We start from the raw sequence: 61,177 nt of genomic DNA, 5'->3' as shown, positions 1-61,177 counted from the left end.
AGACATACAGTGGGGAGAAAAAAGTATTTCAGTCAGCCACCAATTGTGCAAGTTCTCCCACTAAAAAGATGAAGGGCCTGTAATTTTCCATCATGTACTTTCTCAACTATGTCAACAAAATGAGGAAAAAAAAATCCAATCCTTAGATTTTTACTAATTTTTTCAATTATGATAATTATTTGGTCAATAACAAAAGTTTCTCAATCTTTATTTATATACCTTTGTTAGCAATAACACAGTCCTTTTCTGTAAGATCTTCTCAAGGTTTTTACCCTGTTGCTGAGTCTTTAGCCCATTCCTCCTGCTAGATCTCTCTGAGCAGTGATGTTTTGGGGCTATCTGCAACACAACTTTCATCTCTCCAAAGATTTTCTATGGGGTTGGATCTGCTTGCCGCTTCTAAAGCCACTCCTTCTTGCGGGTTTGTGTTTGGGATCATTGTCATGCTGAAGGCCCACTTTCATCTTCAATCCTTGCTATAGGTTTTCACTCCAAATTCATACATTCCCCATTCATTCTTTCCTTTTTCTATCAGTCATCCTGGTCCCTTTGCAAAAAATCACCCCAAAGCATGATGTTTCCACCCCCCATGTGCTTCACAGTAGGTATGGTGTTCTTCTGATGCAACTCAGCATTCTTTGTCCTCCAAACAGTGTTGATTTTTACCAAAACGTTCTATTTTGGTTTCATCTGAGCATTCATTCTCCCAATCCTCTTCTGATCTCCAATCATCTAATTCAACGGGCCTACATTACTGCTTAAGCGCTCTTGCGATTTGAGTCCCTATCGGCGTGTGTGTTACTGATGTAGGCTTTGTTACTTTGTCCCAGCTCTCTGCAGTCATTCCGTCCCCCATGTGTTCTGATTTTTTGCTCACACGTTCTTGTGATCATTTTGACCCCGGGGTGAGAATCTTCCGTGAGCCCCAATCGAGGATTATCAGTGTCTTTATGTCTTCCATTTCCTAATAATTGCTCCCACAGTTGATTTCTTCAAACCAAACTGCTTACCTATTGCAAGATTCAGTCTTCCCAGCCTGGTGCAGGTCTACAATTTTTGTTTCTAGGCTGTCCTTTGACAGCTCTTTGGTCTGGGCCATATGTTTGGAGTGTGACTGTTTGAGGTTGCTTGACCGTGTCTTTTATACTGATAACAAGTTCAAACGGGTCCATTAATACGTACGAGTGAACAAGGAGCCTCTTAGAATTACGGTCTGTCATCTTGCTTGTTTTAGTATCAAATACTTATTTTCCACCATAATTTGCAAATAAATTCATTAATAATCCTAGAAATGTGATTTTCTAGGAAAAAAAAAATCTCAATTTGGCTGTCATAGTCGCTTACCTATATATTACAGGCCTCTCTTCTTTTTAAGTGGGAATTTCTTGTGTGCTACTAAATACTTTTTTCCCCCACTGTTGAGAGTCGTACTGGATGTTGGTAACATGTTACTAACACGCCTGCAGAGAACATCCGGCAGAGACATACTGGATGTTGGTAACATATTTAACCACCCTGCAGAGCCGTGTGTTTTTCTTCATGATGTCTGTGTGTACTTTATCCGTGTGTCTCTCTGTCCCCTCGTCCCCTCTGTAGTCCTATGGCCCAGAAGGAGACATAGAGAGCGGATCTCACCCTGGAGAAGTGCCCGGCGGCGCAGCGGGAAGCCACCTCCGTACCCTACCTCAACGACAAGCTGGAGCGAGGTGTCCAACAAGGAGTCCCTTTCCCAGGTCATACACACACACCCCACACACACACACACACACACACACACACACACACACACACACACACCCCCCAAATCAGCACACAAGATGTGAGCATTCCTATCCCATACAGACACTATACACCACACTGTTTTTAGTATCTCCCGTCTATCCAGCAATAAGGAAGCTCAGTTGTTTTCCACAAGGTTTTTTCCACTTTGGTTGGTGTGTGTGTGTTTTTGGATTTGTGTATTAGGGGGGGTTAGATTGTGATTGTCTGCTCTTTCACCGCAGACTGGATCCCTGGCAGTGCGACCCCTTCTAGTCCTTCACACTCAGCACAGCGCCTATCAGCCCTCAACACATTAACACTTCTTTCTCTCTTTGTTTTTCTTTCTTCTTCTTCTCTTTATTCCTCTTTCCCTCCTTCCTTTTTACTCTCATCTGCTCTCTCTGCTCTCTCTTATCTCTTGTCTGCTCACTTATCTCTTGTCTGCTCACTTATCTCTTGTCTGCTCACTTATCTCTTGTCTGCTCACTTCTCTTGTCTACTCTCTCTGCTCTCTCTGCTCTTGTCTGCCTGTGTAAACACAGCCTGTCTGATTCTGACCATTTTAGTCAAGTCATAGGAAGAACACATTCAGATGAATGACGATAATCATCATCCTTAATACGTGGTTTGACACCCCTGGATGACAATATTGACAATTGTGTGTTTGTTTGACAGACGGAGGAGAGGAACAGTTGGAATGTATTGATTTGATATGATTGATGGTGTGAGTTGATCTGCAGACGGAGGAGAGGAACAGTTGGAATGTATTGATTTGATATGATTGGTTGTGTGTTTTGATCTGCAGACGGAGGAGAGGAACAGTTGGAATGTATTGATTTAATATGATTGATTGTGTGTTTTGATCTGCAGACGGAGGAGAGGAACAGTTGGAATGTATTGATTTAATATGATTGGTTGTGTGTTTTGACCTGCAGACGGAGGAGAGGAACAGTTGGAATGTATTGATTTAATATGATTGGTTGTGTGTTCTTTTGACCTGCAGACGAGGAGGAAAGGAACGTTGGAATGTATTGATTTGATATGATTGGTTGTGTGTTTTGATCTGCAGATGGAGGAGAGGAACAGTTGGAATGTATTGATTTAATATGATTGGTTGTATGTTTTGACCTGCAGACGGAGGAGAGGAACAGTTGGAATGTATTGATTTAATATGATTGATTGTGTGTTTTGACCTGCAGACGGAGGAGAGGAACAGTTGGAATGTATTGATTTAATATGATTGGTGGTATGTTTTGATCTGCAGACGGAGGAGAGGAACAGTTGGAATGTATTGATTTAATATGTTGATTGTGAATGTTTTGATCTGCAGACGGAGGAGAGGAACAGTTGAAATGTGTTGATTTGATATGATTGATTGTGTGTTTTGATCTGCAGACGGAGGAGAGGAACAGTTGGAATGTATTGATTTAATATGATTGATTGTGTGTTTTGATCTGCAGACGGAGGAGAGGAACAGTTGGAATGTATTGATTTGATATGATTGATTGTGTGTTTTGATCTGCAGACGGAGGAGAGGAACAGTTGGAATGTATTGATTTGATATGATTGATTGTGTGTTTTGATCTGCAGACGGAGGAGAGGAACAGTTGGAATGTATTGATTTGATGTGATTGATTGTGTGTTTTGATCTGCAGACGGAGGAGAGGAACAGACAGCTGCAGGAGCGTTTAGAGCTGGCTGAGCAGAAGCTGCAGCAGACCATCAGGAAGGCGGAGACTCTGCCCGAGGTGGAGGCGGAGCTAGCACAGAGGGTGGCGGCCCTCACCAAAGTCAGTCCCGCCCCACGCCGTCAATCATCACTGTCTCCTGAGAGGACACCCCCTCTCCATTTTCATCCTTTCCCCTGTGTGTGTGTGTGTGTGTTTTGGAGGCAGGCACAATGATGCATTTGTTTGTGTGTGACGTCACAGGATGTGTAAAGGAATGCTCTACTCTCTCTAACCCAATCCCACCAAGCCCCTACCTCCTATGCGCTTGTGGACACACACACACACACACACACACACACACAGAGGTAGTTCCCTTTACATTGGGCATTCCATGTTTTGGAGGGTATGATCTTAGTTCCTCTAACTTTCTCACTCATCATTATTCAGGATCCGTTCGTGATGATCCGTAACCATGGCAGCATCCACATTTTAATATAGCAGTGTTTAGAAACATCTTCTGTTCTTATTTACAATAAAAGTGACTCCAAAATGACACAATACATAGTTCACAATTCAGTTTCTATTGGGCAAAACGTAATCTGAGAAACAAAACAAAACAAACTTTAAAATGCATCCAACAAGTTTTGTAGAGTCACAAGCTCCATGTATTCATTGCGTGCTAGGAATATGGTACCGAATACTAAACGTCTTACTATTTTAATACACTAGAAGTGAATTTGTCAAAATACTTATGGAAAGACAAAACGTATTCAAATGGGCGACTATATACAGTGCAAGTATTCAGACCCCTTGACTTTTTCCAAATGTTGTTACGTTACAGCCTAACATGCTGACCACACCGCCCACGCCGTGTGCGCGAGGGTTGCAAAATAAATGTACACATACATGTTATTCAATCATTGCACCCACACCGCCGTGCGCGATCAACGAACATCTGCGTAGCCAGGCGCTGAAATAGAACTTGGTTCTATTTGTGACGCTTGACGGCGCTGCAAGTCCACGTCCGCTCCCATCTCCTTATTGGTTTTTAGGAGCATTTACCCACGTGGGTGATTGAAAGATGAACTGAGGTCCACACTCCAGTCCAGTTGGTGATGGTAATGCACCTTTAAAGTTGGTTGCCAACCGCCATATAAAGTCCAAAGAAGAAGAAGCCTGAAAATAAAATAACAACCCAATGTTTACATCCCAGGACAAACTAGCTAGCAACAGCAAGCTAGATAGCTAAATTGCCATAAATGTTTAATGCTTTTCGACCTGTCCCCAAATTAATATAGTTGGTTCAGAGTTCGTTTTGATATTTCAACCTGCGTGTCCTGATGGCGTCTGGTGTGGTCTGCATGTTATTCTGAAATGGATCAAACATTTTTAAAATCCTCATCAATCTACACACGTTACCCAATAATGACAAAGCGAAAACAGGTTTTTAGAAATGTTTGTTAATTTATTATAAATAAACGGAAATATTACATTTTATGTAAGTAATTCACACCATTTACTCAGTACTTTGTTGAAGCACCTTTGGCAGCTATTACAGCCTCGAGTCTTCTTGGGTATGACGCTACAAGTTTGGCATTGAGCTCAGGTGCATCCTGTTTCCATTGATCATCCTTGAGATATTTCTACAACTTGATTGGGGTCCACCTGTGGTAAATTCAGTTGATTGGACATGATTTGGAAAGTCACACACCTGTCTATATAAAGTCCCACAGTTGATAGTGCATGTCAGAGCACTCCGAGACAGGATTGTGTCGAGGCACAGATCTGGGAAATGGTACCAAAAAAGTTCTGCCGCATTGAAGGTCCCCAAGAACAGTGGCCTCCATCATTCTTAAATGGAAGAAGTTTGGAACCACCAAGACTCTTCCTAGAGCTGGCCGCCCAGCCAAACTGAGCAATCGGGGGAGAAGGGCCTTGGTCAGGGAGGTGACCAAGAACCAGATGGTCACTCTGAAAGAGCTCCAGAGTTGGATGGGAGAACCTTCCAGAAGGACAACCATCTCTGTAGCACTCCACCAATCAGGCCTTTATGGTACAGTGACCAGACGGAAGCCACTCCTCAGTAAAGGCACATGACAGCCCTGGAGTTTGCCAAAAGGCACCTAAAGGACTCTGACCATGAGAAACAAGATTGTCTGGTCTGATGAAACCAACTCTTTGGCCTGAATGCCCAGCTTCGCGTCCGGATGAAACCTGGCACCATCCCTACGGTGAAACATGGTGGTGGCAGCATCATGCTGTGGGGATGTTTTTCAGCGGCAGGGACTGGGTGACTAGTCAGGATCGAGGGAAAGATGAACAGAGCAAAGTACAGAGAGATCTTTGATGAAAACCTGCTCCAGAGCACTAAGGACCTCAGACTGTGGTGGAGGTTCACCTTCCAACAGGACAATGACCCTAAGCACACAGCCAAGACAATGCAGGAGTGGCTTCGGGACAAGTCTCTGAATGTCCTTGAGTGGCCCAGCCAGAGCCCGGACTTGAACCCGATCTAACATCTCTGGAGAGACCTGGAAATAGCTGTGCAGCGACGCTCCCCATCCGACCTGACAGAACTTGAGAGGATCTGCAGAGAAGAATGGGAGAAACTCCCCAAATACAGGTGTGCCATGTTTGTAGCGTCCTACCCAAGAAGACTTGAGGCTGTAATCACTGCCAAAGGTGCTTCAACAAAGTGCTGAGTAAGGGGTCTGAATACTTATGTAAATGTGATATTTCAGCTTTTTCTTTTTTTTTTTAATGTCTAAATACCTGTTTTTGCTTTGTCATTATGAGGTATTGTGTGTAGATTGATGAGGGATTTATTTATTTATTATTCCATTTGAGAATAAGGCTGTAACGTAACAAAATGTGGGAAAAGTCAAGGAGTCTGAATACTTTCCGAATGCACTGTAAATAGTGCTTTCATTTCTAAACACTAAAACAGATATGTATGAAAATACCCTGAAATAAAAGGTGACCTTCTGTGCTGTCGTCTCATATGAAACATTTGATCTGAAATCCAAAATGCTGGAGTATAGAGCCAAATGTACACATTTTTAGCTACACTGTCTGAATAAATACGTAGGGGAGTGTACATCAACTCTCTTTTCACAAGTTATCTTCATCTTAGCAGCTACTCTCTTCCTTACTCTTCATTTTCTATCTCTCTCTCCCTCTTCCTTACTCTTCATTTTAACTATTTAAGAAGCAGATTTAGATCTCCATCTAACCATTTAACCACCCAACTACCTCCACCTAACCATTTAACCACCCAACTACCTCCACCTAACCATTTAACCACCCAACTACCTCCATCTAACCATCTAACCACCCAGCTAGCTCCATCTAACCACCCAGCTACCTCCACCACATATTTTGTCTAGTAATCTCTGCTGGTCCTGTCTGTCCGTCCACGGTCTTTAGTCCGGTCTGTCAGTCCACGGCCTTTAGTCCGGTCTGTCAGTCCACGGCCTTTAGTCCGGTCTGTCAGTCCACGGCCTTTAGTCCGTCTGTCATCCCACGGCCTTTAGTCCGATCTGTCATCCACGGCTTTAGTCCGATCTGTCAGTCCAGGCCTTTAGTCTGTCTGTCAGTCCACGGCCTTTGTCTGGTCTGTCGTCCACGGTTTAGTCCTGTCTGTCAGTCCACAGCCTTTAGTCCTGTCTGTCAGTCCACGGCCTTTAGCTGCACTAAAACTCTAGTCCCTCTTTCTCTTGTACTAAAGTACCTCCTGCTTTCTCTCTCTCTCTTCCTCTCCTCTCCTCTCCTCTCCTCTCCTCTCCTCTCCTCTCCCCTCACTGTCGTCTTCTCCTCTCTGTTCCTTGTTTGGTCTGTCCTCAACCTTTCCCCCCTCCCCCTAGCCTGACGCCTCGGGCTCTAAGGATGTCAAGGCACAGAGCAAGGTAGACTGGCTACACTCACACCCCAGCCCCCTCTCTTACCCCCCACCCAGTGGTCTAACCCAGCCCCCTCTCTTACCCCCACCCAGTGTCTACAGCCCTCTCTTACCCCCACCCAGTGGTCTAACCCAGCCCCCTCTCTGCCTCCACCCAGTGGTCTAACCCAGCCCCTCTCTACCCCCCACCAGTGGTCTAACCCAGCCCCTCTCTTACCCCCCACCCAGTGGTCTAACCCAGCCGCCTGCTTAGCTTGGCACTGCTGATCTATGTTTAAAGTATATGTCTGTGCACAACCCCCTCCCCCCTCTCCCAACCTCTACAAATTGTTTATGATCTAACACAAACAGGAAGTGCTACTTCATTTACTCAGAGGGTCTAGGAACCCCCCAACAGGGTTTTAGTATGGCGGCCCGGCCACTAAGGAGCCTGCTTTCTCCGGCCGAGTTGAGTTATCCAAACTCGCGCAGACATTTTGATTCACTTTTTATTTTAATGTTCATATTTTCTTGGTTACATTGGATCACCCCGCACAGAATACTTCCCTTTAGCCAGTAACTCTCTCCCCTCTCCACATTTGTCTAAGCACACTGCAGAGCCATTAAAATGAGAGAAGTTTCAGTTTCTTCACCCCTCAGCTCCCCTTGTGTTTCTAGTCTGTGCTTGCTGTGTGGAATGTCGTCATGGGGCTTGTCTGTACTGCTCTGTGTCCCTCTACCCTCTCCCCCGTCTCTGCTGGTTCATGGCTGCTACTGGCTGGCTGTAGATGGTTGTTGTTGGTGTCTGGTTCTTGGTGTTTGTGGGTGGATGGGCACCTTAACCCCCCATAACCAATAACATTAACCTATATGGTACTGAGCCTCTGATTGGGCCTTTTCAGTTACATCCTTCTCCAGGATCATTTGTATTGATCTGAAAGGAGCTGCTACACCTAGACAGTCCTCTGACACCTAGCCAACCCTCTTCAACGTAGCCAGTCCTCTGACACCTAGCCAACCCTCTTCAACTTAGCCAGTCCTCTGACACCTAGCCAGTCCTCTGACACCTAGCCAACCCTCTTCAACTTAGCCAGTCCTCTTCAACTTAGCCAGCCCTCTTCAACTTAGCCAGCCCTCTTCAACTTAGCCAGCCCTCTTCAACTTAGCCAGCCCTCTTCAACTTAGCCAGCCCTCTTCAACTTAGCCAGTCCTCTGACACCTAGCCAACCCTCTTCAACTTAGCCAGTCCTCTTCAACTTAGCCAGTCCTCTTCAACTTAGCCAGTCCTCTGACACCTAGCCAGTCCTCTGACACCTAGCCAACCCTCTTCAACTTAGCCAGTCCTCTGACACCTAGCCAGTCCTCTGACACCTAGCCAACCCTCTTCAACTTAGCCAGTCCTCTGACACCTAGCCAACCCTCTTCAACTTAGCCAGTCCTTTGACACCTAGCCAGTCCTTTGACACCTAGCCAACCCTCTTCAACTTAGCCATTCCTCTGACACCTAGCCAGTCCTCTGACACCTAGCCAACCCTCTTCAACTTAGCCAGTCCTCTTACACCTAGCCAGTCCTCTTACACCTAGCCAGTCCTCTTCAACTTAGCCAGTCCTCTGACACCTAGCCAGTCCTCTTACACCTAGCCAGTCCTCTGACACCTAGCCAGTCCTCTTCAACTTAGCCAGTCCTCTGACACCTAGCCAACCCTCTTCAACTTAGCCAGTCCTCTGACACCTAGCCAACCCTCTTCAACTTAGCCAAATTCTGACACCTAGCCAACCCTCTTCAACTTAGCCAGTCCTCTGACACTTAGCCAGTCCTCTGACACTTAGCCAGCCCTCTTCAACTTAGCCAGCCCTCTTCAACTTAGCCAGCCCTCTTCAACTTAGCCAGCCCTCTTCAACTTAGCCAGCCCTCTTCAACTTAGCCAGCCCTCTTCAACTTAGCCAGCCCTCTTCAACTTAGCCAGCCCTCTTCAACTTAGCCAGCCCTCTTCAACTTAGCCAGCCCTCTTCAACTTAGCCAGCCCTCTTCAACTTAGCCAGTCCTCTGACACTTAGCCAACCCTCTTCAACTTAGCCAGTCCTCTGACACCTAGCCAGTCCTCTTCAACTTAGCCAGTCCTCTGACACCTAGCCAACCCTCTTCAACTTAGCCAGACCTCTGACACCTAGCCAGTCCTCTTCAACTTAGCCAGTCCTCTGACACCAAGTCAGCCCTCTCAGATCTATACAAATTCCTAAAGGGTAGAGGTTAGGGAATGGGTCTTTTTTGGAAGGATGAGGTGTTTGACAAAGTCTGTCTGTCTGTCCCACAGGCGGAGGAGCGTCATGGCAACGTGGAGGAGAGGCTGAGGCAGATGGAGGCTCAGCTGGAGGAGAAGAACCAGGAACTCCTCAGGGTGAGGTCACCTGGCTGGCTGTCGTCTGTGTTGTTGGGCAGAAGTTGGTGAATGTTTACAGATGTGGTCCTTGGACTCTCTGATTTTAGCATTGTACTTTCAATGTAGACAATATATTCATCCTCATTCTCATTCAAATAACTAATCGAAGATTGTACTTCGAACAATCGAAAGATCCATTAATTAACAGAAAATGGAAAGAAAATGTCTGTCGTGAAATGTTTCCCGTCATGCTCTGTCTGGGAGGTTTTGTGATTAGTGGGTTTGTTTTGTGGTGTGAAGGCACGCCAGCGGGAGAAGATGAACGAGGATCACAACAGGCGTCTGTCGGAGACGGTGGACAAGCTGCTGTCAGAGTCCAACGAGAGGTTACAGCTTCACCTCAAGGAGAGGATGTCTGCCCTGGAGGACAAGGTGGGTGGGACGTGCTAAATGGCCTTTCATTAAATCCGTACCTCTATAGCTGAACCCACTGGGACAATGCTGTGGTCATTATCTATAGCTGAACCCACTGGGACAATGCTGTGGTCATTATCTATAGCTGAACCAAGCTGGGACAATGCTGTGGTCATTATCTATAGCTGAACCCACTGGGACAATGCTGTGGTCATTATCTATAGCTGAACCCACTGGGACAATGCTGTGGTCATTATCTATAGCTGAACCCACTGGGACAATGCTGTGGTCATTATCTATAGCTGAACCAAGCTGGGACAATGCTGTGGTCATTATCTATAGCTGAACCCACTGGGACAATGCTGTGGTCGTTATCTATAGCTGAACCCACTGGGACAATGCTGTGGTCATTATCTATAGCTGAACCCAGTGGGACAATGCTGTGGTCATTATCTATAGCTGAACCCACTGGGACAATGCTGTGGTCATTATCTATAGCTGAACCCAGCTGGGACAATGCTGTGGTCATTATCTATAGCTGAACCAAGCTGGGACAATGCTGTGGTCATTATCTATAGCTGAACCCAGCTGGGACAATGCTGTGGTCATTATCTATAGCTGAACCCACTGGGACAATGCTGTGGTCATTATCTATAGCTGAACCCACTGGGACAATGCTGTGGTCATTATCTATAGCTGAACCCACTGGGACAATGCTGTGGTCATTATCTATAGCTGAACCCAGTGGGACAATGCTGTGGTCATTATCTATAGCTGAACCCACTGGGACAATGCTGTGGTCATTATCTATAGCTGAACCCACTGGGACAATGCTGTGGTCATTATCTATAGCTGAACCCACTGGGACAATGCTGTGGTCATTATCTATAGCTGAACCAAGCTGGGACAATGCTGTGGTCATTATCTATAGCTGAACCAAGCTGGGACAATGCTGTGGTCATTATCTATAGCTGAACCAAGCTGGGACAATGCTGTGGTTATTATCTATAGCTGAACCCACTGGGACAATGCTGTGGTCATTTTCTATAGCTGAACCCACTGGGACAATGCTGTGGTCATTATCTATAGCTGAACCAAGCTGGGACAATGCTGTGGTCATTATCTATAGCTGAACCAAGCTGGGACAATGCTGTGGTCATTATCTATAGCTGAACCAAGCTGGGACAATGCAATGGTCATTATCTATAGCTGAACCAAGCTGGGACAATGCTGTGGTCATTATCTATAGCTGAACCAAGCTGGGACAATGCTGTGGTCATTATCTATAGCTGAACCCACTGGGACAATGCTGTGGTCATTTTCTATAGCTGAACCCACTGGGACAATGCTGTGGTCATTATCTATAGCTGAACCAAGCTGGGACAATGCTGTGGTCATTATCTATAGCTGAACCCACTGGGACAATGCTGTGGTCATTATCTATAGCTGAACCAAGCTGGGACAATGTTGTGTTGATTCTCCATGTGCTGTCTCTCCTCTTCATCAGAATGCCCTCATAAGAGATCTGGATCACACTAAGAAGCTGATTGAGGCGGCACACCATGAGAAGGTAAGGACCTCTGGGTACTCTGGGTACTGACTGCTCTGAACGACTGGAGACCTGGTGTGTCATCGCTGGGTTTGGATTCTCATCCCCCATGACATCCCTCATGTCTGTCTTTCTCTGCTCCCCCCTCCCTCCCTACCACCTCCCTACCACCTCCCTCCCTCCGTCCCCCCTCCCTCCCTCCCCTCCCCCTCCCTCCCTCCCTACCCCTCCTCCCCCCTCCCTCCCTACCCCCTCTCTCCATACCCCCTCCTTCCTCCCTCCATACCCCCTCCTTCCCTCTCTCCATACCCCCTCCTTCCCTCCCTCCATACCCCCTCCTTCCCTCCCTCCCATACCCCCTCCTTCCCTCCCTCCATACCCCCTCCTTCCCTCCCTCCACACCCCCTCCTTCCCTCCCTCCACACCCCCTCCTTCCCTCCCTCCCTACCCCCTCCTTCCCTCCCTCCCTACCCCCTCCTTCCCTCCCCTCCCTACCCCCTCCTTCCCTCCCTCCCTACCCCCTCCTTCCCTCCCACCCTACCCCCTCCTTCCCTCCCTCCATACCCTCTCCCTACCCCCTCCTTCCCTCCCTCCATACCCCCTTCCCTCCCTCCTTCCCTCCCTCCATACCCCCTCCTTCCCTCCCTCCAACCCCCCTCCCTCCATACCCCTCCTTCCTTCCCTCCCTCCATACCCCCTCCTTCCCTCCCTCCCTACCCCCTCCTTCCCTCCCACCCCTACCCCCTCCTTCCTCCCTCCATACCCTCTCCATACCCCCTCCTTCCCTCCCTCCCTACCCCTCCCTTCCCTCCCTCCCTACCCCCTCCTTCCCTCCTCCCTACCCCCTCCTTCCCTCCCTCCATACCCCTCCTTCCCTCTCTCCATACCCCCTCCTTCCCTCTCTCCATACCCCCTCCTTCCCTCTCTCCATACCCCTTCCTTCTCTCTCTCCATACCCCCTCCTTCCCTCCCTCCATACCTCCTTCCCTCCCTACCACCTCCTTACCCCCTCCATACCTCCTTACCCCCTCCATACCTCATTCCCTCCCTGCCCCCTTCCTCCTTCCCTCTCTCCCTCCCTCTCTCAGGAGCAGCTACTGATCCAGATTGAGACGATGCGGGCAGAGAACGATCAGGGCAGGAGCAACTCACTGCTGCACCATGGGTAAGATCATCTGCTTTCTCCTCATTGGCTGTCCTAGACTCTGGCCCACACATGATTGGCCAGTGCTCTGGCCTCTCTGTCCACCTCTTTCTTTGTGATTGATCTATTGTGTGATGTGTGTGATGTGTGATGTGTGTGATGTGTGTGATGTGTGTGATGTGTGTGTGGTGTGTGTGTGATGTGATGTGTGTGTGATGTGATGTGTGTGTGTGTGTGTGTGTGTGTGTGTGTGTGTGTGTGTGTGTGATGTGATGTGTGTGTGTGTGTGTGTGTGTGTGCGCTCTCAGGCGGTCTCACCTAGGCAGCACCCCAGACTTCAGGTACCCGGTGTCGGCCTCCTCCATGATGGACAGCCACTCGGACCACTACGGCAGCGCGCTGGTGCTGAGGCGGCCCCAGAAGGGGCGGTTTGCCGCGCTACGGGACGAACCCTCCAAGGTGAGCCCCCACAGCCCTGTGTGTCCTAGTGAGGGACCGTTTAAATGTAATATTGGCAGCTGTCTGTCTGTCTGGTGGACCTAGCTACTGATGTTCCATTCAATTCACCCCAGCAGTCCAGCTATCTGTTTTCTGTGTTGAAGTCATCTCCGGCCCACAAACTGTTGTCCCTCTCCTTCCCTCCCTCCCTCCCTCTCTCATTTGATCTCACTGTATCTGATGGTGTTCTCTCTCTCCCTTTCTTTGCTTCCTCTCTGGACATCAGAGACATGTAAGTCAGAATGAAGACAACCGTGATGATGATGATTTGATGTTGGTCTTCAGTCTTTGCAGTGCATGGTTAAAAGGTATTCAGGCCGTCTGATACCATCAGTCTAACTCGCTCTCGCTCTCTCACTTTCGCTCGCTCTCTCTCTCTCGCTTTCTCTCTCTCTCTGTCTCTGTCTCTCTGTCTCTGTCTCTCTGTCTCTCTCTCCCATCTCAGGTCCAGACTCTGAATGAACAGGAGTGGGAGCGTGTGCAGCAGGCTAATGTTCTGGCCAACGTTGCTCAGGCGTTTGAGTCTGACCTGGACACGTCCGACCTGGAGGACGATGAGCGCGAGACCATCTTCAGCTCAGTGGACCTGCTGTCCCCCGCCGGCCAGGCCGACGCCCAGACCCTGGCCCTCATGCTGCAGGAGCAGCTGGACGCCATCAACAACGAGATCAGGTGCACACACACACGCCCCTACTGCTACTCATTCTATCAGCATGTTATATATCAACAACGAGATCAGGTGCACACACACACGCCCCTACTGCTACTCATTGGATCAGCATGTTATATGTATTTCAACATCATTCTGGATCTGTCATTCAAATAATCTTTTGAGTAACATTTTCCCATTTTCATTTTAGGGAAAACAAGGAGATACTAACACTAACATCTCTTTCTCTCTCCCTCTGCTTTCACTCCCCCCCTCTTTCTCTCTCCCCTCGCTTTCTTTCACTCCCCCCCCCCTCTTTCTCTCTCCCCTCGCTTTCTCTCACTCCTCCCCCCTCTCCTCGCTCGCGCTCTCTCCCTTCTCTCTCTCTCTCTCTCCTCTACCCCCCCCCCAGGATGATTCAGGAGGAGAAGGAGAACACAGCCATGCTGGCAGAGGAGATGGAGAGCCGGGTGGGCAGTGGGGACAGCCTGGGGGGCAGTCGCTTCCGCTCCATGAGCTCCATCCCCCCCTCCTCCATGGGGGGCTCGTCGCCCCCCGGCTCAGGCTCCTCCACCCCGCGACGCATCCCCAACCGCAGCCCCAACCGAGAGGTGGACCGCATGGGAGTCATGACCCTGGTGAGAGAGAGACCTACGCCCTATGCACTTGTGGAGATCTTAGAGGAGTTGATTAGTATACATAATGTGGTGAAACTTCCAGCTAGCCTATCAGAGAGCAAGTGGAGCTATCATTTATATTACCTACACTTGTTAAATCCTCTCTGATCTCCACAAGTGCATAGGACGTAGGGTTTAGGGGGTGATTTGGGACTGGGTCCCACACTCCATCCATCATCGCTCTCCTTTTACTCATTCAGCGTCAGTCCATCCATGTTGATCAACCAGCTCCTCTCTGAAACAACCACCCCTTACCTCCTCCTCTAGAATGACATCATCCTCCTCTAGAATGACATCATCTTCCTCCTCTAGAATGACATCCTCTTCCTCCTCTAGAATGACATCCTCTTCCTCCTCTAGAATGACATCATCCTCCTCTAGAATGACTTCCTCCTCCTCCTCCTCTAGAATTACATCCCCCTCCTCCTCTAGAATGACATCCTCCTCATCCTCCTCTAGAATTACATCCTCCTCCTCTAGAATGACATCCTCCTCCTCCTCTAGAATGACATCCTCCTCCTCCTCCTCTAGAATTACATCCTCCTCCTCCTCCTCTAGAATGACATCCTCCTCCTCCTCTAGAATGACATCCTCCTCCTCCTCCTCTAGAATTACATCCTCCTCCTCCTCCTCTAGAATTACATCCTCCTCCTCCTCCTCTAGAATGACATCCTCCTCCTCCTCCTCTAGAATGACATCCTCCTCCTCCTCTAGAATGACATCCTCCTCCTCCTCTAGAATGACATCCTCCTCCTCCTCCTCTAGAATGACATCCTCCTCCTCCTCCTCTAGAATGACATCCTCCTCCTCCACCTCTAGAATGACATCATCCTCCTCCTCCTCTAGAATTACATCCTCCTCCTCCTCCTCTAGAATTACATCCTCTTCCTCCTCCTCTAGAATTACATCCTCCTCCTCCTCTAGAATGACATCCTCCTCCTCCTCTAGAATGACATCCTCCTCCTCCTCCTCTAGAATGACATCCTCTTCCTCCTCCTCTAGAATGACATCCTCCTCCTCCTCTAGAATTACATCCTCCTCCTCCTCTAGAATGACATCCTCTTCCTCCTCTAGAATGACATCCTCCTCTCCCTCTCGTCGATCTCTCTCTCTCTCTCTCTCTCTCTCCCTCCTCTCTTCTCTGCTCTCTCTCCATTCCTTCAGCTTCACTAACTGTCATCTCTCATTATTGGTTCAGTTATACCATCCCTTGTTCATACTAGTCTACAGGAGCTTCGTTTCATGTGTTGTCAGATCTTTGTCCATTAGAATCTGTTTTGATCTGTTCAGTGTTTGTGACACGTTCATGGAACTAGCTACTAGTTTGGCATTTTGTATTTGGTAGGTGACGTGTGTGTGTGTGTGTGTAACCTGTGCCTGTGTTCCCCCAGCACTACCTCTATGACCCCTATGTGATCCAGAGGTCTCTGTCCCAGCAGCAGACAGTAGCTTACCTGCCCTACCCTGCTGCTAGCGTTAGCTTACCTGTCCCCCCTGCCTGTAGCTATGCTCCATGCTACTTCCAGGTACCACCCCCTACCCTGCTCCTCTCTTCACCAGGCAGCGTTCAGTCAGCCTGGGGTCGCACTCACACACACCGTCCCACGGTCCATCTGTGGGGCCACACAGCAATCACTAGCTGGTCACTAGCCTCTCATGGCAGGGTTTTGAAGTTGTCCTAGAATGCCGGGCCCCCATTGGACTTCAGAAAGACATCAGGCAGATGGCTTAACCAATGAAGATGCAGAGCGAATGCAAAAACTCTGTTTGTTTGGCTATTAGCTCATCACACACCAGACAGAATGGCTGTTAGCTCATCACACACCAGACAGAATGGCTGTTAGCTCATCACACACCAGACAGAATGGCTGTTAGCTCATCACACACCAGACAGAATGGCTGTTAGCTCATCACACACCAGACAGAATGGCTGTTAGCTCATCACACACCAGACAGAATGGCTGTTAGCTCATCACACACCAGACAGAATGGCTGTTAGCTCATCACACACCAGACAGAATGGCTGTTAGCTCATCACACACCAGACAGAATGGCTGTTAGCTCATCACACACCAGACAGAATGGCTGTTAGCTCATCACACACCAGACAGAATGGCTGTTAGCTCATCACACACCAGACAGAATGGCTGTTAGCTCATCACACACCAGACAGAATGGCTGTAGATTTTGATATCAGTTAAAGTAGAGCCTTGTTGTGCTCAATTAAGACCTAATTTCAGACATGACTGAGTTAAATGACTTATTTTCCCCTCAGCTTGATTAAGTTCTGTGTTTGACTTCTGTCCCCCCCCTCCTCTTCCTGGTACTCTTATCGCTTCCTGTCGCTTGGGGGTGGTTCAGAGCAGGGCTAGGAGAACCTTCCATGGAAATATGTGCTGCTATTCCATTTGTTTATTTACTCTAGAGATGCCAGGCTAGAGAAAAGGCATGCAGGCACATCAAACCTAGCTGCCTCACTCCCCCCGTCACATGACACGAGTCCCATATCCCTGGCTGCCTCACTCCCCTGTCACATGACATGAGTCACATATTATTACCACAGTCCTAGGTTGTGTTCAGTAGGGCACACCGTGGCAAAACATTTAAAAACGGAATTGGACATGTTGATGCTGCTTTCCTCCATGTTGTGCCCCCTGAACATGACCCAGGCCTGTTCCTTTAGGTAAACAGTCTGGTGTTGTGTGTTTCATTTCCTGCTTCAACTTAAACCAATGAATTCGCGTATGTTATTTTTAAGAACACCCATGTGAGAGAGCACGGTCGGTGTGTGTGTGTGTGAGAGCGACCCCTTAAAGCAGTAGCTTAGCCATTAGCTACTACCACAGACTGAACCCCCCCCTCCCCCCTCCCGGAGTGTGTTTTGCAGTGGTTTCACTCTGCTCCCTCCTCTGATCTTTGACCTCGGTGTGATTCCCCCAGACAGTGTACACTCCCGGTCAAAAGTTTTTTTTAGAACACCTACTCATTCAAGGGTTTTTCTTTATTTTTACTATTTTCTACATTGTAGAATTATAGTGAAGACATCAAAACTATGAAATAACACACATGGAATCATGTAGTAACCATAAAAGTGTTAAACAAATCAAAAATATATTTTATATTTGAGGTTCTTCAAAGTAGCCACCCTTTGCCTTGATGACAGCTTTGCACGCTCTTGGCATTCTCTCAACCAGCTTCATGAGGTAGTCACCTGTGTGCTGGGCCTTGGGTTCTGCTGGTAGTGTGTGTGTGTGCTGGGCCTTGGGTTCTGCTGGTAGTGTGTGTGTGTGCTGGGCCTTGGGTTCTGCTGGTAGTGTCTGTGTGCTGGGCCTTGGGTTCTGCTGGTAGTGTGTGTGTGTGCTGGGCCTTGGGTTCTGCTGGTAGTGTGTGTGCTGGGCCTTGGGTTCTGCTGGTAGTGTGTGTGTGCTGGGCCTTGGGTTCTGCTGGTAGTGTGTGTGTGTGCTGGGCCTTGGGTTCTGCTGGTAGTGTGTGTGTGTGCTGGGCCTTGGGTTCTGCTGGTAGTGTGTGTGCTGGGCCTTGGGTTCTGCTGGTAGTGTGTGTGACTAACGTGCTCTCTTCTCTCCTCCTCCGCTGCTTCAGCCTAGTGACCTGCGCAAGCACCGCAGGAAGGTAATCTAGAAACCATGCTAGCTACTGCTCTCTGTCTCTCTGGCCTCTACCCTCTCTGTCTGTCTGTCTGTCTGTCTGTCTGTCTGTCTTCTGTCTCCTTCCCAACCATACGCTGTTTTCTAGACTCTACACCCCCATAAAATGTGACTTCACAACCCCCCCCCCACCCCCACCACGTGGTTCAACCCCCACCCCCACCACGTGGTCCCCCCCCCACGTGGTTCAACCCCCCACACCACGTGGTTCAACCCTACACCTCCCAAACCCTGAGTGTCTTGAACATCCTGTCACAAAGCGAGGGGAGACTTATTGTTTTCTTTCTAGGTTCAAGAACCAGTCTGTTTCTGCTGCTCTACCATACTCCCCATCGACTCCATACAGAGAAGGAAAATACTGTTTTCCATTAGAAGACAGTGACTGACTGAGTGTCCCCATGTTGTGTCTAGTCTGCCCAGGACGACAAGGCCACCATCCAGTGTGAGACGTCTCCCCCCAACTCCCCGCGCTCCATGCGCCTACACAAGGGGGCCATCCACACTGCCAGCCATGAGGACATCAGAGACATCCGCAGGTAGGAAGGACCTTTCTGCCTCACGTCAATATATCACTCTGTTCGTTTTCTAGAAGAGCAATATACTGATGCTGGTCTCTTTGTTTCTCTCTCCTTCTGTCGTTCTCTTATCTGTCCATCCATCTATCTCTTCATCCCTCTGTTTCTGATCTCTCCATCGATTTATCTATCCACATATCTCTCTCCATCGCTTTCTCTCCCTGTATGTCTCTTTATGCATTCATGCTCATCTCTCTCTCCGCCTCTCTCTCACCCCCTCCTCCCTCCTCCCTCTCTCCCCCTTCTCTCTCTCCCCCTTCTCTCTCTCCCCCACCTATCTCTCCCCTTCTCCCCCACCTATCTCTCCCCTCTCCCCCCTATCTCTCCCCCTCTCCCCCACCTATCTCTCCCCCCACTATCTCTCCCCCACCTATCTCTCCCCTCTCTCTCCCCCTCTCTCTCCTCCCCCACCTCTCTCTCTCCCCACCTCTCTCTCTCCCCCACCTCTCGCTCTCTCCCCCTCCTCTCTCTCTCCCCCCACCTCTCTCTCTCTCCCCCCTCTCTCTCTCTCTCCCCCACCTCTCTCTCTCCCCACCTCTCTCTCTCTCCCCCCCCTCTCTCTCTCCCCCCACCTCTCTCTCTCCCCCACTCTCTCTCCCCCCACCTCTCTCTCTCTCCCCCACCTCTCTCTCTCTCCCCCACCTATCCCCTCCCCCCCCCCATCTCTCTCTCCCCGCCCCCATCTCTCTCCCCCCCCCATCTCTCTCTCCCGCCCCCATCTCTCTCTCCCGCCCCCATCTCTCTCCCCCTTCTCGCTCCCCGTCTCAGTATGGCCACCCTACAGGACGGCCAGGGTAGTAACCCCAGCAGCAGTAATAGCAGTCAGGACTCTCTGAACAAGGCAGCCAAGAAGAAGAGCATCAAGTCCTCCATCGGGCGCCTCTTCGGCAAGAAGGAGAAGGGTCGGCCAGGCCCCCCAGGGAGCAAGGAGTTCCCTGGCAGCCAAGGTCAGTCCCCCCTCCCTAGAACATACCTGCTGAGTCATGTTCATTAGGCAACAGATGGAAAAAACTGAAACCGGGAAGGGACTACCTAGACTGAAGTTGACCTCTGACCCTCATCTCTCCTCATAGCTGGTACCCCCGAGGCGGAGACCTCTCCCCAGGATGCACTGGGGCTGGGCAAACTGGGCGGCCCCGCTGAGAAGAACAGGAAACTGCAGAAGAAGTAGGTGTTTCCACATCCCGTCACCGCTTCTGTCAGTGACGCAACATACAGTGCATTCAGAAAGTATTCAGACCCCTTGACTTTTTCCACATTTTGTTACATTACAGCCTTATTCTAAAGTGGATTAAATAGTTCCCCCCCCTCAATCTACACACATTACCCCATAAAGACAAAGCAAAAACAGGTTTTTATAAATTTGTGCACATTTATTACAAATAAAAAAACTGATATCACATTTATGTAAGTATTCAGACCCTTTACTCAGTACTTTGTTGAAGCACCTTTGGCAGTGATTACAGCCTCAAGTCTTCTTGGGTAGGACGCTACAAGCTTGGCACATCTGTATTTGGGGAGTTTCTCCCATTCTTCTCTGCAGATCCTCAAGCTCTGTCAGGTTGGATGGGGAGTGTCGCTGCACAGCTATTTTCAGGTCTCTCCAGAGATGTTAGATCGGGTTCAAGCCCAGGCTCTGGCTGGGCCACTCAAGGACATTCAGAGACTTGTCCCAAAGCCACTCCTGCATTGTGTTGGCTGTGTGCTTAGGGTCGTTGTCCTGTTGCAAGGTGAACCCTGAGCACTCGGGAGCCGGTTTTCTTCAAGGATCTCTTTGTACTTTGCTCCATTCATCTTTCCCTCGATCCTGACTAGTCTCCCAGTCCCTGCCGCTGAACAACATCCCCAAAGTATGATGCTGCCACCACCGTGCTTCACCGTAGAGATGGTGCCAGGTTTCCTCCAGACGTGACACTTGGCATTCAGGCCAAAGAGTTCAATCTTGGTTTCATCAAACCAAAGAATCTTGTTTCTAATGGTCTGAGAGTCCTTTAGGTTCCTTTTGGCAAACTCCAAGTGGGCTGTCATGTGCCTTTTACTGAGGAGTGGCTTCCGTCTGGCCACTCTACCATATAGGTCTGATTTGGTGGAGTGCTGCAGAGATGGTTGTCCTTCTGGAAGGTTCTTCCATCTCCACAAAGGAAACTGGTGCTCTGTCAGAGTGACAAACGGGTTCTTGGTAACCTCCCTGGCCAAGGCCCTTCTCCCCCGATTGCTCAGTTTGGCCGGGCGGCCAGCTCTAGGAAGAGTCTTGGTGGTTCCAAACTTCTTCCATTTAAGAATGATGGAGGCCACTGTGTTCTTGGGGACCTTCAATGATGCAGACATTTTTTGGTACCCTTCCCCAGATCTGTGCCTCGACACAATCCTGTCTCGGAGCTCTACGGACAATTCTTTCGATCTCATGGCTTGGTTTTTGCTCTGACATGCACTATCAACTGTGGGACCTTTATATAGACAGGTGTGTGCCTTTCCAAATCATGTCCAATCAATTGAATTTACCACAGGTGGACTCCAATCAAGGATAATCAATGGAAACAAGATGCACCTGAGCTCAATTTCGAGTCTCATAGCAAAGGGTCTGAATACTCATGTAAATAAGGTATTTCTGTTTTCGCTTTGTCATTATGGAGTATTGTGTGTGTATATTGATTATGATTTTTATTTTATTTCATCCATTTTAGAATATGGCTGTAACATAACAAAATGTGGAAAAAGTCAAGGGGTTTGAGTACTTTCCGAATGCACTGTAGATACATCAGTAGATATTACTAATGGTAGCTAGACAGGTTCTATGTAGTTAACAGTAGATATTACTAATGGTAGCTAGACAGGTTCTATGTAGTTAACAGTAGATAGTCTGAGCGGCTGTGTCTATGAGTTGGCCACTCAGATGACTGTAATCAACAGATATGCTGTTGCTCTGAGCAGTGACCAGGGTTTTTAACGCTTCCATCCCATAGATATCAATCTACTCCATCAACCGTAGATCTTGTTGCATTAGAGGTCAATCTAGCTCAGATACGTCTGGTTGATGGCTCCAGCCATACAGCTGTTTATGCTTGTGTGTTCTATATGGCCCTTCTAGATCTGACCCAAAGCACTGTAACAGCCCTGTGTTGCTCTATGCTCACCCTGCCGTGTAGCGCTCTGCCACTTTCTCTCTCACACACAGCCACCGCTGTCCCTCCCAGGGGACCTGGCCTCATGCCCCTGCCCCATGCTGTCCCTCCCAGGGGACCTGGCCTCATGCCCCCGCCCCATGCTGTCCCTCCCAGGGGACCTGGCCTCATGCCCCCGCCCCATGCTGTCCCTCCCAGGGGACCTGGCCTCATGCCCCCGCCCCATGCTGTCCCTCCCAGGGGACCTGGTCTCATGCCCCCTGCCCCATGCTGGCCCTCCCAGGGGACCTGGCCTCATGCCCCTGCCCCATGCTGTCCCTCCCAGGGGACCTGGCCTCATGCCCCCGCCCCATGCTGTCCCTCCCAGGGGACCTGGCCTCATGCCCCCCGCCCCATGCTGTCCCTCCCAGGGGACCTGGCCTCATGCCCCCGCCCCATGCTGTCCCTCCCAGGGGACCTGGCCTCATGCCCCCGCCCATGCTGTCCCTCCCGGGCCTGGTCTCATGCCCCCGCCCCCATGCTGTCCCTCCCAGGGACCTGGCCTCATGCCCCCGCCCCATGTCTGTCCCTCCCAGGGGACCTGGCCTCATGCCCCCCCCCCATGCTGTCCCTCCCAGGGGTCCTGGTCTCATGCCCCCGCCCCATGCTGTCCCTCCCAGGGGACATGGCCTCATGCCCCCACCCCCATGCTGTCCCTCCCAGGGGACCTGGCCTCCCCCGCCCCATGCTGTCCCTCCCAGGGGACCTGGCCTCATGCCCCCGCCCCATGCTGTCCCTCCCAGGGGACCTGGCCTCATGCCCCCGCCCCATGCTGTCCCTCCCAGGGGTCCTGGTCTCATGCCCCCGACCCCATGCTGTCCCTCCCAGGGGACCTGGCCTCATGCCCCCGCCCGTCCCATCCACACAAACTCAATCTCCCATCATGCAAATCACTGCAACTCCTCAGCCACACTGCCAGGGTCTGATTTTTCTAAGGGCCAGTTTCCCGGATTCCTATTACAGTAATTAGTGCTTTTTAGTACAGGGGTAGGCTCTATCTGTGTCCGGGAAACCAGCCCTATGCGTTTGTACAGCTTCATGCTTCTAGTTCAGGTTGATATTATGTAGTGTCGGCCAGGCTTCCATTTCATTCATTTTGATGAACTAATGTCCCCCGTTTTTCTTTTGAAGTAATCAAGGGGTGACTTGTTCATAGCTGTAAAACTTTCAATTATGCATAAAGTAAGGCGGCTGAATTTTTGCGTTTTGAGCGATCATTTAATGACTCTTTCGATAGATCTACGTTATTTGAATACAGTCAAAGCCTGATTATCATTGGCCGTCACCACCAGGAGCTCTCATTGGCCTAGTTTGCTATTTTTAATTGGCTTCAGTTCACTTTTTATTTAGCTGATTTTCACCCTTTTATTTCATCCCCCCTCTCATTCCATCTGTAGTCCAAAGACAGGGTGAGTGATCTCCTCCATGTTGCTTGTTGCTTTGCCCTCTTTGCCGCCAAACAGTTGGCTTCATGCTGCCCTCACCAGCTCTCCTAAGAGTATTTTCCTCACTGCTATACCTACAGTACCATCTCAACTAACAGGAATGTGCCTACCTGCCGTTTTTTATAAAGCTTTCTCTGAGCCCCTTCTGGTGTTAACTTCATCCTTGTACTCTAGTTATCAGGGTTGGGGTCAATTCCATTTCAATTCCAGTCAATTCAGAATGTAAACCCAATTCCAAAATGTCCTAATTTGAAAAGCATGGTAGAGAATTGGAATTTCAGTGTACTTCCTGAATTCAATTTTTATTTGTCACGTGCTTCGTAAACACGAGACTTAACAGGTGTAGATTAACATAATTAACTGGAATTGACCGTGACCACTGAGACAACTGAGTCAGTCTTGCCAGGTTTAGTTCTGGTCAGGTTCTAGTGGTATCTTTCCACTGCTAACAGGTTATTACAATGCTGTTATTAGATTGAAGAAGTGGATGGAACTATCCTGTGGACCAAAATATTACACACAAAGAATAGACAAACATACTATCTGAGAAGGTTTTTTTCCATGTATTCTTTTGCATGTATTCGGTCCCCTACTGACGGTTCTCTTATGGATGCATTCTAACTAACACAAGTTTCCCCCTATTACTGAACCGTTGTGATAATTCCGTTTCCCATGATGCCCTTAGTCTGTTAGCCACAAAGATACCGGTTATGTAACAGTGGCTTGGCATAAAGGTGGCCTTCTTCTTGACTCAGGAACAGGAGTCTTCCACCAAATGTATTGATTTAAAGGTGACTGTTCTGGAAATGATCTGGGGTTTCTCTCTCTCTCTCTCTCTCTCTGTCTCTCTCTCTCTCTCTCTCTCTCTCTCTCTGTCTCTCTCTGTCTCTCTCTCGCTCTCTCTCGCTCTCTCTCGCTCTCACTCTGGGTCCGAACTGCCGCAGGGTTCAAATCCTCAGCTTTCTCTCTGTTTTACCTCAGCATGGTTACAACAATGTGTGTGTGAGGTACTGAGTTTTCATGGTGTGCAGGTTGAGGTGTGTGTATGGCGTAACGGGCTCGTGTGTCTCTCTCTCTCTAACCCTGTGTGTTGTTTTAGGCATGAGTTGCTGGAGGAGGCTCGCAGGCAGAGTCTACCCTTCGCCCAGTGGGACGGCCCTACTGTAGTGGTCTGGTTGGAGGTGAGACGCACACACACACACACACCACAAACTAATATGCGCGCACATACACACATTCACCCAAAAACTCTCATGTGTACACCCACACACACATTCAAAACACAAAAATAACCCAATCCTGTCCTGTTTTTCTCCTGCCCTCCCCTCTCTGCCCTCCCCCTCTCACCTCTGCCCTCCCCTCTCTGCCCTCCCTGCCACCTCTGTCCCCTCTCTGCCCTCCCCTTCCACCTCTGCCCTCCCCTCTCACCTCTGCCCTCCCCTCTCTGCCCTCCCCTTCCACCTCTGTCCCCTCTCTGCCCTCCCCTTCCACCTCTGCCCTCCCGTCTCTGCCCTCCCCTGCCACCTCTGTCCCCTCTCTGCCCTCCCGTCTCTGCCCTCCCCTTCCACCTCTGTCCCCTCTCTGCCCTCCCTCTCTGCCTCCCCTCCTCTGTCCCCTCTCTCCCCCCTGCCACCTCTGTCCCCTCTCTCTGCCCTCCCCTGCCACCTCTGTCCCCTCTCTCTGCCCTCCCTGCCACCTCTGTCCCCTCTCTCTGCCCTCCCCTGCCACCTCTGTTCCCTCTGTAGCTGTGGGTGGGTATGCCAGCCTGGTATGTGGCGGCGTGTCGTGCCAATGTGAAGAGCGGTGCCATCATGTCTGCCCTGTCGGACACAGAGATCCAGAGGGAGATTGGCATCAGTAACCCCTCCACCGCCTCAAACTGAGACTGGCCATCCAGGAGATCATGTCCCTCACCTCCCCCTCTGCACCCCCCACCTCCAGAACCGTAAGAGAGAGCACACACATGCACACACACGCTCACACACACACAAACGAGAACACACACATACACACGTGTACCCATACACAGTGACACATACACACACACACACAACAAAGATACTGGTAGCTCCAAAATTAAGACAGTCCAGCTCAGCCGTGGATCCTGGAGGACCTGTCCTCTTCTTCCGTTCCTCACCACCTGATTGGAGCATGCTACTGTCACTCCTCTAACCAGCTAATAGCGTTTCTCACTGTAAACTGTCCACCAATCGGAGTTCACAGAGCATCACTCACAAGGACTGCCCTGATTGGGGCCTCTCTCTCTGTCTCTCTCTCTGTCTCTCTCTCTGTCTGTCTCTCTCTCTCTCTCTGTCTCTCTCTCTGTCTCTGTGTGTGTGAATCATTTGGTGTGATTAATAACAATACTGTCTGGTCTTCTTATTTCCCTTACCTTCCTTCCTCGTGTTCTTAAACAAAACAAATCCTCACTTCCTCTCCCTCCTCCATCTCCTTTCCCTCTCCTCTCCCTCCTCCCTGTCCTCTCACACGCTTGCATCACTGGTGATTCTTGGGATTGTCACATGATCAGTCCACGGGGAACGTGTGGGTCACGCACGAAGAGTTGGAGTGCCTTGCAGCCATACCCCCCACGGTTAGTCTGGCCAAGCCATTGGGCAGTCGCTGGCGACTGGTAGTGATCTGGTTGGTAGTTGGGTGTTACTCCCTGTGTGTGTACTCTTCTCACGGCCCTGTTTGTCCAAGTCTGTGTCTTGGTTTGGGCTTTTGGTGTCAGTAGGTGTGTTTTTGTGTGTGTGTGTGTGTCTGTCAGTTTGGTTGAAGGCTAAGTTCAGCATAGACTTAGCTTTTGAACTAAAATGACTGGTTAACATTAGATTTGTGTTATCTTTATGTTCCTGGCCTAATTGCTACACAGCATGTCAAGTTATAAAACTGTTTCATTTAAACACTTTTGCTCAATGCTATATTTACAGTCCTGTTTCAACCTGGGATTTACTAATACATGAAGTGGTACAATGGATATTTCAACAGGGCAAATACCGGTATTAGATATTGAAATGAGTTCTAGGTCAATCTCAGGTTCATAGAGAACAGGAAGCTAATGTAGCCTAAAGCATGAGCTGTGTTTGTTGCATGTCCAGTTTCTAGTTGAGTTGTCTTAACATTAACACTTGTTGAGTAGCATGTTCATGTTGAGCTGCCTAACCCAGCACTGCCACGGTCACTAACTCTAACCCGCTTCTCTTCTCTCACCATGCTAACCATGCTAACAACAGGAAGATGCCGAGGGCAGCTGGGCCCAGGTTTGTCTCTCCTCTCGCTGGCTGTGGTAGATGACGAGGACATTTCACCTTATTTCAGTTGGACAGTTTAGCTCTTCAGTTGGACAGTTTAGCTCTTCAGTTGGACAGTTTAGCTCTTCAGTTGGACAGTTTAGCTCTTCAGTTGGACAAATGGTTGTTTCAGTTGGACAGTTTAGCTCTTCAGTTGGACAGATGGTTGTTTCAGTTGGACAGTTTAGCTCTTCAGTTGGACAGTTTAGCTCTTCAGTTGGACAGATGGTTGTTTCAGTTGGACAGTTTAGCTCTTCAGTTGGACAGTTTAGCTCTTCAGTTGGACAATTGGTTGTTTCAGTTGGACAGTTTAGCTCTTCAGTTGGACAGTTTAGCTCTTCAGTTGGACAGTTTAGCTCTTCAGTTGGACAGTTTAGCTCTTCAGTTGGACAGATGGTTGTTTCAGTTGGACAGTTTAGCCCTTCAGTTGGACAGTTTAGCCCTTCAGTTGGACAGTTTAGCTCTTCAGTTGAACAGTTTAGCTCTTCAGTTGGACAGTTTAGCTCTTCAGTTGGACAGTTTAGCTCTTCAGTTGGACAGATGGTTGTTTCAGTTGGACAGTTTAGCTCTTCAGTTGGACAGTTTAGCTCTTCAGTTGGACAGTTTAGCTCTTCAGTTGGACAATTGGTTGTTTCAGTTGGACAGTTTAGCTCTTCAGTTGGACAGTTTAGCTCTTCAGTTGGACAGTTTAGCTCTTCAGTTGGACAGATGGTTGTTTCAGTTGGACAGTTTAGCCCTTCAGTTGGACAGTTTAGCTCTTCAGTTGGACAGTTTAGCTCTTCAGTTGAACAGTTTAGCTCTTCAGTTGGACAGTTTAGCCCTTCAGTTGGACAGTTTAGCTCATCTGTTGGACAGATGGTTGTTTCAGTTGGACAGTTTAGCTCTTCAGTTGGACAGTTTAGCTCTTCAGTTGGACAGTTTAGCTCTTCAGTTGGACAGTTTAGCTCTTCAGTTGGACAGTTTAGCTCTTCAGTTGGACAGTTTAGCTCTTCAGTTGGACAGATGGTTGTTTCAGTTGGACAGTTTAGCTCTTCAGTTGGACAGATGGTTGTTTCAGTTGGACAGTTTAGCTCTTCAGTTGGACAGTTTAGCTCTTCAGTTGGACAGTTTAGCTCTTCAGTTGGACATATGGTTGTTTCAGTTGGACAGTTTAGCCCTTCAGTTGGACAGTTTAGCCCTTCAGTTGGACAGTTTAGCTCTTCAGTTGGACAGTTTAGCTCTTCAGTTGGACAGTTTAGCTCTTCAGTTGGACAGTTTAGCCCTTCTGTTGGACAGTTTAGTGGTTATACACGTAGTGATAAGGCTTCCCATCAAACTCTTGTAGTGACAGACATTAACTCAGATGTCCTGTTTAGAAGCCACAGTCAGGACCGGATACAATTTATTAGAAGCCTCTGCTGTTTAGAAGTTGTCCCACCTATCAGAACACAAATCAGTCTAGTACTCTGACCTCCCACCTATCAGAACACAAATCAGTCTAGTACTCTGACCTCCCACCTGTCAGAACACAAATCAGTCTAGTTCTCTGACCTCCCACCTGTCAGAACACAAATCAGTCTAGTACTCTGACCTCCCACCTATCAGAACACAAATCAGTCTAGTTCTCTGACCTCCCACCTATCAGAACATGGATCAGTCTAGTTGTCTGACCTCCCACCTATCAGAACATAGATCAGTCTAGTTGTCTGACCTCCCACCTATCAGAACATAGATCAGTCTAGTTGTCTGACCTCCCTCCTATCAGAACATAGATCAGTCTAGTTGTCTGACCTCCCTCCTATCAGAACATAGATCAGTCTAGTTGTCTGACCTCCCACCTATCAGAACATGGATCAGTCTAGTTGTCTGACCTCCCACCTATCAGAACATAGATCAGTCTAGTTGTCTGACCTCCCACCTATCAGAACATAGATCAGTCTAGTTGTCTGACCTCCCACCTATCAGAACATAGATCAGTCTAGTTGTCTGACCTCCCTCCTATCAGAACATAGATCAGTCTAGTTGTCTGACCTCCCTCCTATCAGAACATAGATCAGTCTAGTTGTCTGACCTCCCTCCTATCAGAACATAGATCAGTCTAGTTGTCTGACCTCCCTCCTATCAGAACATGGATCAGTCTAGTTGTCTGACCTCCCTCCTATCAGAACATAGATCAGTCTAGTTGTCTGACCTCCCACCTATCAGAACATAGATCAGTCTAGTTGTCTCACTGGCCCTAGTTCTGATCTGTAGTCGTAGCTGCTCTTAAACCTGCTGTAACTTACACACAATAGATTTTAATAGGGTGGTTTCCATCACTTTCACACCTAGCCTTTTTTTGTTGTTGCAATGTCCTGGTAGCCTTTCGTAGCTATGGTAGCCATGACCCACTTACTCTTTACACTCCTCCTATAGACTCCCAAACACAGTCTGACCTAGCCCCTGTCCCTCCCTCCACAGACGCTGGCGTACGGAGACATGAACCATGAGTGGATTGGTAATGAGTGGCTGCCCAGCCTGGGTCTGCCCCAGTACCGCTCCTACTTCATGGAGTCCCTGGTGGACGCCCGCATGCTGGACCACCTCACCAAGAAGGACATGAGGGGACAGCTCAAAATGGTGGACAGTTTCCACAGGTAAAAATACAAAATGGTGGATAGCTTCCACAGTTATTAGGAGCCGAAATGGTTTACAGTTTCCATAGGCAAGGTGACGAAATAAATGGTGGACAGTTCCCACTATTAAGGGCCAAAATGGTGCCATGGACGACTAGGGACGTTAATTTTTGTTTCTCTTTATATGTTTAACCGGTCAGTGTGTCTTGTGTAACAATAGGAACAGTTTCCAGTGTGGGGTGATGTGTCTGAGGAGACTGAACTACGACAGGAAGGAGCTGGAGAGGAGGCGTGACGAGACCCAGCTGGAGCTGCAAGGTAACAGCTGGGATAACGGTGAGAGCAAATGACAGTCAACGGAAGGGAGAAATGACCCCACTGTTCAGATTCACTCATCATTTAGTTAGCTCCGCAACGCTAAGCTGATAACGCTATGGGAGAATCTGAAGTGTGGGTATTTATCCTTCTATTGCATCCATATACACATTTAGAAATGATGGGGTTTGTTTCTACAGAGGATTTCTTTGGACTTTTCCTCCGGATGTATTTCCTGATCATATCAATGTTTTTCTAACACAGAGGAATAATTCCCACTGGAGGGTGGGGCATTCAAACAAAATGTCAACTTAATTTCATGTCAGTCCTGCCCTATTTATTTATTTCACAGGGGAATTATTTTGACTGTCCCTTGGATGCGTTTCCTGATCATTCCCCTAATGTTTCTGTACCATTTCATTACATACATTTACATTTACGTCATTTAGCAGACGCTCTTATCCAGAGCGACTTACAAATTGGGGTTACCATTACCATTTACCATTTGTGTACCTTAAGCAGACGTGCTGGTGTGGAGCAACGAGCGGGTGATCAGCTGGGTGCAGGCCATGGGGCTGAAGGAGTACAGTAACAACCTGCTGGAGAGCGGCGTGCATGGCGCCCTGCTGGCCCTGGATGAAACCTTCGACCACAACGCCCTGGCCCTGCTGCTACAGATCCCCACCCAGAACACACAGGTAGGTACACCACAACGCACAGATCCCCACCCAGAACACACAGGTAGGTACACCACAACGCACAGATCCCCACCCAGAACACACAGGTAGGTACACCACAACGCACAGATCCCCACCCAGAACACACAGGTAGGTACACCACAACGCACAGATCCCCACCCAGAACACACAGGTAGGTACACCACAACGCACAGATCCCCACCCAGAACACACAGGTAAGTACACCACAACGCACAGATCCCCACCCAGAACACACAGGTAGGTACACCACAACGCACAGATCCCCACCCAGAACACACAGGTAGGTACACAACAACGCACAGATCCCCACCCAGAACACACAGGTAGGTACACCACAACGCACAGATCCCCACCCAGAACACACAGGTAGGTACACCACAACGCACAGATCCCCACCCAGAACACACAGGTAGGTACACCACAACGCACAGATCCCCACCCAGAACACACAGGTAGGTACACCACAACGCACAGATCCCCACCCAGAACACACAGGTAGGTACACCACAACGCACAGATCCCCACCCAGAACACACAGGTAGGTACACCACAACGCACAGATCCCCACCCAGAACACACAGGTAGGTACACCACAACGCACAGATCCCCACCCAGAACACACAGGTAGGTACACCACAACGCACAGATCCCCACCCAGAACACACAGGTAGGTACACCACAACGCACAGATCCCCACCCAGAACACACAGGTAGGTACACCACAACGCACAGATCCCCACCCAGAACACACAGGTAGGTACACCACAACGCACAGATCCCCACCCAGAACACACATGTAGGTACACCACAACGCACAGATCCCCACCCAGAACACACAGGTAGGTACACCACAACGCACAGATCCCCACCCAGAACACACAGGTAGGTACATCACAACGCACAGATCCCCACCCAGAACACACAGGTAGGTACACCACAACGCACAGATCCCCACCCAGAACACACAGGTAGGTACACCACAACGCACAGATCCCCACCCAGAACACACAGGTAGGTACACCACAACGCACAGATCCCCACCCAGAACACACAGGTAGGTACACCACAACGCACAGATCCCCACCCAGAACACACAGGTAGGTACACCACAACGCACAGATCCCCACCCAGAACACACAGGTAGGTACACCACAACGCACAGATCCCCACCCAGAACACACAGGTAGGTACACCACAACGCACAGATCCCCACCCAGAACACACAGGTAGGTACACCACAACGCACAGATCCCCACCCAGAACACACAGGTAGGTACACCACAACGCACAGATCCCCACCCAGAACACACAGGTAGGTACACAACAACGCACAGATCCCCACCCAGAACACACAGGACGTAAGAGAGAGACACACACTACCAGCATTGGTGGGTGGCTGTGAACCTCCCTGGCAGTCAAACAGCTCCCAGCTGAGACGTCAGCTCCACACGCACTCCTTCATCTACTCTCTCTTTCTCTGTGTCTTTCCCTCCTTCCTCCCTTGTAGGCCAGAGCAGCTCTGGAGAGAGAGTACAGCAGTCTGCTGGCCATCGGCACAGAGAGGAGACTGGATGAGGTGAGACACTTACATATGATTCACCACACACACTCTCTTTCTAAAGCTCACACACACACACACTCTTTCTAAAGCTCACACACACACACACACTCTTTCTAAAGCTCACACACACACTCTCTCTTTCCAAAGCACACACACACACACTCTCTTTCCAAAGCTCACACACACACACACTCTCTTTCCAAAGCGCTCCTCCATGTATATCCACATCCTTATTTCCTTCCTGCTTCCTCCTCTCTGAATCTCTTCCAGGATGATGATAAGAACTTCCGGCGCACCCCCTCCTGGAGGAAGAAGTTCCGGCCCAAAGACGCGCGGGGGATGTCCCCGGGCTCAGCCGACACCCTGCCTGCCAACTTCAGACTGACCAATAGCAACGCAGCGTCCCCCTCCATGCAGCCAAAGAGGAGCCCCATGGACGGTACGACAGGGGTTGGGTCCGCTGTGTGTTAGGCATGGCACTGCTGTGGCTTTATCTCCATGAGACCTTACACAATATGCTTTCAACAATGGTTTAGTGTTTTCCCAGCTCTAGTGTGTGTGTGTGTTGTGCTGGAGATTGTGAGTGACTAACCAACAGCATGTTTCTGCATGTGGTTTTGCTGTGGGGATGCAGGGGGTCAGTCTGCAATACAGAGGCTGGACACTGCCACAGTCAGGACCTACTCCTGCTAACACCACACACGGTAAGTTTCACAATGATTCTAATCTTCTGTTAAAGCAGCTTGTTGTGCCTGGGCTTTTTTGGGCGATAATAACGCATGTCTACGCTTCTCCTCCTCCTCTATTCTGTCCTCTTCATCTGCTGCTTCTCTGCAAATCTCCCTCCCTCCCCCTCCCCCCTCCCTTCCCTTCCTCCCCCTCCCTTCCCTTCCTCCCTTCCCTTCCTCCCCCCTCCCTTCCCTTCCCCCCTTCCCCCTTCCCCCTCCCTTCCCCCCCTCCCCTCACCTCCCTCCCCCCTCCCCCCTCCCTCCCCCCTCCCCCTCCCTCCCCTCCCCCCTCCCTCCCCCTCCCCCCTCCCTCTATTCCCCTTCCCCCTCCCTTCCCCCTCCTCCCTCCCCCTCCCTCCCCCCTCCCTCCCCCCTCCCTCCCCCTCCCCCTCCCCCCTCCCTCTCTCCTCTCTCTCTCCTCTCTCTCTTCTTAGTTTATCCTCATTATTTGTATAGGTGACTGCTGGTTGGAGGATGAGGGGTGTGAGTTCCCCTCCACCAGGAGCAGCTGCTGACCCTGCGACGACACTTCAACAGAGTTTTATTGTTATTATAGATATAAAAGAACTAGCAACCACATCACCAATCTCTATTTATGTAAGCAAGCTGGTGGGACATTTCATTGATTTTACATTTGTTATGTATCTCTCTCTTTCTTCACCCCACTCTCCCACCTAAATCGAAATATCCCTCTTTTCTAAACCTTTTCCTACTGTGCCCTTATCAAGGTTAACTCTCAGATGTAACTGAATGTTTTTCGACGGTCTGGAGTGTGTATATTTATATCAACAGACATTATCTAATCTTTTTTATATATATTCCTGATCTTGTATTGACAAGATGTACGTTTTGTATTTCTTTCTCTCCTCAGCTTTTGTTTTTAATCATTGAACTGATGCTCAAGTGACTTTAATATGTGACATTTTAACTGAATTGTATCCCTTTCCCTTCTGCCCCAGTCTCTTGTTGTCTTCAAGCATATCAATGGTGATTATTTGTAAATGCAGCTCTTATAGGACAATGAGGATATGTGAATATCAGAAATATTGCTGGAGTTCTGACTGACTTTGTTTCACAAACTGCTGTGGTCGCTAAGCACCGGGCGGACCGTAACCACAACAAGGCCCTTGGTAACCTTGGTGACAGGTGACATGTGAAACAACTCTTTTTTTTTTGTTCTTTCTGGTGAAACCAAACCTGAAATACTAAAACAAAAGCCATAAACAGTAGTGAAGACCAGGGCTACTTTCAGATGCATCGCTTGGTAAGAGACCGTTCTGCTGTGTAGGATCTCCAATTATCGGGTCAACCTCGCATGCTGAAGCTTTCCATCCCTCTCTCACTCCTTCCCATCATCCCGCTCCTTTCCCTGCCTTCTCCTGGAGCACGCAACGGAAGCCCAGACGCGCGTGAAGATGAACTCGCGTGTACCTGAGCCTTAAAGCGTGGCAGCTCTACTATCGACGGACCAACTCCACTGTGGCCTAAACTGATCCCCGCGACTAGCTACTCACCCAAGGCGGAGCGATCCCACCCACAAACCTTTTAACAAACACTTTGTACTACGGAGACTTCTAATCAAGCCTTATGGTTTTTTTTCTTTTCTCCTTTCTCTGTCTTTCTTATTTATTCTTCATCCCTGTCGTGTTTGTTGCTCTCGGTTAGATTTTTTTCGGGTTGCCACTTGAGTGGCAAAAGCTGTTTTTTATCTTGAGTGTTTCAACACAGGTTCCTGTGTCAATACTTTTTCAAGGCAAATGATGTCACGGAACCGAAGACTTGTCCTTTCCACCCTACATGTACACTACATTAGTTATGTTATTCCCTTTGTAATTTAGTCATTCATAATGCACAATGCAAATCCTGTTACTGTCCTGTTTTTTTTTAAATCTCCTGTTCTCCCCATTTATATTTTCCTGATCTGGTAACAAAATGATGTACAGTCTGAGTACTTATGAACTATTTTATCACAGTATTATTTATTGCTTACTTTCAATAAAATACTGAAACTTATTTTCCACTGCCAATAAAAAGACTAAGTCTTTGTGTTAAATGCATCGCTTGCCTTTGCAGTCATCTTAAAACCATGTGGTGTTAAGACTAGAAACCCCTTCCAATGACTCGGTTGGGGCTTGTATAGTTGTACACCACTGTATGCCCTGATAGGGGGAATGTAAACTTTCATTACATACAAAGAGGAAGAAAATACAGAAACATGGTCCTTTGTGGCTCATAGGGTTGCAAAATTCCGGTAACTTTCCATGTTTTCCAGAAATCCTGGTTGGAGGATTCCGGATTTCCTGCTTATTCCCACCTGATTCTGGGAATCCTCCAACTGGGATTTCTGGAAAACATGGAAAGTTACTGGAATTTTGCAACCCTGGTGGCGCAGTTGGTGCTTGCAATGCTTTGGATTCAGCTTTGTAAACTTTTTATTTGGAAATTATATTTGTCAAGGGTTGCAAGGAAACGAACCCACAATATTTGATTTTGCAGCCCGATTCTCAAAGCCCTCGTGAATTTCACAATGATGGAAACTCCCTCATCATGAATGTAATGAGTGACACAAGATGATCATTTATAACTGCAATGAGCTGTCCTCAAGATCTCTTTCCACCCATTTTTCTGTAGTTAAAAAAGGTCCATCTAGTGGCAAATATGTGGTCATACAAAATTTATACAAATACAGCAAAAATAGTCATTTCACTTCACCCCCATAGTTTCAAATGAATTGCTCTATTAAACAACTGCATTGTTTTATGGTGTGAAATTTAAATATTGTTCCTCTTCGATTTACTTGTACCAGTTTGACACCTATAATTATTGTTTGGGCTAAACCTTCCTACTGTACAATTCCTGAATCCTTAAATTCTGTTCCAAACCAAGCAGAAAGAATGTGTTGCTTCACTTGTAAAAGACAAGATGACATGTGATTTCACAAATAACTAGCATGTACTCGTGTGACTGGTGATGGTTCCATTTTTTTTATCACATGTAATTTGATTTTCAAGATACAGAGAATTATGTATATTAACACTTAATTAACATGGAATAGCTATCGTACCATTTTAAAATGTGTCCAGTGTCCCCGATTCTCTGTTGCAATATGTATATAAAAGAGATCAACTGTGTAATAAAAGAAATACAGTTATCATTGTCCTATCTAAATGGTTAGTAAAGCAAACAAGAATTGTCTGTTTAAAAATCCCTATTGTTTTAAACAAAGCCTACTTTATATCACATCAAACACCAACCCTGAATTCATTCATAGTGAAATCTGATGTGCATTAGGATGTTTTGGCCATTTTATATACAGTACCAGTCAAAAGTTTGGACACACCTACTCATTCATGGGTTTTTCTTTATTTTTACTATTTTCTACATTGTAGAATAAGAGTGAAGACATCAAACTATGAAATAACACATATGGAATCATGTAGTTACCAAAAAAGTGTTAAACAAATCAAAATATATTTGAGATTGTTCAAAGTAGCCACCCTTTGCCTTGATGACAGCTTTGCACACTCTTGGCATTCTCTCAACCAGCTTCATGAGGAATGCTTTTCCAACAACCTTGAAGGAGTTCCCACATATGCTGAGCACTTGTTGGCTGCTTTTCCTTCACTTTGCAGTCCAACTCATCCCAAACCATCTCAATTGGGTTGAGGTCAGGTGATTGTGGAGGCCAGGTCATCTGATGCAGCACTCCATCACTCTCATTGTTCAAATAGCCCTTACACAGCCTGGAGGTGTGTTTTGGGTCATTGTCCTGTTGAAAAACAAATGATAGTCCCACTAAGTGCAAACCAGATGGGATGGCGTATCGCTGCAGAATGCTGTGGTAGCCATGCTGGTTAAGTGTGCCTTGAATTCTAAATAAATCACAGACAGCGTCACTAGCAAAGCACCATCAAACCACCTCCTCTCCATGCTTCACGGTGGGAACCACAGATGCAGAGATAATCCGTTCACCTACTCTGCGTCTCCAAAGACACGGCGGTTGGAACCAAAAACCTCAGATTTGGACTCATCAGACCAAAGGACATATTTCCACCGGTCTAATGTCCATTGCTCATGTTTCTTGGCGAAGCAAGTCTCTTCTTCTTATTGGTGTCCTTTAGTAGTGGTTTCTTTGCAGCAGTTCGACCATGAAGGCCTGATTCATGCAGTCTCCTCTGAACAGTTGATGTTGATGTGTCTGTTCCTTGAACTCTGTGAAGCATTTATTTGGGCTGCAATTTTTGAGGCTGGTAACTCTAATGAACGTATCCTCTGCAGCAGAGGTAACTCTGGGTCTTCCTTTCCTGTGGCAGTCTTCATGAGAGCCAGTTTCATCATAGCGCTTGATGGTTTTTGTGACTGCACTTGAAGAAACTTTCAAAGTTCTTGAAATTTTTCCGGATTGACTGACCTTCATGTCTTAAAGTAATGATGGACTGTCGCTTTCTCTTTGCTTATTTGAGCTGTTCTTGCCATAATTTGGACTTGGTCTTTACCAAATAGGGCTATCTTCTGTATACCACCCCTACCTTGTCAGAACACAACTGATTGGCTCAAATGCATTAAGAAGGAAAGAAATTCCACAAATTAACTTTTAACAAGGCACACCTGTTAATTGAAATGCATTCCAGGTGACTACCTCATGAAGCTGGTTGAGAGAATGCCAAGAGTGTGCAAAGCTGTCATCAAGACAAAGGGTGGCTACTTTGAAAAATCTCATATATATTTTGATTTGTTTAACACTTTCTTTGGTTACTACATGATTCCATATGTGTTATTTCATAGTTTTCATTTCTTCACTATTATTCTACAATGTAGAAAATAGTCAAAATTAAAGAAAAATCCCTGAAAGAGTAGGTGTGTCCAAACTTTTGACCGGTAGTGTGTATAAAAACATCTCCAGTTGTCATTTAACATAGTTTACCTGTCTGGTTGCAGTGTCCCTGGGTGCTGATATCTTCCTCTATCTGCTGTAGTACTGCGACACAGATAGAACAAGGAGCCAGATCTCTCGCAGGATGAATGCATCTGAAGCATTCGTTTAGAAGTCCAGTTGTGGGAGAAGATGGAGCTAGATGAAACTTGGCTGACATTCTGCTAATTTTCTCATCGATGGAACATTAGATCTCAGTACAGTTTTCTGTTCCCAAAACTCAAATCTGTTGCGAACAGAGTGGATTAAGTTTTGTAGAGTTGACCCTTTTCTAAAAGTGTCAGAAAATGGCGTTGTTTAGAAGGGAGTGCAAAGGGCGAATTTAGTTATTGCACACGCACACTTCACAGAGTAGGCGTTTGATAACGGAAATATGCGAATAAATGCTAGAACGCGCTTGGCTCTGCCCACCTGCGAGATATGGCTGTGTCGTATGGTTGCAGTCTTGTGAGCTTCGACCCAACTTTGCTATTTTGTTATTCTTTAGCCGTTTATCTTTACTTTTGTGTACAGAATGTTTCCGCTATCTGTTATGACCGTCAAACATATCATATAAACATCAGATCGGCAGTTACTAACCTTCATTTCGGCTTCAACTCCGACTCATTGGCCCTGGACTCTCTGTTTACCTCTGACCAGGCTCTCATCCCCGGGCTACCCAGGAGAAAAAGTGGCAGGAGAGCAGGCGTACTGGTGAGACTAGGGCAAAGGGGAAAACCGCCACTGCTTCCATCCATTTTACTGGTCAATGTTCAGTCACTTGATAACAAGAAGGATGACCTTCGATGGAGGATTTGCTACCAAAGAGACATTCGAAATTGCAATATCATATGTTTTACTGAATGAAACTTGGATTTCGGATGAGTCACCCCCCACGACTTTCACACTCAACGGACTTTCCATGCACCGAGGGAACAGGACTTCGGCTTCAGGAAAATCCAGAGGGGGAGGAGTTTCTACATCAACAATAGATGGTGTGCAGACTAGCGTAGTGACAGTCTCGGCCCTACTGTTCACCTGACCTGGAATATCTGATGGTCAAATGCCAACCCCTTCTATCTCGCGAGAGAGTTTTAATCTGTTATAGTCACAGCTGTTTATATCCCACCTCAGGCCAACACCGCGCTCGCACTCAATGACCTGTACAAGGCTCTAAACAAGCAGGAAACTGCCCACCCAGAGGCTGCTCTGATTGTATCTGGGGATTTTAATGTTCCGTCACTGAAACACACGTGATGACAAACTTTTACCAACACTTCTCCTTCGCCACGAGAGCCGCTAAAGTTTTAGACCACTGTTATACAACACACATGCAAGCTTACAAGGCCCTCCCTCGACCCCCTTTCGGCAAATCAGATCCCGACTCTATACTCCTATTTCCTGTTTACGGGTAAAAGCTCAAGCAGGAAGTACCCGTGACGCACATGATAGAGAAATGGTCCGTTGAAGCAGAGGCTACAAGACTGCTTTGCTAGCACGGACTGGAATATGTTCTGGGACTCCGCCGATAACATTGGTGAGCTTACAACCTCCGTCACCAGCTTCATAAGGAAGTGCATCGACGATGTTGTCCCCACAACCTGCTGCTTTCCCAACCAAAAACCCTGGATTAACACAGATACGCGCCAAACTAAAGGACAGGACCGACGCACATAAGGCTATAGTAGCTGCAGTCGAGGCTACGAACGCGTACAAGAAGTCCTGCTACGACCTCTGCAGAACCACCAAAAATGCGAAAAGACCAATACTGGAATAAGGTGGAATCCTACTACACCTGCTCTGACACTCGTCACATGTGGCAAGGACTACAGGCTATTACGGATTATATTAGAGGACCTAGCCATGAACTACCCAACGATGCCTCTCTACCAGACGATTTGAAAGCTTTTCATGCACGCTTCCACAAAAACAACAGAGCCTTGTATGAGGGCCCCCGCTGATCCGGATTGACTGGGTGATCTCACTCTCCGAGGCTGACATAAGGCTTTTAAACGGGTCAACACTCGTAAGGCCGCAGGGCCAAACGGTATTCCAGGCCGCGTCCTCAGGGCATGTGCAGACCAGCTGGGAGGCGTCTTCGTTGATATTTTCAATCTCTCCTTGTCCCAGTCTGTAATCCCCACGTTTCAAGCTGACTACCAACATTCCTGTTCCCAACCTGCCACAATAACTACCGCCCTGTAGCACTCACATCTATAATCATGAACTGCTTTGAAAGGCTGTTCATGGCACACATCAACTCCCATCATCCCAGACACCCTGGACCCACTCCAATTTGCATACCGCCCTAACAGATCCACAGACGACGCAATCTCAATTGCGCTCCACGCTGTCCTCCCCCCGCCTAGAAAAGAGGAATACCCATGTTCCTCGGCGTCCACATCACTGAGGACTTAGCATGGTCCACACACACCAGTACAGTCGTGAAGGGGGCACGGCAACGCCTCTTTCCCCTCAGGAGACCGAAGAGATTTGGCATGACGCCTCAGATCCTCAGGTGACTTTTACAGGTCTACCATCGAAAGCATCCTGACTGGTTGTATCACCGCCAGGTATGGCAACTGCTCCGTCCGCGACCGCAAGGCCCTACAGAGGGTGGTGCGGATGGCCATCCAAGACATTTATGCCAGGCGGTGTCTGAGAAAGGCCAGAAAAACTGCCAAGGACTCCAGCCACCTGAGCCATGGACTGTTCTCTCTGCTCCTGTTCCGCAGGCGGTACTGGAGCATCGAGTCGCGGACCAACAGGCTCCGAAATATACTGAACAAAAATATAAACGCAACATGCAACAATTTCAACCATTTTACTGAGTTACAGTTCATATGAGGAAATCAGTCAGTTGAAATAAATTCATTCATCCTAATCTATGGATTTCACATGACTGGGAATACAGATATGCATCTGTTGGTCACAGATACCTTTAAAAAAAAATGGCCTCACAATGGGCCTCAGGATCTCGTCGCAGTATTTTTGTACATACAAATTGGCAATCGATAAAATGCAATTGTGTTCGTTGTCCGTAGTTTATGCCTGCCCATACCATAACCCCTCTGCCACCATGGGGCACTCTGTTCACAACGTTGACATCAGCAAACCGCTCGCCCACACGACGCCATACACGTGGTCTGCGGATGTGAGACCGGTTGGACGTACTGCCAAATTCTCTATTACGACGTTGGATGCAGTTTATGGTTGAGAAATGAACATGAAACTCTCTGTCAACAGCTCTGGTGGCATGCCAATTGCACGCTCCCTCAAAACTTTAGACTCCCTCAAAACTGCACAGTTTAGAGTGGCCTTTTATTGTCCCCCAGCACAAGGTGCACCTGTGTATTGATCATGCTCTTTAATCAGCTTCTTGATATGCCACACCTGTCAGGTGGATGGGTTATCTTGGCAAAGGAGATATGCTCACTAACAGGGATGTAAACAAATTTGTGCACAAAATTTGAGAGAAGTCAGCTTTTTGTGCGTATGGAACATTTCTGGGATCTTTTATTTCAGCTCATGAAACATGAAACCAACACTTTACATGTTTGCGTTTATATTTTTGTTTAGTGTAGCTTCTTTCCCCAGGCCATAAGACTGTTGAATAGATATCTACCAATGCCCTTCCTCTCTACCACAGACTACCTGCACAGACTCTATGCCCATTCTCAGGCCTACCACACATTCCTACACTAACGCTTCACATTCACGCTCACACACTCAGTACTGACACCACACGCATACACTCACTCATTACCATGCACACACCACAAATGCTGCTACCATGATTGATAGTGAATAATATTACCACTAGCATTTATCCTGCTACAAGCCCCTTTTTACCCCTGTTTACATGTACATTCCTTCCTCAGTCACACCCTGCACATTGTAATAATGGTACTGGCTCCTGTATATCAGACCTGTATATCAGACCTGTAACGTAGACACGGGGAGTCAGGAAGCAAGCGCAGTTAGTGAGTTTTAATTACGAAGAACATGGAACGATACAAAACAACGGGAGCTTCAAACATGGAAACATAAACAATACTGCCTGAGGGCTGAACACAATGGAGCGCTAGATAAAGGGGGAGTAATCAGGGAAGTGATGAAGTCCAGCTGTGTCTGATGATGAGGCACAGGAGTGCGTAATGATGGTTGCCAGGTGTGCGTAATGATGGTTGCCAGGTGTGCGTAATGATGGGTTGCCAGGTGTGCGTAATGATGGTTGCCAGGTGTGCGTAATGATGGGTTGCCAGGTGTGCGTAATGATGGGTTGCCAGGTGTGCGTAATGATGGTTGCCAGGTGTGCGTAATGATGGGTTGCCAGGTGTGCGTAATGATGGGTTGCCAGGTGTGCGTAATGATGGTTGCCAGGTGTGCGTAATGATGGGTTGCCAGGTGTGCGTAATGATGGGTTGCGAGGACCGGTGGTCAGTAGACCGGCGACGTCGAGCGCTGGAAATATCAGACCTGTATATATTAGACCTGTATATATCAGACCTGTATATATCAGACCTGTATATATCGACCTGTATATATCAGACCTGTATATATCAGACCTGTATATATCAGACCTGTATATATTAGACCTGTATATATTAGACCTGTATATATCAGACCTTTATATATCGACCTGTATATATCAGACCTGTATATATTAGACCTGTATATATCAGACCTGTATATATCAGACCTGTATATATCAGACCTGTATATATCAGACCTGTATATATCAGACCTGTATATATCAGACCTGTATATATCAGACCTGTATATATTAGACCTGTATATATTAGACCTGTATATATCAGACCTGTATATATCAGACCTGTATATATCAGACCTGTATATATTAGACCTGTATATATCAGACCTGTATATATTAGACCTGTATATATCAGACCTGTATATATCGACCTGTATATATCAGACCTGTATATATCGACCTGTATATATCAGACCTGTATATATCAGACCTGTATATATCGACCTGTATATATCGACCTGTATATATCAGACCTGTATATATCAGACCTGTATATATCGACCTGTATATATCAGACCTGTATATATCGACCTGTATATATCAGACCTGTATATATCGACCTGTATATATCAGACCTGTATATATCAGACCTGTATATATCGACCTGTATATATCAGACCTGTATATATCGACCTGTATATATCAGACCTGTATATATCAGACCTGTATATATCGACCTGTATATATCGACCTGTATATATCAGACCTGTATATATCAGACCTGTATATATCGACCTGTATATATCAGACCTGTATATATCGACCTGTATATATCAGACCTGTATATATCGACCTGTATATATCAGACCTGTATATATCAGACCTGTATATATCGACCTGTATATATCAGACCTGTATATATCAGACCTGTATATATCAGACCTGTATATATCGACCTGTATATATCGACCTGTATATATCAGACCTGTATATATTAGACCTGTAAATATCAGACCTGTATATATCAGACCTGTATATATTAGACCTGTATATATCAGACCTGTATATATCGACCTGTATATATCAGACCTGTATATATTAGACCTGTAAATATCAGACCTGTATATATCAGACCTGTATATATTAGACCTGTATATATCAGACCTGTATATATCAGACCTGTATATATCAGACCTGTATATATCAGACCTGTAAATATCAGACCTGTATATATCAGACCTGTATATATTAGACCTGTATATATTAGACCTGTATATATCAGACCTGTATATATCAGACCTGTATATATCAGACCTGTATATATTAGACCTGTATATATCAGACCTGTATATATCAGACCTGTATATATCGACCTGTATATATCAGACCTGTATATATTAGACCTGTATATATCAGACCTGTATATATCAGACCTGTATATATCGACCTGTATATATCAGACCTGTATATATTAGACCTGAAAATATCAGACCTGTATATATCAGACCTGTATATATCGACCTGTATATATCAGACCTGTATATATTAGACCTGTATATATCAGACCTGTATATATCAGACCTGTATATATTAGACCTGTATATATTAGACCTGTATATATCAGACCTGTATATATCAGACCTGTATATATTAGACCTGTATATATCAGACATGTATATATCAGACCTGTATATATTAGACCTGTATATATTAGACCTGTATATATCAGACCTGTATATATTAGACCTGTATATATCAGACCTGTATATATTAGACCTGTATATATCAGACCTGTATATATCAGACCTGTATATATTAGACCTGTATATATCAGACCTGTATATATTAGACCTGTATATATATTTCAGACCTGTATATATCGACCTGTATATATCAGACCTGTATATATCAGACCTGTATATATTAGACCTGTATATACAGTGGGGGAAAAAAGTATTTAGTCAGCGACCAACTGTGCAAGTTCTCCCACTTAAAAAGATTAGAGAGGCCTGTAATTTTCATCATAGGTACACGTCAACTATGACAGACAAAATGAGAAAAAAAATCCAGAAAATCACATTCTAGGATTTTAAATGAATTTATTTGCAAATTATGGTGGAAAATAAGTATTTGGTCACCTACAAACAAGCAAGATTTCTGGCTCTCACAGACCTGTAACTTCTTCTTTAAGAGGCTCCTCCGTCCTCCACTCTTTACCTGTATTAATGGCACCTGTTTGAACTTGTTATCAGTATAAAAGACACCTGTCCACAACCTCAAACAGTCATACTCCAAACTCCACTACGGCCAAGACCAAAGAGCTGTCAAAGGACACCAGAAACAAAATTGTAGACCTGCACCAGGCTGGGAAGACTGAATCTGCAATAGGTAAGCAGCTTGGTTTGAAGAAATCAACTGTGGGAGCAATTATTAGGAAATGGAAGACATACAAGGCCACTGATAATCTCCCTCGATCTGGGGCTCCACGCAAGATCTCACCCCGTGGGGTCAAAATTATCACAAGAACGGTGAGCAAAAATCCCAGAACAACACGGGGGGACCTAGTGAATGACCTGCAGAGAGCTGGGACCAAAGTAACAAAGCCAACCATCAGTAACACACTATGCTGCCAGGGACTCAAATCCTGCAGTGCGAGACGTGTCCCCCTGCTTAAGCCAGGCCCGTCTGAAGTTTGCTAGAGTGCATTTGGATGATCCAGAAGAGGATTGGGAGAATGTCATATGGTCAGATGAAACCAAAATATAACTTTTTTGGTAAAAACTCAACTCGTCATGTTTGGAGGACAAAGAATGCTGAGGTGGATCCAAAGAACACCATACCTACTGTGAAGCATGGGGGTGGAAACATCATGCTTTGGGGCTGTTTTTCTGCAAAGGGACCAGGACGACTGATCCGTGTAAAGGAAAAAATGAATGGGGCCATGTATCGTGAGATTTTGAGTGAAAACCTCCTTCCATCAGCAAGGGCATTGAAGATGAAACGTGGCTGGGTCTTTCTGCATGACAATGATCCCAAACACACCGCCCGGGCAACGAAGGAGTGGCTTCGTAAGAAGCATTTCAAAGTCCGGGAGTGGCCTAGCCAGTCTCCAGATCTCAACCCCATAGAAAATCTTTGGAGGGAGTTGAAAGTCTGTGTTGCCCAGCGACAGCCCCAAAACATCACTGCTCTATAGGAGATCTGCATGGAGGAATGGGCCAAAATACCAGCAACAGTGTGTGAAAACCTTGTGAAGACTTACAGAAAACGTTTGACCTGTGTCATTGCCAACAAAGGGTATATAACAAAGTATTGAGAAACTTTTGTTATTGACCAAATACTTATTTTCCACCATAATTTGCAAATAAATTCATAAAAAATCCTACAATGTGATTTTCTGGATTTTCTTTTCTCATTTTGTCTGTCATAGTTGACGTGTACCTATGATGAAAATTACAGGCCTCTCTCATCTTTTTAATTGGGAGAACTTGCACAATTGGTGGCTGACTAAATACCTTTTTTCCCCACTGTATATTTCAGACCTGTATATATATATATATATCAGACCTGTATATATCAGACCTGTATATATATATATATATCAGACCTGTATATATCAGACCTGTATATATATATCAGACCTGTATATATCAGACCTGTATATATCAGACCTGTATTTATCAGACCTGTATATACACTGCTCAAAAAAATAAAGGGAACACTTAAACAACACATCCTAGATCTGAATGAATGAAATAATCTTATTAAATACTTTTTTCTTTACATAGTTGAATGTGCTGACAACAAAGTCACACAATTATCAATGGAAATCAAATGTATCAACCCATGGAGGTCTGGATTTGGAGTCACCCTCAAAATTAAAGTGGAAAACCACACTACAGGCTGATCCAACTTTGATGTAATGTCCTTAAAACAAGTCAAAATGAGGCTCAGTAGTGTGTGTGGCCTCCACGTGCCTGTATGACCTCCCTACAACGCCTGGGCATGCTCCTGATGAGGTGGCGGTAGGTCTCCTGAGGGATCTCCTCCCAGACCTGGACTAAAGCATCCGCCAACTCCTGGACAGTCTGTGGTGCAACGTGGCGTTGGTGGATGGAGCGAGACATGATGTCCCAGATGTGCTCAATTGGATTCAGGTCTGGGGAATGGGCGGGCCAGTCCATAGCATCAATGCCTTCCTCTTGCAGGAACTGCTGACACACTCCAGCCACAGAGGTCTCATGTGGTCCTCTGTAGCTCAGCTGGTAGAGCACGGCGCTTGTAACGCCAAGGTAGTGGGTTCGATTCCCGGGACCACCCATACACAAAAATGTATGCACGCATGACTGTAAGTCGCTTTGGATAAAAGCGTCTGCTAAATGGCATATTATTATTATTATTATAGGTCTAGCATTGTCTTGCATTAGGAGGAACCCAGGGCCAACCGCACCAGCATATGGTCTCACAAGGGGTCTGAGGATCTCATCTCGGTACCTAATGGCAGTCAGGCTACCTCTGGCGAGCACATGGAGGGCTGTGCGGCCCCCCAAAGAAATGCCACCCCACACCATGACTGACCCACCGCCAAACCGGTCATGCTGGAGGATGTTGCAGGCAGCAGAACGTTCTCCACGGCGTCTCCAGACTCTGTCACGTCTGTCACGTGCTCAGTGTGAACCTGCTTTCATCTGTGAAGAGCACAGGGCGCCAGTGGCAAATTTTAGACCTGTATATATCAGACCTGTATATATCAGACCTGTATATATCAGACCTGTATTTAACTGCATTCTCATGTTTCTTATCTTTTTTTCTTATCTCACGTTTCACGTTTTATTTGTTATCTGTATTATTGGCTTTATTGTGCGTTGTTGGGAAAGAGCTCACAAGTTAACGTTTCACTATACTGTTTTAGACCTGCTTTATCCTGCGCATGGGACAATAAAACTTGAAACTTAAAACTTGAAACTTGCATGTTCTGCCCACTATGTTTAATTAGCTCCTGTTGGAAACAACACTGGTGGTGTATCTTGCTTTACTTATGAACATCTTTTGACTTATGTCTCATGGAGGTTGACTGTCCACTTTTGAATCCTGTAGCAGGAGTCACAGAAGAGCCGTCGGTTCCGTATTCTGACCTCAGCTCCGGCCTCCGATGCGCCCAGCAGCTCGGACTTACAATCGATGCACTTGAAACAGGTCAAATGATAAACAAGCCCCAGGGACTCGATGACCATGGCGGCTCCCTTGACCAGCGCCGTGTCACAGAACGTGCAGATTTTCTTGCCACTCACTGTCCTGCTGCTTTCATGCAAGGATATAAGTGACTCAGACTTGGGGCCAGTAGAAGGGTTGGGGGAGGAGGGTGAGGGTGAGGGAGAGGGAGAGGACTGGGACCAGGAAGACAGGTTGCTTCCACCCCCGGCTCCTCTGAGGGAGCTCATGGAGAGAGAGGAGGGCATAGTGGCTGAGCCGGAATGACCTCTGACCCCGCCGCTGTAGGTGTTGAGCCCAGAGAGGCCAGAGTGAGGCCAGCTGTAGTTGGGGATGGAGGAGGTGTTTTCCGGTGTCCACGACGAACACCAGGAAGAGCAGCGCGCAATGTCCAGGTTGTCGAGAGACTTGCCTCTCCTGATGGGTCCGGCGGCAGGGTGCTTGCTGGTGGAGCGCTGGCGGATCCAGCTGTTGTCGGGACGCAGTCTGGTTTTCTTAATCTCCTGAGGGATCTGCTGCCTCTCCAGCTCAGCCTGGGGCAGGCTCTGCTGGCCTTTTATCCACGATGCCTCACCCAGCCTGTCACTGCTAGTCACTTTGATCTCTGGTTTCTCCACATGGTCCAGGTCAGCAGTGGATTTGGACTTTGCCCTGTCTGCCATGGATATCTCAGGCTGGACCTTGCCGGTAGAGCCATAGGAGTCCCCCATCGATTGCTGCTGCTGCTCCCTCTCTCTCTCCCTCTCTCTTTCCCTCTCTATGCGCTGTTGTTCCGCAGCCTCCTGGTTCCCCCTCTCCTCTTCCCTAATGTCCTCCTTCCTCGTCTGCCGTCTCAGCCCCTCCTCCTGTCTTTGTCTCCTTCCCTCTTCCTGCTCCTCTCTCCTCTTCTTCTCTGAGGTGTTTCTCTGTAGTACCAGTTCTTCAGTGACATCCACCATGACGTGTCTCCGCAGTGCTTCTATTATAAAGTGCTTCCTAACGTGTTTCTCACAGTAGTAGACGGAGCAGGTCAGACAAAGCTTCATAGCTTTGCGCTCAGAGCAGATATCACATGGTTCTCCTGGTCTGGTTCTTGATTGGGAAAAGAAAATAGGAATTACCTACTTGTCAAATACACGGATCAGCAAAACCTCATCTGTTAGATATACTACACATTCTATCAAATACATGGATCAGCAAAACTTAATCTGTTAGATATACTACACATTCTATCAAATACACGGATCAGCAAAACCTCATCTGTTAGATTTACTACACATGCTAACAAATACATACAAATGTAGCTAATGAAAACCTACTTATAAAACTATCTGTTTCAAGGTTATTATAGTAAATAAAACTACTCATGAAACAACAATTTAGTAAACTGAAATAAATAATTAACAACCCTGTTTGAAAAACTAAAACTATACTGAAGCTATTATTTTTGACTCCCCAAACTACGACTGCATGAACTCTATAAAACCCGTGATCGAAGGTCATGACATTTGACTGCAGTCGACTGCAAGTTTCTACAGTTGCTCTTCGCCACCTTTAGCCTGCAGCCACGATTCATATATAGCAGGCTACAATGGATATATACAAATGAATGTGATACAGTATTAAAGGCTCTCTCTCACTAAGTGATTGTACTGTACACACATATATTTCAGTTTGTGAGTGTGTGACATAAAGAACCCCTTTTTATAAACCAATGGCAACACCGCCATGTTGATCTGAGCCTTGCTGTTGGAAAACCACATCAGTGTCCTGACTATCGGCTCTCGCAGTTTATCTCCTCGACTTTTGTCTACAGACGGTTGGTTTAGCCTTATCATTCAAACGCGCCCATTGACTTTATAATTTAAAAGGTAAACTCAGTGAGATGACTTTGGACGAAAGTCGAGGACTGAAGTCGGGGGGAGGTGCCTCTGCGAGAGCGGAAAGTCGTTACGCTAACGTGGTTTTCCAACAGCGAGGCTCAGAAAGTCGTTACGCTAACGTGGTTTTCCAACAGCGAGGCTCAGAAAGTCGTTACGCTAACGTGGTTTTCCAACAGCGAGGCTCAGAAAGTCGTTACGCTAACGTGGTTTTCCAACAGCGAGGCTCAGAAAGTCGTTACGCTAACGTGGTTTTCCAACAGCGAGGCTCAGAAAGTCGTTACGCTAACGTGGTTTTCCAACAGCAAGGCTCAGAAAGTCGTTACGCTAACGTGGTTTTCCAACAGCGAGGCTCAGAAAGTCGTTACACTAACGTGGTTTTCCAACAGCGAGGCTCAGAAAGTCGTTACGCTAACGTGGTTTTCCAACAGCAAGGCTCAGAAAGTCGTTACGCTAACGTGGTTTTCCAACAGCGAGGCTCAGAAAGTCGTTACGCTAACGTGGTTTTCCAACAGCGAGGCTCAGAAAGTCGTTACGCTAACGTGGTTTTCCAACAGCAAGGCTCAGATCAACATGGCGGTGCTGCCATTGTTTATAAAAGGTTTTCTTTATAATGTTGAAATAAACATGCATCTAACCCCATATCACACACTCACAACCCGAAATCATAAAATAATGTATGTTCACATTGTATAATCAATTAGTGAGAGCCTCAAATATCACATTTATTTGTGTATTTTCACAAATTGGTTCCTGTTTCAGTCATGTCTTTGGTCACGTTCGGCTGATCAAACATAAACACCCTAATTCTTTGGTCACGTTCGGCTGATCAAACAAAAACACCCTAATGATTGGTTAACAATAGATCCTCCCACAATGCAGGTGATTGTTGCAGGAGGAAATTGGTGAAGAGGAACTGCAGAAACTTGCAGTTGACACTTCATGACCTTTGATCACATGATTTTTGTAAAGTTCATGCATTCGACATGTAGTCGGACAATTTTTATCCCCAGAACGGAAAAACACTTTGAAAGACTTGACAAAAGTGATCCGCTCAAAAGCTCCCATTGAGATGAGCACGATGTAAAACTTTGGTCTCACACAGAGAACATGTGCAGGGGTGCGCTTCACTCTGCTAACCATGGTAGCTACGGGAACAAAACAGCAGAGAAGTTCAGAGTCACGCTTCAATGCTCCTGGTTGTTGCAGAAATCGACACTATATAAAAAGGTATGTGGACACCCCTTCAAATTTGTGGATTTGGCTATTTCAGCCACACCCGTTGCTGACAGGCGTATAAAATCGAGCACACCGCCATGCAATCTCCATAGATAAACATTGGCAGTAGAATGGCCTTACTGAAGAGCTCAGTGACTTTCAAGGTGGCACCGTCATAGGATGCCACCTTTCCAACAAGTCAATTAGTCAAATTTCTGCCCTGCTAGAGCTTCCCCGGTCAACTGTAAGTGCTGTTATTGTGAAGTGGAAACATCTCAGAGCAACAACAGCTCATCTGTGAAAACATTGTCTGTCCTCAGTTGCAACACTCACTACCAAACTGCCTCTGGAAGCAATGCCAGTACAAGAAGTGTTCGTCGGGAGCTTCATGAAATGGGTTTCCATGGCCGAGCACAAGCCAGCTTAAGAATCACCATGCGCAATGCAAAGCGTCGGCTGGAGTGGTGTAAAGATCGCCGCCATTGGACTCTGGAGCAGTGGAAACACGTTCTCTGGTGAATCACGCTTCACCATCTGGCAGTCCAATGGACGAATCTGGGTTTGGCAGATGCTACCTGCCCAAATGTATAGTGCCAACTGTAAAGTTTGGTGGAGGAGGAATAATGGTCTGGGGCTGTTTTCATGGTTCGGGCTAGGCCACTTAGTTCCAGTGAAGGGAAATCTTAACGCTACAGCATACAATTACATTCTAGACGATTCTGTGCTTCCAACTTTGTGGCAACAGTTTGGGGAAGGCCCTTTCCTATTTCAGCATGACAATGCCCTCGTGCACAAAGCGAGGTCCATACAGAAATGGTTTGTCGAGATCGGTGTGGAAGAACTTGACTGGCCTGCACAGAGCCCTGACCTCAACCCCATCTAATACCTTTGGGATGAATTGGAACGCCGACTGTGAGCCAGGCCTTATCGCCCAACATCAGTGCCCGACCTCACAAATGCTCTTGTGCCTGAACGGAAGCAAGTCCCCGCAGCAATGTTCCAACATCTAGTGGAAATCCTTCCCAGAAGAGTGGAGGCTGTTATAGCAACAAAGGAGGGGACCAACTCCATATTCATGCCCATGATTTTGGAATGAGATGTTCAACGAGCAGATGTCCACATACTTTTGGCTACCTTTAAAGGCCCAAATGCAGCCATTTTTTGAAATCTCAATATCACATCATTTCTGGGTAACAGTTAAGTGCCTTACTATGATTGTTTTCAATTAAAATGGTAAAAAATAAGCAAATTGCTTCTTAGCAAAGAGCCATTTCTCAAGCAAGAATTCTGCTAGGACTGTCTGGGAGTGGTCTGAGTGGGGAGGGGAAAACTGAAAGCTAGCTGTTATTGGCAGAGAGGTTTGGAACTCTTTCTTATTGGTCTATTAACTAATTGATGTCAGGCAAAAACTCCATCCCACCAAAACAGGCTGAAACTTCAGGCAGTCTTTTCAAACAGCGCTTACACTAAAAGAGCATTATCATAATTTTCACAATTTCACAGTATTATTCCAACCTCATAGTGTGGAAATGTATATAAAACACAGGCATATTTGACTGCACTGGGCCTTTAAACATAACCTAACCTATGATCTGACCCATCACTTTATGCATTACTGATCCACAGGTGCAAAAAGTGACATCACAAAAAACTATACAGGCTACTTCCTGTCCCTAACACTAAAACTAAAACTGAAAGTAAATCATATAAAAACGAAATGGAAAGGTTATTAGAAAACTTAAACTAAATAAAAACGAGTAAAGTGGCTCTGAAAACTAACTGAAACTAACTGAATTTCTAATAAAAATCTTAACTAATAGAAATAAAAACGAATATAAAAACACAAAACTATACTGAACAAAAATATAAATGCAACATGCAACAATTTCAAAGAGTTACAGTTCATTAAGGAAATCAGTCAACTGAAATAAATTCATTAGGCCCTAATCTATGGATTTCACATGACTGGGAATACAGATATGCATCTGTTGGTCCCAGGTACCTTAAAAAAAAGGTAGGGGCGTGGATCAGAAAACCAGTCTGTGTAATGATCATGCTGTTTAATCAGCTTCTTGATATGTCACACCTGTCAGGTGGATGGATTATGTTCACAAAGGAGAAATGCTCACTAACAGGGATGTAAACAAATTTGTGCACCAAATTTGAGAGAAGAAAGCTTTTTGTGCAAATGGAAAAATCTCTTGGATCTTTTATTTCAGCTCATGAAACATGGAACCAACACTTTACATGTTGCGTTTATATTTTTATTCAGTGTATAATAACCTTGATCTGTTTCACTACAGTATGCATCCTTTAATATTTTTATTATATGGAGGTACAGCAGTAGCATCCTTAGAGGTGCTATATGTTATAAGATAGAATATCGGGTCTTACCCTGCTTTCAGCTGAGAGAGCTTTTCCCTCTCTTTGAAATAAAGAGGGGAATCCATTGAATGGTCACTCGCCATTGGTGCTACTGACATACAACTGGAGAGAACAGAATAACCAGAAGAGAAAGACTCAGCATCAGCCTGCATGTACATGACAGAGACACGTATTATAGTCCTATAACAATACAGAGAGACATGACAGAGACACGTATTATAGTCCTATAACAATACAGAGAGACATGACAGAGACACGTATTATAGTCCTATAACAATACAGAGAGATAGTACAAGATAGGGAATGAACCACCTAAAGGTTTCAGATTGTTATATGGTCTATCTACAGTGGGGAGAACAAGTATTTGATACACTGCCGATTTTTTAGGTTTTCCTACTTACAAAGCATGTAGAGGTCTGTAATTTTTATCATAGGTACACTTCAACTGTGAGAGACGGAATCTAAAACAAAAATCCAGAAAATCACATTGTATGATTTTTAAGTAATTAATTTGCATTTTATTGCATGACATAAGTATTTGATACATCAGAAAAGCAGAATTTAATATTTGGTACAGAAACCTTTGTTTGCAATTACAGAGATCATACGTTTCCTGTAGGTCTTGACCAGGTTTGCACACACTGCAGCAGGGATTTTGGCCTACTCCTCCATACAGACCTTCTCCAGATCCTTCAGGTTTCGGGGCTGTCGCTGGGCAATACAGACTTTCAGATCCCTTCAAAGATATTCTATTGGGTTCAGGTCTGGAGACTGGCTAGGCCACTCCAGGACCTTGAGATGCTTCTTACGGAGCCACTTCTTAGTTGCCCTGGCTGTGTGTTTCGGGTCGTTGTCATGCTGGAAGACCCAGCCACGACCCATCTACAATGCTCTTACTGAGGGAAGGAGGTTGTTGGCCAAGATCTTGCGATACATGGCCCCATCCATCCTCTCCTCAATACGGTGCAGTCGTCCTGTCCCCTTTGCAGAAAAGCATCCCCAAAGAATGATGTTTCCACCTCCATGCTTCACGGTTGGGATGGTGTTCCTGGGGTTGTACTCATCCTTCTTCTTCCTCCAAACATGGCGAGTGGAGTTTAGACCAAAAAGCTCTATGTTTGTCTCATCAGACCACATGCCCTTCTCCCATTCCTCCTCTGGATCATCCAGATGGTCATTGGCAAACTTCAGACGGGCCTGGACATGCGCTAGCTTGAGCAGGGGGACCTTGCGTGCGCTGCAGGATTTTAATCCATGACGGCGTAGTGTGTTACTAATGGTTTTCTTTAAGACTGTGGTCCCAGCTCTCTTCAGGTCATTGACCAGGTCCTGCCGTGTGGTTCTGGGCTGATCCCTCACCTTCCTCATGATCATTGATGCCCCACGAGGTGAGATCTTGCATTGAGTCACAGACCGAGGGTGATTGACCGTCATCTTGAACTTCTTCCATTTTCTAATAATTGCACCAACAGTTGTTGCCTTCTCACCAAGCTGCGTGCCTATTGTCCTGTAGCCCATCCCAGCCTTGTGCAGGTCTACAATTTTATCCCTGATGTCCTTACACAGCTCTCTGGTCTTGGCCATTGTGGAGAGGTTGGAGTCTGTTTGATTGAGTGTGTGGAGAGGTGTCTTTTATACAGGTAACGAGTTCAAACAGGTGCAGTTAATACATGTAATGAGTGGAGAACAGGAGGGCTTCTTAAAGAAAAACTAACAGGTCTGTGAGAGCCGGAATTCTTACTGGTTGGTAGGCGATCAAATACTTATGTCAGGCAATAAAATGCAAATGAATTTTCTGGATTTTGGTTTTAGATTCCGTCTCTCACAGTTGAAGTGTACCTATGATAAAAATTACAGACCTCTACATGCTTTGTAAGTAGGAAAACCTGCAAAATCGGCAGTGTATCAAATACTTGTTCTCCCCACTGTATATAGACTAGGGGGTTCTCAAATATTTTGCTTCGTGACCCACCAACTGAGGTGTCTGTTGAGTCGCGACCCACCAACTGAGGTGTCTGAGTCATGACCCACCAGCTGAGGTGTCTGTTGAGTCGCGACCCACCAGCTGTGGTGTCTGTTGAGTCGCGACCCACCAGCTGTGGTGTCTGTTGAGTCGCGACCCACCAGCTGAGGTGACTGTTGAGTCCCGACCCACCAGCTGAGGTGTCTGTTGAGTCGCGACCCACCAACTGAGGTGTCTGTTGAGTCGCGACCCACCAACTGAGGTGTCTGTTGAGTCGCGACCCACCAACTGAGGTGTCTGTTGAGTCGTGACCCACTAACTGAGGTGTCTTCTGAGTCGTGACCCACCAGCTGAGGTGTCTGAATTGCGACCCACCATAAGGGTCGAGCGGTGAAAAAAAAGAATAAGTAGAAAATAGAAAAATCAAACCCTTCTTCAAAACATCTAAATAAATGTAGATTTGAATGTGGGCTCTTGGGACCAATTGTAAGAAATTGACTGCATAATAATACAATTATTTGTAACTGCCATAGAACATATAACAATCTGAAACCTTTAGACCCTGTGAATGTAGATAACACTAGATCAAGAACTACAGTGACTTCGGGAAGTATTCAGACCCCTTGACTTTTTCCACATTTTGTTACGTTACAGCCTTATTCTAAAATGGATTAAATAAATAAGAATCCTCAGCAATCTACACACATACCCCATAATGACAAAGCAAAAACACATTTTTAGACATATTTGCAAATTTATTAAAAATAAAAAACAGAAATAACTTATTTACATAAGTATTCAGACCCTTTGCTATGAGACTCGAAATTGAGCTCAGGTGCATCCTGTTCCCATTGATCATCCTTGAGATGTTTCTAAAACTTGATTGGAGTCTACTTGTGGTAACTTCAATTGATTGGACATGATTTGGAAAGGCACACACCTGTCTATATAAGGTCCCACAGTTGACAGTGCATGTCAGAGCAAAAACCAAGCCATGAGGTCGAAGGAATTGTCTGTAGAGCTCCAAGACAGGATTGTGTCGAGGCACAGATCTGGGGAAGGGGACCAAAACATTTCTGCAGCATTGAAGGTCCCCAAGAACACAGTAGCCATCATTCTTAAATGGAAGAAGTTAGGAACCACCAAGACTCTTCCTAGAGCTGGCCGCCCGGCCAAACTGAGCAATTGGGGGAGAAGGGCCTTGGTCAGGGAGGTGACCAAGAACCCATTTGTCACTCTGACAGAGCTCTAGAGTTCCTTTGTGGAGATGGGAGAACCTTCCAGAAGAACAACCATCTCTGAAGCACTCCACCAATCAGGCCTTTATGGTAGAGTGGCTAGACGGAAGCCACTCCTCAGTAAAAGGCACATGACAGCCCATTTGGAGTTTGCCAAAAGGCACCTAAAGACTCTCAGACCATGAGAAACAAGATTCTCTGGTCTGATGAAACCAAGATTGAACTCTTTGGCCTGAATGCCAAACGTCACTTCTGGAGGAAACCTGGCACCATCCCTACGGTGAAGCATGGTGGTGGCAGCATCATGCTGTGGGGATGTTTTTCAGCGGCAGGGACTGGGAGACTAGTCAGGATCGAGGGAAAGATGAACGGAGCAAAGTACAGTGAGATCCTTGATGAAAACCTGCACCAAACCGCTCAGGACCTCAGACTCGGGTGGAGGTTCACCTTCCAACAGGACAATGACCCTAAGCACACAGCCAAGACAATGCAGGAGTGGCTTCGGGACAAGTCTCTAAATGTCCTTGAGTGGCCCAGCCAGAGCCCGGACTTGAACCCGATCTAACATCTCTGGAGAGACCTGAAAATAGCTGTGCAGCAACGCTCCCCATTCAACCTCACAGAGCTTGAGAGGATCTGCAGATAAGAATGGGAGAAACTCCCCAAATACAGGTGTGCCAAGCTTGTAGCGTCATACCCAAAAAGGCTTCACGCTGTAATCACTGCCAAAGGTGCTTCAACAAAGTACTGAGTAAAGCGTCTGAATACTTATGTAAATGTGATATATATATATATATTTTAAATAAATTACCAACAATTTCTACAAACTAGTTTTTGCTTTGTCATTATGGGGTATTGTGTGTAGATTAATGAAGGAACAATTTAATCAATTTTTGAATAAGGCTGTAACGTAACAACATTTTGAAAAAGTCAAGGCGTCTGAATACTTTCCGAAGGCCTTGCAAAAGTATTTATCCCCCTTGGCATTTTCCTATTTTGTTGCATTACAATGTGACACTCTGGCTCCACGGACCTTGATATTTGAGCCAGGGTTGTTTAGTTTCATTGTTTGGGTGTATTTCTATGTTGGGGATTTCTGGTTGTGCATGTTCTATGTTCAGTCGATGTACTGAGGACGTTACGGATCGTGTTTTGTTTTGTCAACATTAAAGTCATGTTCACTCCCAACGCTGCGCTTTGGTCCTATTTCATAGACGGTCGTGACAGAATAACCCACCAAAAAAGGACCAAGCAGCGCGTCCAGGAGCAAGGGGTCTGGACACAGGAGTTATGGATGCCTCCTAAGGACTTTTGGACATGGGAGGAGATTCGGGCTGGAAAGGGTCCTTGGGCACAACCGGAGGAACATCATCGCCCTCGTGAAGAGCTGGAGGCAGCTGCAGCCGAGAGGAGGTGGTCTGAGGAGGAATATCACCGCCCTCGTGAAGAGCTGGAGGCAGCTGCAGCCGAGAGGAGGTGGTATGAAGAGGAAGCGCGGAGTCGAGGCTGGAAGCCCGTGGTTACTCCCCCAAAAAATTTTTTGGGGGGGCACATGGCTTTGGGCGCCTGGGCAGCAGGAGGCTGCCACAGGGGAAAAGGGAGAGAAGGCTATCGGATTACGGGAGCCATTGGCGAGTAGAGGGAGGGAAGTTGTTGTGGCACGGCATGAGAGACTGAAGTGTGTTCCCAGTCTGGTCCGGTCCGTTCTTGATCCCCAGTTAAGGCCAGTGGTGGGTGTTCCCGGTACGGTCCGGCCTGTTCCTACTCCACGCACCAGGTCCACGATGTGCGTCGCCAGCCGGCCTGAACTGGCCGTCTGCCCAACGGCGCCTGAACTGCCCGTCTGCCCAACGCCGTCTGAACTGCCCGTCTGCCCAACGCCGTCTGAACTGCCCGTCTGCCCAACGCCGTCTGAACTGCCCGTCTGCCCAACGGCGCCTGAACTGCCCGGCTGCCCAACGCCGTCTGAACTGCCCGTCTGCCCAACGCCGTCTGAACTGCCCGTCTGCCCAACGCCGTCTGAACTGTCCGTCTGCCCAACGCCGTCTGAACTGCCCGTCTGTACTGAGCCTGCAAAGCCGCCCGTCTGCCATGAGCCTTCAGAGCCGTCCGCCAGACCGGGAGCCGCTAGAGCTCTCCGCCAGACAGGATCAGCCAGAGCCTTCCGCCAGACAGGATCAGCCAGAGCCTTCCGCCAGACAGGATCAGCCAGAGCCTTCCGCCAGACAGGAGCAGCCAGAGCCTTCCGCCAGACAGGAGCAGCCAGAGCCTTCCGCCAGACAGGAGCAGCCAGAGCCTTCCGTCAGACCGGATCAGCCAGAGCCTTCCGCCAGACAGGATCAGCCAGAGCCTTCCGCCAGCCATGAGCAGCCAGACCGTCAGCCAGCCATGAGCAGCCAGATCCGTCAGCCAGCTATGAGCAGCCAGATCCGTCAGCCAGCCATGAGCAGCCAGATCCGTCCAGCCAGCCATGAGCAGCCAGATCCGTCAGCCAGCCATGAGCAGCCAGATCCGTCAGCCAGCCACGAGCAACCAGATCCGTCAGCCAGCCACGAGCAGCCAGACCGTCAGCCAGCCATGAGCAGCCAGACCCGTCAGCCAGTCGTGAGCAGCCAGATCCGTCAGCCAGCCATGAGCAGCCAGATCCGTCAGCCAGCCATGAGCAGCCAGATCCGTCAGCCAGCCACGAGCAGCCAGATCCGTCAGCCGCCAGGATCCGCCAGATCCGTCAGCCAGCCAGGATCCGCCAGAGCCGCCCTGCCAGGATCCGCCAGAGCCGTCCTGCCAGGATCCGCCAGAGCCGTCCAGCCAGGATCCGCCAGAACCGTCTAGCCAGGATCCGCCAGAGCCGTCCAGCCAGGATCCGCCAGAGCCGTCCAGCCAGGATCCGCCAGAGCCGTCCAGCCAGGATCCGCCAGAGCCGTCCAGCCAGGATCCGCCAGAGCCGTCCCAGCCAGGATCCGCCAGAGCCGTCCCAGCCAGGATCCGCCAGAGCCGTCCAGCCTGGATCCGCCAGAGCCGTCCCGCCAGGATCCGCCAGAGCCGTCTCCCGCCAGGATCCGCCAGAGCCGTCCCGCCAGGATCCGCCAGAGCCAGCCAGCCAGGATCCGCCATCTAGTCAGGTACTGCCCCTTAGTCCGGTACTGCCCCGTAGTCCGGTGCCGCCCCTTAATCCAGTGGGGTTTAGTTGGGGGGTGGTCATGAGGAAGGGTATACGGAAGCGGATAGTGACTAAGGTGGGGTGGGGACCACGACCTGGGCCAGAGCCGCCACCAGGGACAGACGCCCACCCAGACCCTCCCCGAGACTGTATGCTGGTGCGCCCGGAGGTCGCACCTTTAGGGGGGGGTAATGTGACACTCTGGCTCCACGGACCTTGATATTTGAGCCAGGGTTGTTTAGTTTCATTGTTTGGGTGCATTTCTATGTTGGGGATTTCTGGTTGTGCATTTTCTATGTTTGGTTAATTGTTCTATGTTCAGTCGATGTACTGAGGACGTTACGGATCGTGTTTTGTTTTGTCAACATTAAAGTCATGTTCACTCCCAACGCTGCGCTTTGGTCCTATTTCATAGACGGTCGTGACATACAACCTGTAATTTAAATGTATTTTTATTTGGATTTCATGTAATGGACATACACAAAATAGTCAAAATTGGTGAAGTGAAATGAAAAAAATTACTTGTTTCAAAAAATTCAAAAACATAAATAACGGAAAAGTGGTGCGTGCATATGTATTCACCACCTTTGCTATGAATCCCCTAAATAAGATCTGGTGCAACCAATTTCCTTCAGAAGTCACATAATTAGTTAAATAAAGTCCACCTGTGTGCAATCTAAGTGTCACATGATCTCAGTATATATACACCTGTTCTGAAAGGCCCCAGAGTTTGCAACACCACTAAGCAAGGTGCACTACCAAGCAAGCGGCACCATGAAGACCAAGGAGCTCTCCAAACAGGTCAGGGACAAAGTTGTGGAGAAGTACAGATCAGGGTAGGGTTATAAAAAAATATCAGAAACTTTGAACATCCCACGGAGCACCATTAAATCTGTTATTTAAAAATTATATGGCACAACAACAAACCTGCCAAGAGAGGGCCGCCCACCAAAATTCACGGACCAGGCAAGGAGGGCATTAATCAGAGAGGCAACAAAGAGACCAAAGATAACCCTGAAGGAGCTGCAAAGCTCCACAGCGGAGATTGGGGTATCTGTCCATAGGACCACTTTAAGCCGTACACTCCACAGAGCTGGGCTTTACGGAAGAGTGGCCAGAAAAAAAGCCATTGCTTAAAGAAAAGAATAAGCAAACACGTTTGGTGTTCGCCAAAAGGCATGTGGGAGACTCCCCAAACATATGGAAGAAGGTACTCTGGTCAGATGAGACAAAAATTGAGCTTTTTGGCCATCAAGGAAAAAGCTATGTCTGGCGCAAACCCAACACCTCTCATCACCCCGAGAACACCATCCCCACAGTGAAGCATGGTGGTGGCAGCATCACGCTGTGGGGATGTTTTTCATCGGCATGGACTGGGAAACTGGTCAGAATTGAAGGAATGATGGATGGTGCTATATACAGGGAAATGATTGAGGGAAACCTGTTTGTCTTCCAGAGATTTGAGACTGGGACGGAGGTTCACCTTCCAGCAGGACAATGACCCTAAGCACACTGCTAAAGCAACACTTGAGTGCTTTAGGGGAAACATTTAAATGTATTGGAATGGCCTAGTCAAAGCCCAGACCTCAATCCAATTGAGAATCTGTGGTATGACTTAAAGATTGCTGTACACCAGCGGAACCCATCCAACTTGAAGGAGCTGGAGCAGTTTTGCCTTGAAGAATGGGCAAAAATCCCAGTGGCTAGATGTGCCAAGCTTATAGAGACATACCCCAAGAAACTTGCAGCTGTAATTGCTGCAAAAGGTGGCTCTACAAAGTATTGACTTTGGGGGGGTGAATTAGTTATGCACGCTCAAGTTTTCTGTTTTTTTTACAACAAAAACATATTTTGCATCTTCAAAGTGGTAGGCATGTTGTGTAAATCAAATGATACAAACCCCCCAAAAATCCATTTTAATTCCAGGTTGTAAGGCAACAAAATAGGAAAAATGCCAAAGGGGGGGAATACTTTCACAAGCCACTGTACATGCTACAGACACCTATTATAAACTATAACATTACTAAGAGACATGATACAGAAACACCTATTATAAACTA

The 61,177-nt window shown here is 47.2% G+C and overlaps 1 protein-coding gene across 1 annotated transcript; it reads left to right on the top strand.

Moving 5' to 3' along the window:
• The first annotated feature begins 1,445 nt into the window (after positions 1 to 1,445).
• LOC121546388 (liprin-alpha-1) lies at positions 1,446 to 33,887 on the top strand. Its single transcript, XM_045219176.1, is given in 29 exon segments — positions 1,446 to 1,497; positions 1,597 to 1,733; positions 3,417 to 3,551; positions 7,295 to 7,336; positions 9,624 to 9,707; positions 9,990 to 10,121; positions 11,611 to 11,673; positions 12,741 to 12,817; positions 13,105 to 13,255; positions 13,521 to 13,526; positions 13,740 to 13,966; positions 14,356 to 14,581; positions 18,221 to 18,250; positions 18,697 to 18,821; positions 19,629 to 19,807; positions 19,934 to 20,027; positions 23,419 to 23,430; positions 24,566 to 24,647; positions 25,212 to 25,329; positions 25,332 to 25,411; positions 25,997 to 26,059; positions 26,703 to 26,729; positions 29,199 to 29,374; positions 29,574 to 29,689; positions 30,191 to 30,366; positions 31,895 to 31,963; positions 32,207 to 32,387; positions 32,583 to 32,652; positions 33,111 to 33,887. Coding segments are annotated over 28 exon segments (2,919 nt in total). The 3' UTR covers positions 32,642 to 32,652; positions 33,111 to 33,887.
• Positions 33,888 to 61,177: the final 27,290 nt, after the last annotated feature.

Source organism: Coregonus clupeaformis, unplaced genomic scaffold, assembly GCF_020615455.1.
Source record: "Coregonus clupeaformis isolate EN_2021a unplaced genomic scaffold, ASM2061545v1 scaf2122, whole genome shotgun sequence".
NCBI lineage: Eukaryota > Metazoa > Chordata > Actinopteri > Salmoniformes > Salmonidae > Coregonus > Coregonus clupeaformis.
Note: the sequence above shows the minus strand (reverse complement) of the source record. Positions and strands in the feature narration are given on the sequence as shown.